Source organism: Pinus tabuliformis, chromosome 2_1, assembly GCF_031772625.1.
Source record: "Pinus tabuliformis cultivar Carrire ecotype Pingquan chromosome 2_1, CPIR1, whole genome shotgun sequence".
NCBI lineage: Eukaryota > Viridiplantae > Streptophyta > Pinopsida > Pinales > Pinaceae > Pinus > Pinus tabuliformis.
In genome coordinates this window covers 325,840,729-325,912,817 of record NC_142299.1, presented here as the reverse complement: position 1 = coordinate 325,912,817, position 72,089 = coordinate 325,840,729, and the positions used below count along the sequence as shown (strand labels likewise).

General features: G+C 37.9%; 1 protein-coding gene across 1 annotated transcript; it reads left to right on the top strand.

Annotated features, from left to right (window-relative positions):
• The first annotated feature begins 49,190 nt into the window (after positions 1–49,190).
• On the top strand, positions 49,191–52,079 carry LOC149200162 (ubiquitin fusion degradation protein 1 B-like). The gene is made up of 6 exons (XM_089402624.1): positions 49,191–49,223; positions 49,527–49,648; positions 49,766–49,896; positions 50,112–50,341; positions 51,162–51,397; positions 51,492–52,079. Exons 1-6 carry the CDS (start codon positions 49,196–49,198, stop codon positions 51,579–51,581), a joined length of 837 nt encoding a protein of 278 aa, XP_089258750.1. The 5' UTR covers positions 49,191–49,195; the 3' UTR covers positions 51,582–52,079.
• Positions 52,080–72,089: the final 20,010 nt, after the last annotated feature.

Genomic DNA, 72,089 nt, shown 5'->3' with positions numbered 1-72,089 from the left:
TAACTCGGCTGTGTGGAATACAATGAATAGGCCGCTTTACATTTGTTTCTTTCCCCTTTATTTAAAAACACAATCCACCACGTGTCCTGTTTCGGTTGGCATTCTGTCAAATGGAAGATGTTGGTATGGCTGTAGGATGCATTTAACATAACAAGGTTGATGTGTTGGTAATGGGTTTAGAGGTATGAATAGGTTGAAGTATGAAAAATGATAAGAATCGGTGGAATAAGGGATGATGGAAAATGTAGGTGTCCTTGAAATCGATCATAACAGTCACAGTCATTAAGTTTACATTAAAAATTAATCTAAGAAATTAAATGTTAAGAATAAGAAACATATTACTCTTTTGTTGGTTGTTGTTGTACTGACATGTTGAGTAGGACTAGTCCCTTTTGACTGTTCTTTTGCTTGTTGTAACAGGTCCCCTGAGAAAGATTGAATGCAACAGGTCCCTTGAGAAAGATTTGAAGATGTTCATGCAGCTCCTTATATGTATACAGGTTCATTGAGCTTGGGCATTTGATGGAGTCTTGGTGCCCAAATCCTTGTAGAAACTTGATGAAACTTTGTTGAAGTAGCCCTGAGGTGTCAATCTCTTTAACAGGTCCCTTCTAGGTGTCTTAAACAGGTCCCATTACTGCTGGTGTTGGTAGCATAGTCTTCTGGACAGAACAGGTCCCCCTGCATAATGTTTATAACCAGGTCCCTCTGAGATAAAACAATGACAAAACAACTTATTTATTGAAATCTGGAATGCTGGAACAAACTGCTGTGGAAATTTACAGTGAGGAGATGAGATAGGAAATCTTTAAGAATTTACAATGGAGAGATAAAAGAATAAAATGCTGATGCCTCTCTCCCCGACTAAAATTTTGACTTGTCCTCAAGTCATGATTCAGTTGATACATGAAACAGTGAACAAAAGAAAGAGAATTCTTACCCGCCAACGAATTGGTTTTCAAGTAGGAATTCGGGGTTAGAGTGTGCCAGAGGCTGGTTTTCACATCTAACCCATTTTTTTTTATATTTTTATTTTTATTTTTGTATATATATATATATATATATATATATATTTAGTTTTTGTTTTATATTATTTTTTTTTAATTTCTTTTTGACTCTGAAATTGAAAGGAAATGAACTAAGGCAGTGATACTGCAGCTGAGGGCTGCAATATCTCAACCTCTCTTTGCTGAGATACTGTATGGAGAAAATCTTGCTTGCTGATGGGCTTGGTGTATAGTTTCAGGCGATGACCATTGACAGTAAAAGAATGGCCTTCTCCATCAATAGTTTTGAGCTTGACTGAACCATTGTCATAAGCCTGAACAATTTGGTATGGGCCCATCTAATGGGTGGTAAACTTGGCTTTATGATCTCTGAATTTAGAGTCAAAAAGTAAAGCCCAGTCACCTTCCTCGAACTGCTTCTTCTTGATATGTGCATCATGCCACTGCTTCCTTTGTTTTTGCATGAGGATTGTGGTCTCCTCTGCTTGCTGCCTTATTTCATCCAGCTGGTTCAACTGCTGAATTCTTTCTTTTTGTGCTTGGTCCGAGTCAATTTGCAAATCTGCAGCCAGTTTAAAAGTATGTATTTGAAACTCAATAGGAAGCATTACCTCTTTTCCGTACACCAACTGATATGGTGTAAATCCTGTAGTATCTTTCCACGTAATTTTGTAAGCCCAGAGTGCATCTATGAGCTTCTCTTCCCAATTCTTCTTGTTCATTGCCACAATTTTAGTAATGATCCCTTCCAAGGTTTTATTTGTGGATTCTGTTAGTGTCAGTCTTTCCAGCCTTCCTCCAATTATCAAATATGCTCTTACAAAGTGATTTTGAAGTGTCAAGGTCAAATTTTGTCATTTCAGTGAGTCTTCAAACAAAATTTGGTCATTAGGCATTAGGTCTAGGTTTGCTTTCACTCCTTCTAAAATTGCCCAAATGTCAGTCCATGTCATCATTCAGCTGAGTCTATCATCATTCATAGGGTTGTCATTATCATCTCAGTGTCTAATGAGTCATTGTACACCTTGTTCATGCTTCAGTTGCGCTTAGGTAAGGTCATTTCCCTCTCCTAGGGTTTTGAAGGCAATTTCTCTTGGACGGTCAAATAATCGGCAAAACTTGTATCCAGATGTTCATACACCTTCCCCTATCCTTTATATACCTTATCAAATGCTTCCCATCACTGAGATCCCCCAAAATCCTCATTTTTGCACAAACCCTAGTTTCTAGCTACAACCTGGCAATTTTCTAGGTTGGGCCTGTGTTTTGCCCTTTTGGACCCCTTCCCCTCGCTCAATCTCTGAGATTCCACTTTCCCCTGCTTCCTAACATCCCTCCCCACTCCCAAAAATTTCCACAAGAATTTAGAAGCCCCTATCCCCTTTATTTCGCTCCATTTCGACAAAATTCCTTGTTTCACACATCGGGACAAGTCGCACTCAAATGATGTTCCAGAGCAATAAAAGATGAATTTTGGAAAACTGAGAGAGGTTTTTGTCCATAACATGCCAAATAAGAAAAACCTCATTCACTTTTTTCACAGGTGTCATGGTTTTAGAGAAATGCCAAAATTTCAATCGCCAGATCCAAGGAGGTTGGCCAAAGCACAAAAGCAAAGAAAAAGGTCCGACCCCCTTCACATCTTGGCCGAGGCTTCCTTGAAGGAGCATGGCACTAAATAGCTCAGTCAAAACACAAATTCCAAGAAATTTTGAGCATTTTGGGTGATTTTTGGTTTTTAAGGCAAACAACAGGTTTTTCCGCTTGACGGGTCTCAACCCCCGCGCGACCCTTTCACTTGGCAACTCTATTTTGCAAAAAATCAGCATTTACAGATTTTTCATGAAAAGTTACACATGCTCATCTATTGCCAAGAGATTTTATGAAGTTTTGGGCCTCCAGAAAGTCAAAAAACAAGCAAAAAATGACTTTTTGCCACATTTTTGAGACACAAAAAGCAGCCTTGGGAGATTGCAATTTTGGAGGGGCAAATGACAACCAAATTCAGAAATTCCAGTTGGGTTGGAAAGTAGACTCACAGAACTTTCCAACAAGCCTACTCTTGCCTCATTTGGACACCTGAAAGTGCCCCAAAAGTGCTCTCAAAGGCGCGCGACCCGTCAGGCAAATTGCTCAGGATTTCAGCCTACAGCTCAACAAAACGCAGTTTTGACTGTGTTTGACTTTTTGGAGTTGATTTTATCCTTCTTGTTGTAAATGATGTAAACTTATGACACTTTTACACTTATGTATCTCTTCTGGAAGATTCATTCATGAGATAGGTGAAAATTAAATGAATGAATTGGTTTCCTAGTTTATAGAGGCAAGTTGTTTTGATTGCCTAGTTTTCAGTGCTTAGTTTAGAATTGGTTGAAACAACTCCTAGGATAGTGAGCTCGACCCCTAGAGGCAGGGAAAGATGTTATATGATCTATATTATGTACTCTCTTGCTCATTTTCATGGTTGGACTCTTGAGGGAGAAGCTCTTATTGTATTACTCACTGTATCTCTGCAATTTTTGGCAAAGGAAGACCAGGGTTTTGCAGTCCTTTTTGGGATTCTTGTGGTCACATGTATTGATGGTGTGTTTCTCTTTGTACTTGTAAGTGTGTTATGTGAATCATTTCCTTACTTTTCCTTCTGCACATTAGGCAAATGAAGTGTTAAAGTAGAACTCATGATTGTCATGCTCTGCTTTTAAGTTTGCTTAATATCAATGTTTTCGACTGTTTAAAGGGAATTCAAGGTTATTGCTTGCTCCCTTTAACTCCTCACCGGTCATTCTCATCCATCCATCTCTATTAAAGGCATCAATACTGTTTCCTACCTCGCCCCAAAGAACCCCCTGCGAAAACTGTGTCCAATCCCCGCACCTAAAATTGCCATTTCCCCAATTTTCCACCAAAAACCCTAAAAATCCCAAATCAACCCTTTTGATCAGTTTACTAGCCTAAAATCAGTGTTACCCTATTGGTTATCTCGCCCATTGAAGATCTTTATCGAGATAGACCGGAGAGAGCCCTCTCCTGCCCCGTAGGGCTAGCTACGAGGCTAAGTGGTTTGATGTTGCCTTGAGGTTTACCTTTCTCAGCCTGAGGTGAAATTTCAAGCGCTAACAGATTCCACCTGCCCATTGGCCTGTGGATGGTAAGGGGTACTTTTCCTATGCTTGATTTGGTATTTGTCTGTGATGTCCTTCACTAGCTTTGAGGTGAATTGAGTACCTTGATCAGTCACAATTTCCCTTGGTACTCCATACCTCACAAAAATCTCTTCTAAAAGGAAATTTACTACTGTGTGTTCGGTGGCTCTAACCAGTGCTTTTGCTTCAGCCCACTTTGTGACGTAATCAGTACATACTAAGATGTACTTCTTACCATTGGAGGTTGGGTTAATGGGTCCTATAAAGTCTAGAGCCCATTTGTCAAATGGCTCTAGGTGAACTTGGGGCTGAAGGGGCGTCTCATCGGTAGCTGTTGGCCTGCCCATTCTTTGGCACCTGTCACAACTCTTTACATACTTCTTGGCATCCTTGAAAATGGATGGCCAGTAGTATCCAAGAGTAAGAACTTTGAATGTTGTCCGCTTAGCTGCAAAATGCCCACCACACGGTTCATCATGGCAAGATTTTAAAATATCAATTACCTCATCATTTCTTACACATCTTCTAATGATCATATCATAACCAGTGTAAAATAAATCGCCATTAAGCCATGAATATCTAGCACTTTGTCTGACTAGTCTCTTCCTTTCCTTTGCAGTAAAGTGTGGAGGTGTCCTTCCTGTAGACAAATAATTGGCCAAATCAGCATACCAAGGAGTTACTATGGAAATTGCAAATAGATTTTCATCTGGAAAAGAATCTTCAACTGGAACAACCTCACCTGGATTTTGCAGTCTAGAAAGAAAATCTGCCACCTGGTTCTCTTTGCCTGGTCTATCTAACACTATGATGTTAAATTCCTGTAACAATAATAACCATCTGGTAACTCTGCCACTAGTTATTGGTTTATTCATTAAATGTCTAATGGAAGAATGATCAGTATGTACAAAGACTTCATAACCAGTTATGTAATGTCGGAATTTATTCACAACATATATGATAGCAAGTGTTTCCTTTTCTGTGACTGTGTAGTTTAACTCTGCAGGTGTTAGATTTTTGCTAATGAAATAAATGGCATAAGTACAAGATTCCTCTTTTTGGCCTAATGAGGCACCCACTGCGGTGTCAGATGCATCCGTGAAGATATGAAATGGTAGGCTCCAATTAGGCCCTCCCAAGACTGGTGCGGTTGATAACTTCTTTTTGAGTTGTTCGAATGCTTGTTGACAGTTCTCATTCCAGTTGAAAAGTACATCTTTGGTTAGAAGTTTAAACAAAGGTAAAGCTATTTTACCAAAATGTTCAATAAATCTTCTGTAATAGCTTGCATACCCAAGGAAACTTCTTACCTCTCTCTGATTCTGTGGAATTGGCAAATCAGCAATGATCTGGATCTTTGCTGGGTCAACCTTGATGCCCTGAAAAGAAATATAGTGGCCTAACACTATCCCTTCGTTTAACATCATAAAGCACTTTTCATTGCTGAGGGACAGATTAGCTTCAATACATATTTTCAAAACTCTCTCAAGGTTTTCTAATGCATGTTCAAATGAATTGCCATATACTGAAAAATCATCCATGTAAACTTCAACACAATCATGAATTAAATCAGCGAAAATAGCTAACACAGCTCTCTGAAATATAGCTGCAGCGTTGCAAAGTCCAAATGGAAAAACATTGTAAGCATAAGTGCCCCAAGGACAGGTGAATGTGGTTTTGTCCTGGTCTTCGGAGGCTATCCTGATCTGGTTGTAGCCACTGAAACCATAAAGAAAAGAAAATGATGATTTACCAGCTAGGGTGTCTAACACTTGGTCAATAAATGGTAGTGGGAAATAATCTTTGAGCGTTGCTTTGTTTAGCTGTCTGTAATCAACACAAATGCGCCACTCACCATTTTTCTTGGGCACTATAACCAATGGGGATACCCACTGACTGTCAGAAATAGGATATATAAAATTAACTCTCAAAAGTTTTTGCAATTCTTCTCTGACAATATCTTGGAGCATGGGGTTCATTCTTCTCTGTGGTTGCCTCACTGGTTTAATGGTGCTATCTGTATAGATATGGTGAGTGCATGTGTCGGGGTGAATCCCATGCATATCGGTGTAGTCCCAAGCAAAGGCTTTTTGGTATTTTCTCAAGAGTCGAATCAATTTCTCTTGCTGAGATGAGTCTAGGTGATTGCCTATGTTCAGAGTTTTCCCTGGACTAATCTCTATGGTCTGACTCTGTGTGTTGGTGATGGATTGAACTGGAAAAATGTCATGAAATGTGGTTTGTAAAGATTGAATGGTACATGTTTCCTGAAAGTTTTGGGCCAAAAGTACATCTGCAACATGATATTGTTCATTTCTCAAATTTTCGGACATATCAGGTTGAGAAAGGAATAATTCTACCAAATCATTATTGTCTTGTTCTTGGAAATCATAAATTTGGTCAATGCTAAAAATAGATTGTACTTCTTCTTTATCATTAAATTTATCATCAAGCCACAAATTGTGTGTTACTGCTGGTGATTGTGCCGATGGATAAAGGGTGAGTTGTTTTCTTTCGGTCCCTCTTGAAATGATCATGTTGCCCGATCGACATCCTATGAATGCATCAACAGTCGCTAACCATGGTCTACCAAGGATGATAGGGTGTCCTCCTAAATTGGATTTGGGTTGAAGGACTAAGAAATCCACTGGATACTCCCAAGAGTCCAGTGAGACAATGATGTCCTCCAAAATCCCTTCAGGAATCACTTTAGATCTATCAGCTAGTTCTAGAACAATTGTTGTATGTTACAAATTTATGAGCTGGAGTGTTCTCATGGTTTCAAGAGTCATGACATTGATTGCGGCCCCAAGATCTATCAAAGTGTTTGGAATTTGTATGTTGTTAATGATGGTGGTCACTTTGGGAATGCCAGGATCAACATACTTTTCCATGGAGATGGTATTGGTCATAAGGCCTGCTAAATGTCCTATGACATGAATGGTTTGAGGATCAATCCTTTTTTTAGCAGGCTTCTTGAGACATATGTCTTTGATGGCCTTAGTATAGATGGGGATGTCTTTTATAGCTTGCAGCAGTGGAATTTTTATGTAGACATTCTTGAGTTCATCTAAGACATCAAACTGTGGTATAGACAGTGGAGGTTTTATTTGGACCAATCGGTCTGGAAAAGGTGGATGCAGTGGTTGCATCTGTTTATCTTTGGTATCATTGTTTGGTTTTCTTTGATTTGTCATTTCATTTTCATTTTCTGTGTTTTCTTCTTGCTTATCTGTTATTGGAGAATCTTTGTGGAGTACCCTACCAAACCTCAAGTTAATATTTTGCAAAGGCAGTGTGGAATATGAGGTTCCCTCTTCTACATTGTAGGCTGGCCTCTCTGCTCTATTATTTGGATTTGGGACAGTTTGAGCGGGAATTTGAGTGGGTCTGGGAGGTTGTGAGTTAGCTGGAAATTGCAGTTGTGGTGGATTTATTGGTGGAGGAGCAGGCAGTGCTTGTTGAGGAGGTTGGGGCTGATAAACAACTTGCTGAGGATACTAATGATATGGTTGAGAATGTGATGAATACGACTGTTGGTATTGTTGATATGGTTGTGAGTATGGTGGGTATGATTGAGGATATGTATGATAAGATTGAGAGTACTGTTGAGACGGTCTCCATTGGTGTTGTGGTTGGTTTTGGTGCTGCCATGGCATGGGTACATTCCATGAGTTTTGTGCATACATTTGATCATTCATAGGAAATTGCAAATTTTGATTTGGAAACATACCTTGAGGTGTTGGCATTGGCTGCCATGGTCGCTTTGTGCCCATGTAATACACGTTTTCCATCTTTGTATTGGCTGCCATATTACAGTTCTGCAAAACCTTAACTTTAGGACAGTTAAACATATCATGATGTTCAGTACAGAAAGCACAAACTTGGATGTTTTCTAGAGGGCAGTCTTTTAATGCATGTTTCTTCCGGCATTTTGGGCAAAAGATAGCCATTATCTGATCTTCATCTTCTTGTTTCTTCTTAGATTTTAAAGTGTCAATTTGGTTCCCTAGGATGCTTAACAGATCTGTTTTAAACTCTTCTAAAAGATTCCCTATTTCAGCCCTTGTGACACTTGCAGAGGCAGATTTTGTGACTTTGGATGACAGGGTTCTCTTTCCCATTTTAGCTTTACTCCTTGAATACTTTTCGCACAACTCAGCGATTTCTTCAAAGGGTAAGGCAGAAATGTCACCTTTGCCCATCAAGTTGAGATCATCCATGTATTCCTCTCGGATACCTTTCAAAAATATTGTGTGGATCAGATCAAGAGGCATAGTTCGGTGTTTAGATTTTTGTAAGTTGTAGACAAACCGTTCTAAATATTCCTCTAAGGTTTCATCCTCTTGCTGGCTCATTCTAAAGATATCATCTTTAGAATCTTTGGATCTGCAATAAGGCTGATATTTCCTAAGAAATATTCTCCTCATGCCATCCCAATCAATTATAGCATGCTCACCAAGCCTCATGAACCATCTTAAGGTTGATGCCTTTAATGTCGCTGGGAATAGTCTAAGCCTATGAGCATCATCTGTATAGCCATATGTTCGACATACAATGTCAAACTCGAACAAGAATGAATCTGGATCTTCTGAAGCCATACCATAGAAGTTGGTAGCACGGATGGGGGTATGTTTTTCATTTTGATCTCATCATCTTCCTGTGGTTCATGTATAGGAAACTTAAAAGTTGACTCCTCTTCATCTCCTTGACGTGGTACTGATCCAGATCCTTCCTCAGCCATTCTAATAGGTCTCTCTGTGTCAGTGTCACTTGTTTGAAAAAGGAGATTAAAGAAAGATTGTTCGGTCACTGTGCTACTTTCTCCTTGTGTGGAAGGTCTAGGAAAGTGCTTCTTCTGCGATTTATGTGTGAATAAAGTTTGCCTTTCAATAAGAGTAAGTCTCTGTCCTGACTTTTGTTTTTCTTCTAATGCTTGGATGACTTCCTCAGCTGGTGTTGTATTCCCTAGAGAGTCTACTCCTGATGATGATGGGTTAGCTTTTAGATGGTGGGGGGGTTTACAAATCTACCTTGACTGTCTCTAAATCTAGGCATAAATGAACATGATTTCTAACTGTGTTTTTGTTTATTTTTGTGTATTGATTTTTTTTTTTTGAATCCTTTAAGTACGCCTCCCCGGCAACGGCGCCAAAATGTAGTGTTCTATCTAGGGTACTAGACTAGACCATATTTATTATCGACCAGGATGCGTAAGCTTAGAGGCATGCGTCTAAAGTATATAGACATAAAGGATTATTAGCTAAGTGGTTATGATGTAGGTCACAGAACTTCTTTACGGAAGATTGGGGTATGTTACCTATCATCCAAACACTTAGGTCACTCTGCTAATATACCTGATTACAACACTGTCATTAAATTCATTTACCAAATTAAACACTGTGTATCACTGCAAACCAAGATCTCAATCTCCTTACAGAGACATTATACATAAAACCCTTGTTTAGCAAATACCCAACATTCACTAATATTCATACAAGATAAAAATATACAGAGATCATAAACAGATTTTGAAATGAAAACAAAGTTCATGACATTGCTTTAAAAGACAACAAAGGGATCGAATCCCTTACAGGACGCGCTTCACGATCTCAGTGATGACTGTTCAAGCATTATCACAAACACAAACCATATGCATTCGATTGAAATCAACAACCAATCTTAACTATTGAAATCAGAAACCAATCTTAATTACTGTGCATGTCATGTAACCCTAAGTTGCGAATAAAATGAAAATGACAGTATACCAGTTTAACACAGGGCCCGTCCGCGTTCCAGAGGTATACTGGACTGTGTTCAACCGGTTATCAAATCAACGCAACAAGACAAGGGTCGGGACTGTAACTGGATTCTTGATATTAAGTTCAAAACTCTGTTTCAAATGATACAATGATTAACCATACATTGATTACACCGGACTGTATTTACATATGTCTTTTTACAACCCTTACATTTCGAAAACGAATGTACATTCATGATATGGCTGTTGCCGCTTTTACTACGTCGAGATTTTTAAAATGTTTCCATCCTAAACTGATTTCAAAAAGGAACAAAAACTAAATCAATTTAGAATGCTCTGTTGTTGCTGCCTTTGTCGCCAGTATGCCATACTTTGACCTGTGTTGACCGCGCATGTAGGAGGGTCGATTCTGCTGTAGGATAGGTATTCGTCCATGCTTGGACATTCTACTTTTCATCCCTGCCTTTCGCTCTAGCCTAGTGTTGCGCCACATGTCAAACAATGAGCTAATTACAGGATGTTGGAACTTCCTGTAACCATTTTACCAAAAACTTCTAATTCTTTAACATAAAACTCCTAAATCAATTTCAATGCATTTTAATAACTATAGGACTATTAACTAATCAATTTTCAAGGAATCTAAGAGATGTATGATGAAAAGAAGTAGGCAAATGATATGTTTTAGGAGAAAAAAGGAGGTCATGGGATGGTACCAACAAGTCTGATAAGCGAGAGGTCAACCGTGCAGCTGTCGCTCTAAATGCATTTCTTGTTGACAAACCTTCCGATCCTCCATGGAAGGTCAGATTCCCTTGCAAGCTATGTAAGGGTGACAATCTCCTTCGAGATTGTCTTGGCATTCCCAGAGTCTTAGAGGTATGGTCTCAAAATCTCAATTGACCATCCCCATCGACCTTTGGAGATCATGTCGATGCTACACCCTCGGCTAGTGATGGTAAGAAGAAAGGGAAGATTAGATTTCCTTGTAGGTTGTGTTAAGGAGAGCATCTTCTTCACCTTTGTCCTCTTATGGATAAAGCGTCCAAAGTTTTGGAAAATATTACAGCTCCTCAGGCCGAACACCTTGTTGGTTATCAGAGGCTTTCTTCTGACCCTCTCCCAGTTGGTAAAGAGATTGACTTGGATTCATCTCTTTCTCGTCTTGCTCTTTCTGAGTATGACTCTCTTGTGTTTGTTCCCGACCAACCATTGGTCGAAAAGAGTGTCGTCTTGGCTCCACCTCCAGTTGTTCACTCTGTCCAAGAAGAGAGTGGTGATCATACTGCTCATGTTCTTCTCATCTCCTCGGATTCTCATGAATCGAAGAGTGACCCTCTCGTCCTGGTTGTACAAGAGAGTCCTTCTCCTATTCCTGCAGAGCATGGGGGCAATCATATGATACCCTCTCTAAGTACTTATGTCGTCTCTTTCGATTGGAGTCCATTCACTACTTTTCGCCTTCCATGTTACGTACCTTTTCAGATCATAACACAAGCCTATAATATGGTAGTAAATGGCACTATATTAGATGAAGGCGTGTCTGTTAGCATCTTGTCTTCTACTACTTGGCAAGATTTGGGTTCCCCACAGCTTGTGCCCGTCACCCAGAATCTGTTAGCTTTCAACAGAGGAACAAGTCAACCCTTAGGGGTCCTTCCAAAGTTCCTTATTAATTTGGGAGGGAAGATCGTCTATATAGTCGTGATGGTAGTCCAAGGTCTCCTAGATTTCAATATTCTCCTTGGACGTGACTATGTTTATGTCATGGGAGCTCTTGTTTCTTCGCTTTTTCGTGTGGTTTGTTTTCCGCACGAAGGGAGAATTGTGACTATTGATCAATTATCGTTCATTGTTCACCAGGTGCCTCCCTTGCAACCATTATCCCCTATCGGTTCTTGTTTGCAACCAGTACCTTCCCTGCCACTGGTCAACTATGTGGCTACTTGTTTCGTCTCCGCATCTGTTAATGATCACACAGATGGTATTGTACATTATGTACTAGGGGCATTGGAACCCGATCTGTCTTTGGTACCAAATGACATGTATTCCTCCTATAGCGTGGTTCTTCTGTCTAGTGAAGACCTCTTGGGAGCTATGTTCCTTATGGTTCATGAAAAAACGTCATGAGGATAGTTCCTTGTCTTGTGACAACCTCATTAAAAAATGAATCAAGGAGTGCGAACATAGTTCCTTGTCTTGTGTCAAGCTCGTTAAAAAATGAAATAAGGTTCTCGAGGATAGTTCTTTTACTGTGTCAACCTCATTAAAAAATGAGGCACCTCCCTTTTCAAAATTGATTCTTTGATTAAGATCTCGTAAAATCCCAGTCGAGTCTTTTCTGGATCTTGAAAGTGAACCTTAATTCCATTTACCTAGTTGATTGAAATGAAGCTGGGGGGGCATGTACCTCGAATTGAGTCATTATGCCGGAGGCATGAACACTTATCTCAAGCATAGTTTCTTGTTTCAAGCTTGTGTAAACATGAAACTAAATCCAAGTAGAGTTCTCCATGGTTCAAGCTTGTGTAAAAATGAATCCATGCCTGATTTACATCTCATGATTTCCGTTTTAATCAACTAAATTCTACTAGAGGAGCCTGGTTGTTTCTTTCCATCGCCACCATCTCTTTGGCCTGTCATATGCTTTCACTTGGTTGCTTTTTCTTTTCTGAGGAACCGCAACGATGAGTGGTTTTGTTAGCTAGCCTCTTAACCTCTTAGTTTTTGAGTAGTTCCATCATAACCAGAACCAGTTGCTACCTTTTATACCACTCGTTCCTCTAGGATGAGTCACCTTTGAGCTCTTTTTCTGAATCGTAAGAAATGAAAAGGTTACCGAGTATTTTTCCCTTTTTGACTCGTTAAAGAGAATAAAAACGGGGGGTCTACTTTTAGATCTTTTCTGATTCTTTAAACACGAAAAGATTGCCGAGCTCTTGTCGTTTTGAACTTGTTAAATGCTGTGAAACGTCATTTACCCAGTATACGTTTACCCCTTTTTCGGGTTGGGATAAACTATTTATGAAAAAGGTACTCCTTGACTGAAATGGTCAAGCGGTTCTCGCAAGTATCATTTTCCACCTTTTAAGGCTCGAGAGACACAAATGTACGAAAAGGGACCTTATGGAGTGTTCTTTTCCGTGTCTTTTTAAAACTCTCTAAACATGAAAAAGATACCGAGTTTTCCCTTTGTTGAACTCGTTAAACTTTAAATGACATCGGACTTGTCATTATGACGAGACCGAGATACTCCTTCCTCGGGCTCGTAAAACTTACTAGGATGGATCCATCCGAAGGATGGACTTATATTACAAGCATATGTTATCCCGTTAAGCTTGTGTAAAAGTAATTGGGGTACTCCCTAGAAATGTTGGGGGAAAATTGGAAATATTTCATCAGTTGCATTCTTCATTTGAGGCAGCCTATCGCTCTTGAACATTGACACTCATCTGGTGTTCGTGTTGGGTTTTGGGACATCCTCACTCTGTCACTTGCCTCCCAGGGTTTTGGGTTATCCATTTTAAACCTCTCATATGATCTTTGCCACATCACCATGATCTTTGATCCTATGATGTCAAATGGTGCCAAACTCCGGAGTCGTGTCATCCATATGTTCAAGAGAAGTCTTCTTAATTGTACATTATCTGATAATCTTGGATTACTCTCATTCATTATGTTTCCCGTTTTGTGTCGATGATGAAGGATTCATTATGACCTTCCTTCGGCTGGTCGCTTCCTGTCGACTTCAGCTCATTATCCAGGAAACTGGTCGAGAGACTCCCTTCCAGTACCTTAGAGATTACATGCCCTAATGGAAAGTTCTTCGCACTCAACGACAAGTTCACATCAATGGCTTTCGATCGAGTGATTTCACGGGTGTTCGACTTCAGTTCCTTTATTCACATTCTGTGAACTGTGCTTCTGGTACCTTGAGAACCATTGTCATTATTGGTGGTTTCTCTCACGCTTGTTAACGGTTCACATCATTGACTGGTAATCAAGCGACTTTCTAGCATGCTTGACTTCGATACATTTATTCACATGTTAGAATTTGTACTTTGATCGAGTCTTATTGGAGTGCAAAACCTCAGGCTCAGATTATAAAAGTCCAGGTTGCAAGGCGATGTGACATGATCATGTTGATATACATGTCTCTTTCAGATGGATGGTTGTGCCCGTGCTGTGGATCTATTTCATATGATCCTCGCTATTGGATGGCTATGCCCATGCCTCGGATCCATTTACATTATCTTTCTCCGAATGGCTGTGTCCATACCACAATTCATGTATCATTTGAAAGAGTTTTCCGTGATGTATATGTATCTATGCTTTCTTGCAGGTTTTCTAGCGTTGGACTCCGGTTCCCTACAACTACTTGTAAATCATTTCACCCCTCACACTAGTTCAACATTCACGCTTTAGGGGGCATCTGTTACATAGTAATTTGTCACTGTTCTTGTACTTCCAGTTCCATGATCCTGGAGGACCTCTACAGTGATCCCTATGTGCTTTCCCATCATGAAGAACTCCCATCATGTCCCTCTTCACGAGCAGAATAATTCCCCTTTACATCATTTCCCAAGAATCTTCCTTTTACCCTAGTTTACAAGACCGATGCTACTGACTAGTTTCCTCCTCCTACCGATTTGCAGAGATTGAAACTAGCACTAGCACCGTATGGAGCGACTGAGCCATTTTCCAGTCACGCCGATCCTCTTTTGGCAAGTTTTTTAAATATGGAGTTGAAGCTTCTAGGTCTAGAAGCTTCATAATGGAAGTCTAGTAGATGGTTAGGTTGGATGGAGCCGAGGAAGTAATTTGGGCTCCTTTCCCCTATTAGGATGGAAAAAACCCAAGAGATAAGGCCTTCTCCCATGAGGAGAGGAACCATCTCCCCTCCATCCAAGCTATACAAACCTCTCTTTTCCCAAGCTAAATGAGTTTTGGAGTGAGTTTGAATGATTAGCAAGACACCTATAGCTTATAGCTTTCTAGTGTATGTTTGAGGGAGAATAGTTTGTTTTGGTTTGGTTTGAGACTAAACGGGATAGGCCTTAAAACTTCCATTGTTGGGGCTATCCATGAGATGCTAGCAGAAGTGTGGGAACCCGCATATGTCGGAGGAGACCAACAATGTCAAGGCATTGGTTGTAATCTCTTTATGAATTTATATGAATACAACTATTGATTGATTTCCTATATGAAGTGTTATCTTACATTTTTATGGCTTAATGTTCCTTGACTTGTTAAGTAGGCTGAATACAATATTGTATGCTATCACGTTTGTTGTTGTTATTTGTTTGCTTATTTCATGTATTCGAAGGAAGGAAACAAAAGATAGCTGGAGTAAGGAAGCAGGATCATCACCAAGTGGAATAACATTCTAAGAGGTAGGCCCTCTTATTTGATTCTAGCTTAAGGAGATTTTCCATAGATTCTTTGTTTGTGGCTAGATCCGCTCTCTCGGGCTAGAGGAATTGTTTGTGTCCGCACTGAGAATTTACCTGCACCATAAGGAGGGCACTGAGGATTTTTAAAAACTTACCATAAGGCTAAGAAGGAATTTTTTGGGATGGCCTTAAATTTGATATTGAAAAGTTTGTGGCAGAATGTTTGGTTTTCCAACCAAATAAAGTTGAAACAATTAAGACCCCAAGTCTATAACAACCTTTATCCATTCCAAGCCAACGTTGGGAGGAGGTTTCAATGTATTTTATCACAGGTTTACCCAAGTCCGAAGGAAAGAGTGTCATCATGGTGGTAGTTGACAGACTTACCAAGTATGAATACTTTTGTGCATTATCTCATCCAATTAAATCGAGTACAATTTCTACTGCATTTATGAAAACAATTCAAAAGTTACATGAAAACCCAAAGATTATTGTAAGCGATAGAGATCCCATTTTCAATGGAAATTTTTGGATATAACTATTTTCTTGTCTTGGTACTCAGTTAGCTCATAGCTCATCTTATCATCCTCAATCTAATGGGAAAACTGAGACAGTAAACAAATGTTTGGAAGGATATCTTCGTTGCTTTGTATCTGATTAATAGACACAATGGGTCAAATGGTTGCCTCTGGCTGAATCGTGGTATAACACTTCCTTCCATACTGCAACAAAAATGACCCCATTTATGGCACTTTATGGATATCATCCACCGTCCATCACATCATATTTAAGAGAAAATTCGAAGGTTCAAGCGATGGAAGATCACATCGAGCATCAACAACAAGTTTTCCAACTCTTAAAGGATAATCTTACTTTGGTGCAGAATAGAATGAAACAACAGGCATATCAACATTGCAACGAAAGAAGTTTTGATGTAGGTGATTGGGTATTTCTACGGCTACAACCATATAAAACAATGTCCCCAAGAGCAAGCTAAGAAGGATAATAAATTATCACTAAAGTATTATGGTCCGTACAAGGTGTTGCAAAAGATTGGTACTATGGCATACAAATTGGAGCTTCCTGCAGCGTGTCGAGTACACCTAGTTTTCCATGTTTCATGCTTAAAGAAGGTTATAGGTGACAAGCTCCCAGTTCAAACAATATTGCCAGAACTTGACGAGGAAGGAAATCATATTGGAACCTGAAGAAGTCACATAAACAAGAACTTAACAACTACGAAATCGATCAATTTTGGAGTATCTCATCAAGTGGAAGAACTTACCCGTTGAATATTCCACATGGCAGGATGAGAATTTTATACAGAAGCATCCAAAACTATTCAGGTGTTGAGGACACCACTTTTTTGAAGGAGAGGGGCATGTTAGGTCCCTATGTGAAAATTATATCACTGCAGCAACTGATTTACTTTTCCTACTTATTTCATCATAAGTTATTCATGAAATTACTTCAACAAACATTAAAATAAACACTGTTGCAGATATCACATCGTAATACATAAACAAAAATATGCAAACATTGACACAATTATTTTGGACTAATGTCCCTGGAAAAACCCAATGTGGGAAAACCAATGCAGCAGGGGAGGATTTTATTATTCAACAATTTTATTGTACAACAAGGTGCCAAACTGGCTTACCCACAGATAGACAAACTTCCAGCACTTTCTTAAACCCAGCATAGGCCCTACTGACCTCTGCTACAACCTGAAACCCTCTGCGTCAGCCTACTGAGGCTTTGCGCAACCTCTCTGGGCTTCTGTGTCACTCTTGCAGCCTTTGCGTGGATGACGCAGGCCCTTCTGGCTCTGCGCAGCCTCTGCTGCCTCTGCGTGGCTTCCTCTGGCTCTGTGTCTGCCTCTTTTGCGTTGATATCCCGTCTCTTTGTTCCATACTTGCTGCCACCTGACTGCTCTCTAGACCATTGGTTCAATTTCTCAGCAAACCCCGCTCCAGAAATTGAACTAACTGGTCTCCCTCAGTATGTTCTCTAAGTGCCCCTTAAGCCTCCTCTTATACTTTTTATGTTGACATTTCAATGGCCGAGATCAAGTCTCTAATCAACGACTAAGATTAGATCTGGCTTGATCCATGTCTTTTGGACCATTCTAACACAAATTCATATTAATACACATTAATATTTTTTTTTCCCTAAGTTTAGACTTAGGGACTCCATTAAAAATATTAATTATTTTAATATCTCCTAATCTGTTTAGAATCTACCCAAACCCTTTATGGTTATTGGAAATCTCATGTGCCCCAACCTCTCCACCAAATTTTGTGGCTAGAGCGCATCCGATGCTACCCCAAATCAACACCCTACAGTATTAGTTATTCCCCATTGTCATTTGATCCCTTATTGTTATTGTTGTGCCCCTATTTTCCCCATATTGTTATTATTGTGCCCCATAGAAGCCCACTATTTTTATTTTTGTGTCCTTATATTATTATTGTTATGTCGGCTTGATTATATTTTGACCCCTTAGACTCCTATATATAGAAAGGAGGTTTTTTCATTTGTATCATCCAAGAATTGTTCATTTGTATAATGTAAAGGAGGTTGCCCCCTCGAAGACGCTGATTTTTAAGTCGTTGATCTATCTTTTCTTCTATTTTGAGCGCTGGTTGCATAACAGAAACATTCAGGCCTCATATGCACGGTTGTACAACAATTTGGATTTCATGATGAGAACCCACAAGATCACATCAGTTAGCTAACTCACCGAAGCTAAGCGCAAACATCAAGTTAGGCAGGAGATTGAAAAGTATTTGGAGCAGCTGAAGTAGATTTCCACCAAGGAGGATTTGGAGTTGAACAAATGGAACATGCAAAACTTCATTGGTGGTCTTGTTTTGATCAGAACAATGTTACTCTTGTCGAGAAAGAGTTTAAGACTAGCTCCAAGTCATAGTACCCGGATGCTGTGGAGGCTAGAGTCTGCTTCCATCCAGACACCATTATGTAGATTGGGGATGTCATCGCACAATATCGAGCTTGGCACCAAGATGTGACCAAGAAACATCAATTGGAAGTTGTTGAGCTAGAGTTTCCCCAAACTCAAGCATCATAGTGCTTTTTCTTGTTAGGTTGTTAAGTTGTCTCTACCCTATTTTGTCATATATGGGTACAAGTGTAAATTGTAATATTATTTGTAATTATGTTGTAAGTGAAATTCCAAGTGTCAATATTGGAGTATGAAGAGTCATGATGTAATGCAATGAGTCATTTTGTAAAGAAGTTGAATATTCATGAGGGTAGTCCAAAGGTCACAAAGGGGAGTTGAAGATTCACTCCCTCTTGTTATAAATAGAACCTCATAACTCAGGCAACATGCTTTTGGGAGCCAAGATTTTGGCTAGACTTAAGCTTAGAAGGAGCTTGGGAGTATTGTGAAAGGCCTCAGCTTCTCTATAGTGTAGAGTGAGTATACTTCTTTGGAGGAGCAGGTATTCTTGACTTTAATGTTCCACTATTGGGTCTAGTGGTCTGTCAATGGTGTATGTATGAATGGAACTTTCACTTATAATAATAAAATCAGAGCCGACACACTTTCATGCATATGTTGTGAATATAGTAGGATTATTCTTGTTGTATTTACAATGTAGGTTATTTAACTTGCGCTTATGCTCATGAAATATTTCATTTGCATTTGTATGATTCTCGTTGAATGCGTGTTATTGTGTTAATTCATCACTTTAACTTGTGGACTATTTTGCATCTTAGCTTGTGATGTCATTACAGTCGTGTGTTCCTTTCAAGATGTGTACTATTACATGCTTCCAAGGGGTACACTTCCTTTTCCCTTAGTGTGTTGGAATCTTCATGCATCACACTTGACTCTCTACAGGGTCACACACTTTCTCTCACCCAAAGTTATCATACTTCACTCTGTGCGTTTTTGCAGTCAAGGCATAACATTACCACCTATTGTTGGGACTCCTACTCTAAATGGTGTGAGGTCTAGTTGGGACTTCATATTGGGGAGATCCCCTGAATGTTGGCGGGTCCAACACCGTCAACATGACATCAACTATTTCCTTCTCTTTTGCTCTGTGAATATGTGATTTCTTACCTTTCCTTGTTGATTTAGTTCCACCCTATGTTACCATACCTAAACCACAATGGACCTTCTCCTACCAATAATATTGAACCTCCAAACCAAGATTTCAAGTTGTACCTCGTACTTGAATCATTTAAATATGAAAATGGATCAAAATTTGTCTCAAGTGATCCCATCACATTCATTTTGTCGCTATCTTTATCTATTATATTCCATAGGGATGAGCATACCTAGAGAATAAGGATAGAGTCCTTCCTTAATTAGCTTTATTAACCCCACCCCACTTTACCTTCAAAGAAGAATAAATACACTACCCCGAGTCTAACACCACACCCCTTATTGCATAATTGATTGAAGTGAAAGATATCTAAAAGGGATTAGAATTTGCAATAAATTACCAGTCATATCCAGTGATGATGAAGGGGATGCCACCATATCTTGACACAATTTTAAAGGGAGATGGATGTATCTCCTTTGGATTTTGACACCTTTAGATGAGATTGAAGCTTGTGCTCCCTTGCCTCCTCCCGAAAAAATTATTATATTTGTTCGATTCCATTTCCATCTCGATTCCCTTTTGAGCCTACTTAAGAATCGAGCCTTGGTGGTTTGACACCCTAGGAAAGACTCCACCCCAGCCTTCCAGTTATTTACCCTTCAAATAATTTAATAAATCCCCACTTTGAAACCTTTGATTTCCACCCCTTACATATTTCTCAAATGGTAAAAGACCCTCTACCAGCAATTAACCCTATCTATGACATATAGAACAATTGAATGGAATACCTTCATAGTTCAGGCTTTGAATGAAGGACTCAAACCTTACTGATATCCAAGTGGTGGGATTCCTTCCCCAAGATCTAAAGAAACAAGATACTAAGTCATGACCATCCACCTTGTCTACTTAAAAGTCATGTTTTCATGAACAATGATACCAAGATAATTACCAATCAACCTAAATACCTCTCATGATCAATGTTTGATGTGTAGTATGGGATATACACATACACTAGTGCTTCGTCTCATGGAGATTAGGGTTTAATGAAAACTAGATTAGAGTCCCAACATGAAGGTCCAAATTGAACCTTCAAGGCATCTTCAACTAACTATAAAGAGACTATGAACCACCCTCATGCAAGCACACAATGATTTAGGTATAATAGAGTATTCCTTTCCATTAGTTTGCAATCCATGCCTTCAATCTTATATCACTGAAATTCCTTCTGCATACCCTACCACCTATTGTCTTGTCTACCATAGACACCACCTCATTTAACCTCACTCCTCTCCTAAGACCAAGTTTACTAGCTCCCCACTTGCTCAATACACCTCCTTTCCTCTTCTGTCCTATAACCTCCCATACTTCTTCCGTCCTAATTTTCTACTCCTCTTACCTATTTTTATCTTTGTAACATTGAACTTGAAATCTCTAAATTCTCTTAGAAGCAATCTCCTTTGCTGAACTTGAGTAACCCTAGGTCACACCCCATAAACCCTTCTTTGTATCCTCCTTGCAAAGTTTCACTATAAGTATTAAATAAAAATTGTTCTTCATCTCCCAATTTTGCCTGTGAGCCCTCCACAGACTCTTCCCTTGCCTAGTTCTGCATAAAACCCTCCTCATTCTAATCAACCCTTTGCATAGTGAAATAATCTTTCACTTCCATAGGGTTCCTCACCTATCCTCATATATGTATACCCTCAAAATGTTGAGATTTGTTGTCCTTCATCACCAAAACACCCACTAAAAATAAACCTAGACCAACACATGTTAGCATCTTACACCTTAAAGGACGACCCCTCTCAATTTCTCCTTCTCCCAAGATCGTAATGAGGAGCTCTTACTCTTAGACCCCTGGGACATTTGATTGAAATACTTCCTCCTAGTGGCACATTGATGCATAGTTGAGGTAGCTTCCCCAGGTTGGAATAATGTCCTATCATATCAATTTCACTTCGATATGATGATACATATAACATTACCCCTACTAGACCATGGTTTTGGCACTGCTCCAAGTGTCACCATGTAATCGTTTAAGAAGAGCGTAGGATTTTGCTTGATTATTCGATCTCGTTCCTAGGCCCCACAGAAAGGTTGATTGGAAAGGGCACTTTCAAACCAGACTCATGGCAAAAGGGCAAAATTTAAAAGCCCACTTTTGATGTACCAACTACACACTCTCGTAGATTTGTTAATATAATACAAATTCTCATTTTGATTAAAAAATGATTCATGTCATTACAAATTGTTCATGACTTACTTTAGTATGATTAAAAGTTAAAATAGAGGCATTACAACATTGTACAACACAATGGTGTATGTTTGGTATTACATGCACACTGTGGGCAATGTAATCAATGTGCATGAAGAGATATTGAGCACCACATGTCATGAAAACTTAGTGCATTGATATAACTTTTTGGTAAAAATACATATTGCTCTATGATGCATTGTGTTCAGTTTAGTACATTATCATTACGAAAGTTCCTTACTATGGTATTCACTCTCTAATGATCCTAGCTCATGGAGCATTGGTGCACTTCCCATCAAGTGCAATGATGTACACCAGGGACAAATTGGAGCAATGAAGACCAATTTATGCAAAACCTCCCCTTACCACCTTTGGCATAACCTCAATTAAAAGGCCCTCACAAATGAGAAACTCTACAAATTGCTTCCATGAAATCCTTTGCAAAAAATCCATTTATTTATTGTGAGAAACAAATAATTATTAATAAATACGAATGATACAAGATTGGATACACAAAGAAGAATGTTGTCTTTATATAATCGTAGGTGACACACTCATCCCAACAAACACGACTTTACATATTGATTAATAATAAAATTATGTTTAGTAGAAGTCCTAAGATCTAAGAAAGTTTTGTCTTCAAAGTAGGGATAATCATAAAATTGTTCTACATAAACACATCGATCTAAAAAATAACAATTAGAAGATGAAGCTAAAGCCACCCTAGATCCATCTTAACTCTAGATCTATCAAGTGTCGAGAGGGATCAAATCTATCGAGATGCAGACGTTTACTCAAATTTAATTATTTTTGTTATGATTAATGTTAATCATAGGATTTTCCCAATAGATTCACACTCAAATTCATTGAAATTGCTTATTGTTAAGTAGGAGAAGGTAATCACCCACACAGGTGAAACCCTAAGGAGTTATGTTGTGTTCTTGTGTCATGATAAATTCTAAATATAACATATTTGAATGCAAAAGAATTCTAACAATATATTGATAAATTAAAATATTTGTTTTGTAGAGCAAGAGAAAGTAGTTACTCACGTAGGTGAAACCTTCAGGAGTTTCAACTCTCTAAAATTTTCTTTATAATATATTGATAAATTACACATATGAGTTTCTGATAATTTTATCATTCACATGTGTAGATATAAAGAAATACAAAACATACAAAAAATACCTTAACACAATGACAAAGGACATACCTTAACACAAATTGCTTGTTGCTGATAATTTTCTTGATATCGTTGGATGTTTGGAAGCCCTTCTATATCACCCACAGAGAGAAAAGTTGACTTTGTTATTACATCATTGCATTTTGAGAAGTGAGAAGTAAATTGAAATATTAATATGCAATATTTGGAGTTGTGATTCTTCAAAGAGGCGTGTGCTAATATTTAACATTTCAAGTTGTAATTTTTAATTACTATAATTCTTAATTCAATAGTTTCATTTTTCTTAATTAATAATCATAATTATTATTTTAATTATAATTTTTGTACTGACATGACATAACATAACATTACATAACGTTACATGCCTTTACAACGTCTCCCCCATATTGGGTTGTAGAGCATCTCTCAATGCAATAATATGATGCAATATAGAGACGATTCATGGAATTTGGATTCACAATACAAAGATCTCCAAAGAAAGTTCTCTCATTTTTTTTTGTTTTCAATTTTTTCCCATATGTGAAATGTTGTGACCAAATGTTCTTCCATACACAAGGTTTCTCTCTCACACCAATGTTTCTATTTATCATGAAGTTGTGAATTAAATCTCTAGAGTAATCATATGAATGTAGCACATAAATCATAGATCCAAAAAATAACATGTAGAGGATGATGTTAGAATAATGACGCAATATAAATCTTGAACTTGGTGTTTGGTTTTGTCATATGAGATCTCCAAATAACACCACCTCAATTTTTTGTGATTTTTCTTGGATTGGCAATGGTGTGACCAAATTTTCTTTTGTGCAAAAGGTTATGTTTGAGATATATCCCCATGTAGTGTTTAGGCTTCAACTTTACTATTGAAAATAGGTTTGGTTTGAATTCATTCTTGGTTTTTGATGTCATATTTGAGATGGTCAAGTTCATTGCTCAAATATTTCTACAAAAGTTTAAATATTTGACAAATAGAAATTCAAAATTGAAACGTCTTGCAAATAAATGAACCCAATTTTGGGAAGGAAGGGATGAGAGTTGTAAAGCCTTGGAAACACTACCATGACATCTCAAACTAGATATATCCCCTTCCTTTTTCACAAGATGCATACACAAATAATCAAGCAAGCGTAATCATATTGAAACCAAGCAATTAAGCATAAGCACCTTTCAACCAATCAACCAATATGTTTATAGGAAGGTTATCACCCATGTAATGGTCCTTATTAGCATAAAGATCACAATGTATTAGGGATTATATGCTATTGCATACCAATTGTCACTACAACTTTGAAATAGACGAGGGAGATATTATAGTTGTAACATCAACGTTAAGATGCTAATGGATTGAGTTATGGTCGCATGGTAAGCAAATGCAAGTTTTCTTATAGTGACCCAAGTTTAGTTCCTAGTAGATGGGGAATCTTCACAATGACTTGTCCCATGGGTACAATTTTGTTAACTCTAATTCGATCTTTGGTAAATAGAAATGAATTCTAACAGTGGGTTGGGGAGAAATAAGTCCTTAATTTTGACCAAACAATAAGGGGCATTTTGAGGGGGAAAACATACATAAATGCCACAAGAAGAAAAGGTTCCAATGCAAAAAAGAGACTTTAACCAAACAAAAAGGGTTTTTTTGGGGGAAAATCAACAATAATACAAAGATGCCACAAAAATAAAACGACCTGTGACGAAAAAAGGGTAGGAATAATAAAAGTTAAGTTGAGAGATAGTTTGAACTAGACCTAGCTTGTGGCATGGTTGCCTCCATACATCGACTGGAGTTAGTGAGAGATCAATGAAGTTAGTGAGATATCAACAATTTCACTCTCAATTTTTTTTTTTTTTTTTTAGTAAAACGAGACGTTTTCAAACATTTAAATCCAAAAAGTTAGCTCAACAAATTATTATTGCGCCGAGAGATGTTCTCCAACTTAGTATGGAAGAGATATTGCAATGTCTTGTTGTGTTCTATCTCTTCGTTATGTAAACAAAAATAATAAAATAATAAAATAATAAAAATAACATATTGACCCACAATATTCATCTATTGTATTAACCCATGATATTCATGTGAAATATAGCCTATTTAAAAGGGAAGAACAACCTAGCTCCATCTTAACTCCAGATTTACCAAACACTTAAAGTGATCAAATAGTTTTTTACTCACTCTAAAAGAAATTTACACCTAATTTTTTTATCCTTTTAAATACTTAATAAATCTATAATTAAAATAAATCTATTTTCATCCATATCATTAAATATTTAATTAATTATGTATATGCGATTCACATCCCTTAAACTTGTAAAATATACCCTACACCATAAACATCTCTTAATTTTTCCACATAATATTCCAAATAAAAGTTGAAACGATGGTGAGCCCCAACTCCTCTTTTGCCACTTTCGGTGTTTATTTAAAAAATGTCAGCGTCCAGTGCTAATTGTATCTATTATGCTTCGACACGGTCGCTGATAGCTTAGCAATACAGACGCGAATTCCGTTGTTCCGGTATCTTTCGGAGGCGTTTTAACAGTCTCCCACGGTGGTCTGTGTTCCTCCCTGCCATTTAATTCCCCAATTATTCCAGGTACTCACTTTCACGTTTGCAAAATTTTAGTTTTCTTCAAGAATGATTTGTTATGTGTTCATCTTGCATTTATTGGTTACCGAATCAGTGCAGATATCCATCAAGTGCATTTAGTCATGGATGTCTTCCTTAACTAATGATTACTGGACTGGATTGAATTGAATTGCTCTCAATAAATTTAGGGAGACATCTCTATTGGGGTATGCATCTGAAAAATGAAATTATTCTACTCTAAAACAGAAGACTATTACATTGCGTGCTATTCTTCATATGCCTTTAACCCTGGTGGGTTCCTGCTTGTCAATCTCAAACCCTAATTGACTTGTTATTCTCCACTGATAACGCCCATATATATACCAACAAATAATGTGCATTTTTCTTTTTTACCCTTTCTCCGAAGCCGAAGCAAATTGTAAGCCGCTTACTTTTCCTGAGACTGATAGACGAAGACCATTTCCATTTATTCATTTATATTTTTCACCGCGTCCTTTAAACTCCAAAAGCATTACCTTTTGGATCTAATGCTCCATGCACCACAAGCAGTCCGCTTTCATGACATAGGCACTTTCGATTCGGCTGAGCTCCCGCGGCAGTGGGTTACTCTTCTGTCAAGATCACTCTGTGTCTCTGAGGATTGAAATTTGGTGGATTGTCCCAACCACTTGTTTTTGTCTCTGGGAAGATTTTAACTTGGTGGATTGCCCCAATTGCTTATTTCTTTCTTTGGGAGAATTGAAGCTCGGTGGATGGCTTGACATCTCACTTCCTTCACTGCTGAACCGGGACCCCGTTCGCAAAGACCATTTGATCTGATAATGGTTGGTATTAAATAAATGAACGTGTAGTACTTTTTTTCTTGGCTAGTCACATTATGTTTAGCAGAGATTTAATCCATTCTTCATATTAAATTGCATCTGGAATTACTGCCCAGTTTAGGTCAGCATTATGGAATCTTTTGATGTTTCTGTTCTGTTATATTCAGACCAAGGTATTGCTTGCTCACTCTTTATTAAAAGCACAACGGCATAGCCTTTTCTCTTATAATCACAAGAGGGGCTTCCTTTGTGGACGGTATTTTTTTCCTTTGGTCATTAAAGTCAGTTATCATGGGCTGTTCACTGATATTTCTTTCATGTCATGCAAAAATATAATGCTGAATTAAAAATTAAAAATTAGAGGCATCTTTGTTCAGGGAGCTCTTTCTCATTGGTCATTTAAGTCAGTAATCCATGGGCTGTACATTGAGATCTGTTTCAGGTCATTACACTGTTGTCATGCAGAAATGTAAGTTGTAACGTTGTTGAATTAAGAATTCAAATTGTAATTTAAAAAACTGTATACTAATATTTGATTTATCCAGCATTATGTTAAATAGACAGTATACGTCTCCCTTACTTGGGAACTTTCGTGTATCTAGAGTTTTTGCGTCAGCTGAACTTTCTATCCACTACTAGACGTTCCAGTATATCCTGTATGCTTTAAGTTGCAAAATCACTTCTTTTCTGCCATATTTCTCTTGCTTTATATAGTTCCTTCTCCAATTTGTAAGAGTTTTGCTTGGTCTCACTTAATGATATTTATATTGTGACAGGAAAACATGTTTTAATTTGCAATTTTAATTGTCAGTTTTTTTGTTGAATATTTATGTTGAGCAAGTCCCAGGAGACAGATGACATATTACTGTGTCTTAAGATAACATAGAAGCCTCACTGAGTTGGCTGTAGATTGATTGAGTGAAGGAATCTGTGGATTGTTCTTTGCAGGTTCATTCATTGGAAATCCAAACTGATTGAAAAATTCAACTGTTCTCACAATGGTATGCAATGTGCATTTTATTTCCACTCATATACTTTTCCAAATATGGATTTTTTATCGGAATTTAGTTGCCTTATTTCAGCCTAATAGAATATTGACTTAAAAGGAACATCTGATCTCCTCCTTTTTTCATGTTTCGATTTCACATAAAATAAAAAACTAGTCTCAAACAATGTGTGCACTAAGATCTGATAATATTAGGAAATGGTTGCAGTTTTTTGGGGGTTATGGATATCCTGCTACATCATTCGAGCAGACTTATAGATGTTATCCGGCTTCTTTTATTGATAAGGTACTGTTTTTACTATTAATTTTTGATATTGTAGATTAAATATATGATAGTAAATCAGGTTTTCTAATTTGTCTCATTTATATAGGTGGTTAAGTTTCCCCTATCTACTAGTGTGTTTCCAGAAATAAGAGAATAGAAATTGAAGTTACCATCAGTGAAATCCCTTATTTTAAAGATTTTTTGTTTTTTTTTTGTTATATTGAAATAAAAGAATTTCCAAACTGCCGCAGCTGTATCTGTAAGCAGGGTGTTATACAGGGCTTTCTAGAAAACTTACAAATTGCAAGTTGATTACAACTATTCAATGCCAAAGACAGCGTTTTTAATAGATTGGGAGTTTTGCCCCATAGATTGTTGGGGATGAATTGCCCATATGGTCGATTATCATGAATGCATTGATCTGTTTGTGTGAGTATGCAGATCAGCGTCCCATGTGTGAACTACCCATTTTGGCTTCTGTATCTCTTATATATTCTATTTCATTCCTTGCATTTTAATTCCTTTTTGACACTGTCAATTGAGTCTTTGTCTCCTTGAGCTTCTGTTTGCATGTGCAATGTGCATTGATCTGTTGAAGTGACTGTGCCTATCAGCTTCCCATATCTGAAGTAGCCATTTTGGCATCTGCATCTCTTATATATTTTGTTTCATTCCTCACATTTTAATTCCTCCTTTTGGATACTGTCAACTGTATCCATTAAATTTTATCTCTTCGAACTTCTTTTTGTATGTGCAATTTCTTTTGTTGAGATAATCAATTTCAATCTTAGAAGCGTTAGACTGCTTGGTTGAGGGGTTGTTCTGTCAGTTGAGTTGGTGTATCTGAACTTTCAGTTTTTTGGCAGCATCTTAGAAGGTTCTGAGCACTGTTTAGAGCTTTGTCATCCTCATAGCTTCAGGAATAGGGAGCACAAACATAGATTTACCAGAGGAATGCATCAAGAATGGTGAAATATTCTTGGGGTACCTGCCTACCTGCCTCCTTTATAGCAGTGAGATTGGCTACCCCATCAATTTCAAATTCAAATTTCTTGAGACTATCTAAACCAACTGAGTGTTCCTTGACCTGTCTCATATGGGTGCAAGTCCTTTGCAGATAGTCATGATATTGGCCAGCCAATCCAATTTCAAATTCAGGTTTCGAGACATATCCATAGCTAGCTGGCTCAGCCTTCCTTGAGCTGTCTGATGTAGGTGCAAGTCATTTGCAGAGGTGATTTATTTTCTGAAGTCTTAATCATTAAGGTTGAATTGCCTGAGATTGTCTAGCCCATGAAATTTCAAGTGCAAATTTCTTGAGACATATCCAAAGCTAACGAACGTATCCAAAGTGCGACATCTTGAAATAAGAATTTTGATTCTGCAAAGTACTAGTTTCCCCTTAAGTGAGTAAACTTAAACATTTGTTTCTTTTGCCATTTTCTCCCTTGGACCAATTACCTAGTCCACATCTTTGGATCCAAGAGATCTGCCTTGATTGGTATTCATCTTATTAATGAGTCTCAGGGCAGTTTAATTTGTATTCATGTTGTTCACTAGTCTTGGGACAGATTAATTTCATGTAGTCACAAACTAAGCTCTAAAGTTTGCTGAATTCACCTCTTGGATTGGATTGTTTTTTGTTGAAGATAGTTATATTTATTGATATCCAAATCCTCCAAGAGCAACATCTTTTTTTTCTCACCATGTAGGAAATACCTTTATATTCCATGTCATGAATATACATGTTTTGGTCCTCGAGGACTATTCATTCTCAAAAACAAGGCTCAAAGCCATTACATGAAAGCTCGTAGGAATTGAACCTGGGTGAGGAGGATCCCAAACATTGACCCCAACCACCTGAGATGAACCCAATTGACTATAAGAGCAACATCTTAAAATAAGAATTATTATTTGGAAAGCTTTCTGTTCCTAGTAATAAAAATAGCATCCTAATCTGCAAGGAAAATATGGTGCTCAAAGATCAATACCATTGCTAATGCGAACATACAAATCTTTTTTTGACAGGGTAAAACTATCTGCTCCAATGATTCTTATTTTTAGGGAGACTGGTCAGCTTGAAGTTCGCTTCATTAACCTCTTTTATAAGTATTTAGTTGTTAATGTTTTTTATGTGCAAGGAACTAAACAAAGGTAAGTCTTTCTGACAGGCTTAAAAAAACTGCTCCAATATTTCTTATGTTTAAGACATTAATTATCTTGAAGGTCACTCAAGTCATCTCTTTTACAAGTATTTACTTGTTAATGGCTTTCTTTATGGGTAAGTAACTAAAAAAGATATTCATTTATGGGATAGCTCAGGGGTCCGAAATTTCCCACATTCAAATTTGAGGCTCAATTTACTCCTATAATCAATGCAATCCTACTGTTTTTTCCTTACAATTGATCTTTCTGTATCTAAAATGAATAAATTTGACCTGTGTTAGATTTGTACCTTGCTTTGTTCAGTGTTATCTCTTCTCTTTGGGAGGAGGTCTGATTGCCTTCATTTGTTGGCTGCTCCTTGCCTTTGAATTTGCTACAAATGCCTTCTCCTTGGTTGTGATCTTCATCATATTGTTTGTGTCTTTGCTCTTGTAACATTAATCCAGAAACCTTTCCAAAGGACCAATCTCAGGCTTGTAAGGTGATCAGTGGCTGTGCTGCCTTCTTGCAATTTTACTGCATGTTGAGAACTATAGCTCAGACAGGGACTTTCACACAGGTTCGGTGTGAACATGCGAGAAGTAGTTTGAGATATTTTCAAAAAGTGCTTCTATTTTCAAAAAGTCATTCTATTTTGTAATTTGTTTTAGCAAAAAAAGGGAAAGTCTTATATTTAGTTGTTAAGTCTAAAAAAGTGTCTTTCATGCATGTATGACTTAGGCTAGGAGTACACTCAAGAATAGATAAGGGTTTTGGTTTTAGCTGAAAATATAAAGACAGGTCAAGATAGAGGTTTTCGCACACATTTGTGTTGAAGAAAACATAACTAGGTTCGGTTTTCTTTATGACTTGTAAATATAATATTATGAAAAGAAACATTTATTATTCCTTGCATCATGGGTTTCATGAGCAAGATGTGTGTACCATAGGTCAAGGACATCTTCTTGATGTCTTTAGGATTTTGTGTCTTAACATAAATATTATGGAAGTCATGTCAAAAAGATCTATGCTTCAAATGAATAAGTGTCACTATCCCTTGCAAGTCGGCCTAAAATGAAAAACAGTGATCTCCTTAAGTCGGCCCAGCTCATGGCTCACATGTCGGCCTAATATATGTCAACGCTGACTCATATACATAACGCATGATGTGGCATTACAAGCTCAGAACTTCGGATCATCTCTGAAGAAGAAAAAGCGAAGAAGGAAGACACAGAACTGCAGTAACTTGGAGAAGCTCGGATAACAAGTCTGTCTCTCGGTGAAGTGCAGAACACAGTCTATCCAATGAAGAAATCATCACAGTAAGGACTGTCTCTCGGTGAAGTCTGTCTCACAAACATGGATGATCTATACTCTCTAGGTGTAAGACTGTTGTATCACTCCCAGCATAACGAAGAACTCAACACACTGTCAAGTGAAGAATTGTGGTAGCCGAGAAGCAGTGAACTGTGTTAAGAAGACGAATGTATAAGGAGGCTGAAATCTGAAGGAGTGCAGTAAAGGCTAAAGACTGTGAAACAAAGGTCGGATAGTGCAAGGGATAGTGACAAGCATATTGAAGGTAATCTTTAGTCAAAGATTTGTCAAGGGTCTTGGTATTCATACACTAAACATCTATAAGAAGAGATTCAAGGGTTTTACTCTCAAGAGGAGAGGTTTTGCCCTGGCTTGGAGCCAACATACTGTGTACATGTTCTACTGTTGATCTTCTATTTTGATAATTGTTTGAAGAACACACTAACATAACGAAGATAAGCATATAGAAGAGAAAGACAACACAAACATTATCAATAAGTTTTGAAGAAGAATCACTAAGCCATTATTTTCCCTAGATTCTTCAACAATTTGAGCAGGTGAGCAGTTGAGCGAGTGAGAGGGAGAGGGGGCATATTTGGCTAGTGCGTAGTTTCATATAGGCATTGTATAGCTTTGTACAGCCGTATGGCAGTTATTATAGTTGTACGGACTGTATAGATTTGCACATTTGTACAGTCATCCAGTATAGGCATGCAAACAAGCTATACAGGCCATGGAATCCGTATAGTCGTAAAACAGGCCAATATTCACTCAACAGGTTGTTTTGCTCTTTAGGGTGATTTTGTTAACTGTGCAATGCTGCTTTTTCTATTTTAATCTTCCGCTATTTAATTTCCAGCTATTGTGTGATGGATACTATGGTCTGAAATAAGTGAAGGCCAAGCGGATGATCATGGATACTATAAAAGATCATATAATCCCTCATATATTCAAGAAAAAGATGGTGAAAGAGATGTTTGATGCCTTGGTTAGCCTCTCCTCCTAGAGTGAGAACATAAATAGGAAGATGATATTACGGGGCAAACATTATGGATACTATAAAAGATCATCTAATCCCTCATATATTCAAGAAAAAGATGGTGAAAGAGATGTTTGATGCCTTGGTTAGCCTCTCCTCCTAGAGTAAGAACATAAATAAGAAGATGATATTACGGGGCAAACTTAGATCCATTGAGAGGATCATATCAGGAACATTCACCAGTTACCTTTTGAAGGTTACACAGATTTGTGATCAACTTGCAACAGTGGGGGGGAAGGTCACAGATTTGTGATCAACATGGCACTGAATGGATTCATAGCTTCATGGAAATTATTTTCAAACGTATTTGTACTTGGGAGAACCTTGTGTATCATAGGGCATGATTGTATTTAGGAGGAGACTTAGATGGAGTCAAAGGCCAACAAGAAGGGTGGTAATGAGAAGTGAGAACCTAGCTCTATTTAGCCAATGGAATAAGAGAAAATGTAAAGGACCTAGCAAGGGTGAGGGAAAGAGTGAGGAGTCCTCCTCATAGCCAAAAAAGGAGGACATGAGTAAAATCAAATGCTTCATTTGTCATAAGCTAGTATTTATGCATCACATTGTTTGGAAAAGACGAAGGGTAAAGGGAAGCAACAACATAAGCAGGTAGTATTTCAAGGGATGCATGGTATGTGGATAGTGGGGCATCTCAACATATGACATTAATCTAACAATTGTTTTCTAGTTTGAAGAAGCATGGCTTAGGAGAAGTTGAATTTGGTGATGATGTCAAGTACCTAATGATAGGAGTTGGTACTATTCCTTTCCAGCTCAAATCAGGTAATTCTTTAGATTTTGATGATGTCTTGTTTGTTCCAAGTCTTGAGAAGAATTTACTTTCAGTTTCCATCATAGAGGACAAAGGGCTTTGTAATGTAGTTCAAGAACTATTAGGTCCTCATTAGGTCGAAGGATTCTAACTTGGATACAACTCAGGCAATAGGGGTCAAAAAAAGTAATTTGTACATGTTGTAGGGTGAATTTGTTTGAGCCTTGGTGGATAATAGTTTCGTATTGTGCAAGTTGCAACACAAGAGGATGGGGCACTTGTATGACAGGTCATTGTCTAATTTTTTTTTTTCAAAGGGATGGATACTAATTTGATATTAAAAAGAAAATCTGGTTTTTGGGCCGGAACCCTTACATAGTTCTTCATGCTCCACATATGTACTACATTCAAATGTCCAAATTAATATGCCTGTGTTTGTGACATTTTTTCGAACTATTCTAAAGAGGTGCGTACTATATTCCTTACGAAAAACTCCTAATAACAATTTTTACCTACATAACATCAAAAAACTTAAAGGCTTAGTAAATTATCTGGCAGATGACAATCTTGCCTCTTCAATTTCTCCTAGTAGCTCTGCTTCGTCATTCTTACTCTACTGCTCCTGCCCCCGCGCTTTTCTATCCTTCTTTGGTACCACTTTGTTCTCTGCCTCTTCCATTGTAAACTTTGCTCCACTGTTTTAATTTTCCTCTGCGTCTGCTAGTCTAATATCCATTGCTGCCAATTTTGTTCTGACCTTAGCTTCAAATTTTTCCATTATGCTCTGCAACAATTCATACTTAGCGTTCATTAACAACTAGTATGTCTTCCTTTCCTATTCCTCTGCATCGCTCCTTTGGTTCAGTGTCTTCAACAACCCTTCCATTACCTCTAGCAGCCTTTCTAGCAGTTGGTTCATTTTTGTTTGTTCATTCCTGTCTGAAGATCTCTTTAGGTTCGCCATGGGAGGTCTAAGTTGCACTAGTTCTTGACTTCCCGTGGATGTTCTCCTCCACTGCTCGTTTACGCAAATATTCAAAGATAATGTAATGTGAACTCGGATATGAATCACACCACGTCGAATATAACCGCCTCTGCTTGATGCCTGTCACTGTGCATTAGCATGAACACTTAACAACGCTGTCGTGTGAGTTTGATTATGAGGAACACCATTTCTAATATATCCACCACTGCCTCTATTCTGCCACCCAACGCATTAATGTGCAGTGTTACAAATCCATGTCTAGATGTTGTTGATTGTCCCGAGAAGATTGATAGTTGATATGGAGGGATTGGGGGATTAATTCCATTATGAAGATTATTGAATGTGTTAACATTGCCAATGCACTTCCTGCCTTTTTATTCCAATTATCACCTTGAGATATTAAATTTTGTGATCCCCTGTGATTACGTGAGGCTTTGTTCCTATGCTAGATGTTGCAATGATTTATACATTGGTACCTGCTTGTTGATCTTCCTGGTTAAGTAAATGAGGACTGCCATTCCTTCATTACAGTCATCGGAATGCAGGCCTGGGTCCATTGATTTCTAAGGTAATCGAATAAGGTGTCTCCCACCTTATATTTCTGAATATTGATTCAATTGCGGGTGCCTTTACATGAAGCTTTTAGGCCATATGATTTGACAATTTGTTTCATGGCAAGGGAGAGGTTATTAGTAACCTTTTACCCAATTCTAGGGAACCCTGTTCAAGCATAACCCCTTTGTTTGCCAATGTATCAGCAGTGCTATTCAATTGCCCATACACATGGAAGAAGTCAATTTGTTCAAAATGCTGGGTTTGTAAAACAATCCTTTACAATATAAGAGAAAGATCAAACTTTTTCCATGCCCTTGCTTCCAACACCCGTCAGATTACAGTCATTGAATCTCTAAACACTATAAACTTGGAGATTTTCCTTGCTATCACTGATTCTAATCCCTGCCAAAGAGCTAGATATTCAACCTAGTTGTTAGTTATGATGCCCAAACCCCAAGCAAATTGTGTCTCTATTTGTTCATCAAGGCAAAGGATAACCCGTCTCACTCCTGCCACCCCTGGACAGGGCATTTCCTATATTGAGGGGGATGATCACGAGTTTTCTAGAGTTCGTTATTGAGCAACCTAGTGTATGCAGAGGGTGTGGTATTAAGAAGTGAAGGCCAAGCAAATGATCTTCAAGAGTTCAAGGGTTTTTTCAAGAAGGCAAGAATCAAGAGCTGATAGTTTTGTATAGCACATCGCAGAATGGGGCTATTGAGCAACATGGTGTATGCAGAGGGTGTGGTATTAAGAAGTGAAGACCAAGCAAATGATCTTTAAGAGTTTGAGGGTTTTTGCAAGAATGCAAGAATTGAGAGGGAGATGATAGTTTCGTATAGCACATAGCATAATGGGGTTGCAGAGTAGAAGAATCGGTCCATCATAGGGGTTGTTAAGGCCATGATAAGATTAGATCCATTATAGGGGCTGCTAAGGCCATGATACATGAACATTACTTGTTGTTCTTTCTTTGGGCAGAGGCATGCAACATCTTGGAGGACAAGACACTAGAGGAGGCAGTCATTGGTGTGAAGTGAGAGGCGAGTCATTTTTTCATCTTTGGTTGTCTAGTTTATATCCATGTATTGGTAGAGAGGAGATCCAAGTTGGAGCCCTCAACACGAAGGGTTTATTTGTGGGTTATAGTGGGACTTAAAAGGCTTACATAGTTTATATCCTAGAACAAAGGAAGATAATAATGAACTCAGCTAGAATGTTTTAGGAAGATTTTGCAACTAGGAATTCCCATAAGCTTGTTCCAATTACGAGATGAGAAGTAGGAAGTTTCTAAGGTTTAGCCCGGCTCATCAATTATTTCTAGAGTAGTACAATAACCTTGAGTTGAATGGTGGGAGATAGTAGCCCCTGCCACTTTTGTCAGGAGACTTTGATGATTCACTAAAACATTGAGGGATGCTCAGGAGCATATTGAGACTCCTAGGAGCACATTTAAAGAGAGAAAACCTTCGAAGAAGTTTCCAAACTACTTAGCATTGATGAGTAGCATTCTAGATTTCATGTCTTCTAGTTTTTAGGAGGGAACAAACTAACAAATGTGGTGGGACACCATGGTGGAGGAGTACACCTCCATCATGAAGAATGATGTTTAGGACATAGTGCCAAGATCAGAGGGGAAGGCAATTGTGAGTTCCAGGTGGCTTTACAAGATAAATCATGCAATAGATGGTAGTATTGAGAAGTTTAAACTTCAAAGCGAGGATGGCAACATTCGGAAGTTCAAAGTGAGGTTAGAGGTTTCTCCTGTTGAATTTCCATGCACCCTAGGTCTGGTATATGCCTTAGCTAAGCACACAAACACATTAGAGATGCCCAACTATTAAGTACTTTGCACAAAGGAATATAACAACAATGAGATCAATAATAGTACACTAACACAAGATTTATGGCCCAAAACATGTTCCTCATTAGTCCTTCAATAAGAAAACCATAGGGCTCCTGTACAAGGGATCATGCCCTTTACAAACCCCACTACAATGTTATAATACAAGTCTGTCTTTTGACGAATAATCTAGGGTTGAGGCCAATTCCTTTAGGTCCTCATCTGCCCAACATACAATAAGATCAATTGTGCTTTGCCTACAAAAATACAACCAGTAGGATACTTAACTCACCTGGGCTTGCTCCTTTAGCCCACGGTCCTCTACAGTTGACCAACTGTCCTTTGCAACCAACTGTTAACCTCGTGTATCCTTCTACAAGTCATTTAGTCTGCTGATTCCAACCTTTGCGAGCTCCCCTTTGCTGCTAAATCCTTCCTTTTCTAGCCTCTGCCAACTCTGTTTTTCCACCTATTTTTCTTGGCTTGCAACCTCCACAACAGGCATCAACCACCTCTGTTCTGTCCTTGGCCTAGGGTTTTGAGCTACAGCGTGTGGTCCTGCCTGCGACCCTGCCTTCCTCATAACTGCGACCTACTCTAGCCTCCAAAGCCAGCTCGCCCTACTCAATTTCCAAGGAAAAAGCGTTTTGGGAAATTCCACCCAAAAGTGATTTTATTAAAATAATTAATATTTTAATGGGGTTCCTAAGTCTAAACTTAGGAAAATTAAAATATTAATGGGTATTAATCTAATTAGGGGTTAAACTTCTAGAAAAAGCCATGGATCAAGTCAAAACTATCTGAGCCTTTGATTATGTTTTAATCTAGGCTGTTGATTGCTCAACATGAAGATATAAGAAGGGGCTTGAGGGTCATTTGGAAAACACACCAAGCAGATACTTAGTTGCCCAAGAGAAATCAATTTTCTCATTGGTTGAAGTTCGACAAGAGAAAATCGATTCAGAGGGAGAGTTGCAGGCGGAGGACAGACAATGACGGTTCAACATTAGTTAGGGAGACAGGGACAGAGACACAGAGCAACAAAAGGAATAATGCTTGGGTAGATTGATGCTGCGAGAGGCAACGTTGGCCTGAGAGACGCAGGCATTGCACAGGCATGTCCAAAGGCTAGAGAAATTGACATTGGGCAAGCCGGGGAGACACAAAGGGTCAAGGAACCTCTTTCTCAGGTCAAACACTTGTTCAAGAACGTTTATAAATATTTCTCAGTTCTATACTACTGGGTGAAATTTTATACATGTTGATTTTTGCTGAAGAATAATAAAACCCTCATCTGCTGCATCGGTTTTCCTGCATTGGGTTTTTCCGGGGACAATTTTCCAAAAATAATTGTGTTATGGTGTTTGTATATGTGTCAACATTTTTCTTACATTTAATTTTTGCAATGTTTTAATTGTGAAGGCTGCAATAGAAAATGTTTTGATATTTGCCGTAAGAATACAATAGATAACTTATCTCTGAAGTAATAAGTAGAAGAAGTCATATTAATCACTGCAGTAGGATTTCCATTTTAGAATTTTTCACATGGTATCAGAGCTACAGGGAAGCAGAAGAGAAAAGCAGAAAGATCCAACGCTAGAAAAGGAAGGGAATTCGAAATCCCTGCAAGGGCAGAAATTCGAATCTCCTAGAGGATTGAGCAGTTCAAACCAAAGAGATTGGATTTTGTGGGAAAACTCTCTCTGAGTGAGCCGACAGAGAGGTAAGTCTTTTCAGTCGAAATTTATCAGTGGTAGAAGGAACAACGCAACAGAAGACTCAGCAAGGAAGACACAGTTTTTTCCTACAGCAGTTGTTGGGATAGGTTAGCGTCAGAAATTGGCACAATATGGATACTCAAAATATCCAAGATTTGTCTACCAGATTAGATGAAGAATTCACATGCTTAGCTAATTCAACATCAGTGGATGTTTGGTACATTGATAGTGGGGCTTCAGCTCATATGACTGGAGTATGAGAACATTTCTCGAGCTATCAAGAAGAACAAATGGACTTCCAAATAACTATGAGAAACAAAATGAAGTGTACTCTCATAGGGAGAGGCACGATAGCTTTTCAGATGGAAGCAGGGATCGACATCCGAGCCACTAATGTTCTGCATGTGCTAAGATTAGGGATGAATCTAATTTCAATGTCCCAGTTACGGGACAAGGGATATGATGTATACCTCATTGGAAAGAAAGTATACGTTAAGCATCTAGGCTGGAAGTTGAAAAAGCAAATTGGGATTCGAAGCAACAAGTTGTATAGGTTTCAGCTCGAATCGCCAACGACACTGATGGGCAACAACTATAATGGTGAGAAGGAGCGAAATGAATTATGGTACAGGCGAATGGGGCACTTACACCATGGAGCACTAAGGATGCTCAGAGAGACTATTACAGGGGTACCAGTCCTAAGCAATGAACATGACTTTTGCAGAGGATGTGTACTAGGAAAGTACGTTAAAGCAACTTTTCCCAGAAGTAACAATAGAGCAAGGGATGTATTAGGATTAATACACTCAGATATCTGCGGTCCTATGTCCACAACAACTCTTAGTGGTGGTGAATACTTCGTCACTTTTATCGATGATCACTCTAGAAAAACTTGGATCTATTTCTTAAAGACCAAGGATGAGGTCTTTGATCGTTTCTGAGAGTTCAAGGCTCTTGTTGAAAATATGATAGGGAAAAAGATAAAGGTATTGCGTTCAAATAACGGGGGAGAATATACAGACAAGAATTTCATAGATTTTTGCGCAAAGGAGGGCATCAAAAGAGAGTGGACAACTCCATATAACCCGGAGCGAAATGGAGTGGCAGAACGGAAGAATCGAACTATTGTTGGGGCAACCAAGGCCATGTTGTATGACCAGGATCTACCTAAGTATCTATGGGAAAAAGCTTGCAAAACGACAATATATATTCAGAATAGAACTCCTCATAAGGCATTGGGGAAGAGAATGCCCGAAGGAGTATTCACAGGGAAGAAGCCGGAAGTAAGTCATCTCAAGATATTTGGAAGCATGGCCTATTGACACATTCTAGACGAGAAGCGTAGCAAACTACAAAGAAGAGGTATTTCATAGGATACAACAAGACCTCAAAGTCATATAGAATCTACATTCCAGGCAACAGGAAAATTGTAGTAAGACGAGATGCAAAGTTCATGGAAGACAAATCTTTCAGGAAATCTCGTGACATGTTTGCAGAAGACTAGTCAGGGGATGTTCCGTAAGTCTAAGAACAACAAGGGCAGCGAGAAGGACAGGCAGAAGAGCATACACTTGGGACAACTACAGTGACTAGTACTAATATTTCCTCATGGGGGGAAATGCAGATGCTTCTCAATGGACAAAACAACAAGGTGGGGAGGAAGAATTGGTTGAACCTCCCACCACCAGTGGTAGAATGATCAAAGAAGTGCGGCAAACACTGAGGGATGCAGAGGAGTTTGTTGGAGCTCCTAGAGCCGAGAAGAGACAACGCAGACAACTAGATAGATACCAAGCATTGGTAGCTCAGGTTGGAGAACCCTGTAGTTTTTAGGAAGCTGTTCAACACCAACTGTGGGTGGATGCCATGGTGGAAGAGTACAACTCCATCATGACAAATGATGTTTGGGAAGTAGTACCTAGACTAGAAAATAGATCAGTTGTGGGTTCACGATGGATCTACAAGATCAAGAATGCTGTAGACGTCAGCATAGAGAAGTACCAGGCAAGGTTCGTGGCAAAGGGGTATGCTTAGCAAGAAGGGATAGACTATGAAGAGACTGTCGCCCCAATTGCTCGTTACACCTCTATCAGATCTGTTATAGTCGTAGCAGCTCAAATGGGATGGGATATTCACCAGATGGACGTCAAGACAACATTCTTGAACGGGGTTATAGAAGAAGAGGTGTATATAGAACAACTCGAAGGCTTCGAAACTCATGAGAAGAAGTCTCATGTTTTCAGGTTAAAGAAAGCCCTGCACGGGCTCAAGCAGGCACATAGAGCATGGTATGGTCAAATTGATAGTTACTTGCAGCAATTGGGATTTGTTAAGAGTGATGCTAATCCCAATCTCTACTATTTATTGGTAGAGAACGAGCCACTTATTTTGGTACTGTATGTAGATGACCTGTTTCTAACTGGATCATCTAGGCTCATCCAGGACTGCAAGAAGAATCTTGAAGCCGAATTCGACATGAAGGACTTGGGATTGATGGATTATTTTTTGGGGTTGGAAGTTTGGCAGAAGAATGGGGAGATATTCCTCGGTCAAGGAAGATATGCTATAGAGATTCTGAAGAGATTTAGAATGCAAGATTGTCGACCAATGGCTACTCCTATGATCACCAATTGGAAGAAAATAAATGCATCAGAGGATAAAGAGGTAGATCCCACCTTGTACAGACAACTCATTGGGTCACTTATGTATTTGGTAAACACTAGGCCAGCCATTTGTTTTGCGGTTAACACTCTTAGTCAGTTCATGGTGTAACCGAAAAGAGTGCATTGGGCAGCAGTTAGACACATACTCAGGTATGTACAAGGAACAGTCGGATATGGGTTGAAGTATTCGAGAGGAGAGGATGTCAGCTTGAATGGGTTCATTGATGCAAAGTGGGCAGGAAATTCAGTAGACTGAAAAAGTACCTCTGGGTATTGCTTCAGTGTTATATCAGGGATGATATCCCGGTGCAAAAGGAAGCAGAAATCAGTAGCACTGAGTTCAACAGAAGTAGAATATATGGCAGCCAACACAGCTACGTGCGAAGCCATCTGGCGTAGAAAATTGCTTGTGAGCCTATTCAGGGAAAGGATGGAGACGACCAGGTTTACTGTGATAATCAGAGTTGCATCAAACTCTCTGAGAATCCAGTATTTCATGATCGGTCGAAACATATAGATATCCATTGTCACTTTATCAGACACTGTGTTTAGCGTGGGGCAGTACAACTACAATATGTTGCCATAGGAGAACAACTGGCTGATATACTCACAAAGGTTCTCGGAAGAGCTAAGTTTACTTAGTTCAGAGAGCAGTTGGGTATGATTGAAAATTTGTTTCAGTAGCAGGAGCAAGATGTAGTGTTGGGTGACAGGACTAGCAACAACACGAATCCAAAGGGAGTTGTAGTACAGATGTAGCATTGACAGTAGTAGTGTCAAAGGCAACATTACAGTAGCAACAACAACGTAGTAGTTGATGGACAACATTTCAGGCATCAACAACGCAAAGAAGATGCTTTCGAGTCAGAGCAGTATGTAGAGAGGTAGTATATTGTTAGAGCACATTCCTCGCTAAGAGGGAGTGTTGATTTGGGGTAGCATTAGATGTGATCTAAGCCTCAAATTTTGCAGGGAGGCTTGGGCACAGGTATTCCAAAGAACCCAGAAAGCGTTTTGGTAAATTCCACCCAGAAGTGATTTTATTAAAATAATTAATATTTTAATGGGGTTCCTAAGTCTAAACTTAGGAAAATTAAAATATTAATGGGTATTAATCTAATCAGGGGTGAAACTTCTAGAAAAAGCCATGGATCAAGTCAAAACGATCTGAGCCTTTGATTATGTTTTAATCTAGGTCGTTGATTGCTCAACAAGAAGATATAAGAAGGGACTTGAGGGTCATTTGGAAAACACACCATGCAGATACTCAGTTGCCCAAGAGAAATCAATTTTCTCACTGGTCGAAGTTCGACAAGGGAAAATCGATTCGGAGGGAGAGTTGCAAGTGGAGGAGAGACATAGAGGGTTCAACATCAAGTCAGGGGGACAAGGATGAAGACACAAAGCAGCAAAAGGAACAACGCTCGGCAGATTGACGCTGGGAGAGGTAGCGCTGGCCTGAGTGGCGCAGGCCAGTCCAGAGGCTAGATAAATTGACGCTGGGCAAGCCAGGGAGACGCAGAGGGTCAAGGAACCTCTCTCTCAAGTCAGACACTTGTTCATCAACGTCTGTAAATATTTCTCAGTTCTATATTGCTAGGTGAAATTTTGTAATGTTGATTTTTGCTGAAGAATAATAAAACCCTCATTTGCTGCACCGATTTTCTCGCATTGGGGTTTTCAGGGGAAAATTGTCCAAAAATAACTGTGTTATGGTGTTTGTATATGTGCCAACATTTTTCTTACATTTAATTTCTGCAATGTTTTAGTGAAGGTTGCAGTAGAATATGTTTCGATATTTGCCGTAAGAATACAATAGATAACTTATCTCTGAAGTAATAAGTATAAGAAGTCATATTAATCATTGCAGTAGGATTTCTATTTTAGAAATTTTCACATACAAAACTTAGGGCTTGAGATCTATTCCATCAAATCTACAATTTGCCCAAAAAAATCAAATGCATACGTAAGCTAGTGCCTTTAGCTCAAGTTCCTTGGATTGTTGCTGTCCTTGGCAAACAATCCTTGTGCAATCATGCTATAGCTTCTCGATCTGCTCTGCTTCTTCAGATCATAGATCTGACCCTCCAACACTCGGATTTGACTTTCTTCTTGCAGATTTGACCCTCCAACACTCAAATTTGACTTTTGTCTTGTATATCTGACCCTTCAACACTCAGATCTGACTTTCTTCTTGTAGATCTGACCCTCCAGCACTCAAATATGACTTTCTTCTTGTAGATTTGACCTTCCAGCACTTAGATCTGACTTTCTTCTTGTAGATCTGACCTTCTAGTACTCACATGTGACTTTCTTCTGGCAGATTTGACCAACCAACATTGCGGCTAGATCCTCACACTCAACTTCCTTTCGCTTTTGGCAATGACTCTGTTAGCTGACTAGATTGTGGAGAAACTTGGCCTCCTTGCTACTGTGGCTCCTCTAAGGCAGATATGAGGCTAGGTCCTTTAGCCTCCCTCTCTCCATAAGTGAAAGTCTCCACTTGTGTGTCTATGCCTTTCCTTTGTCCTCCTATTTATAGTTTTCCTTTATGTTATTTGGGGAATCGTTGGTCCTTTAGGATTTTTTCCTCTCAACCCTTTAACCATAAATTAGAATAAACAATTAATTGACTTGGATCCAAACCCCATCCACTTGGGTAACTTGCCTAGCCAGCTCACTTTTGGTGGGTTTCCTTCTCTTGGAAATACCTTCTGAGCTACCCAAATTCTAGCAAACTTTGGGTGTCTCGCCCACAAGCTCTTATTTTTGTGGGTTTTATCCACTCGGAAACAACTTTTGAGCTACCCAATTTCAACACCACTACTTGGAAGTGGCCCTGCCTTTGAAACTGATCTGCAACCACATTCTTCTGGAAGAATTTGATCTTCGAATATACCATACTCCTTGAAATCTCCAGCTCCATGACTTTCCTTACATGTGCCACGACTTCTTTTTTCATGATCATGACTTTCCTTGCATGGTGCATGACTTCTTGACATGTACCATGACTTTCCTTACGTGTACCATGACTTCGTTGCATGGTCTACGACTTCCCTTGCACGCACCACAACTGTCCTCGCATGGTCTATGAATTTCCCTGCATGGCCTGGAAGACTCCACTCTCTTGCTTGAACCTGAAGGTTAGATTTCCACTAGGCGACTAACTCTCCTTCAGAATCTCCTTCTCAAGCCAGAGCCTCTTTGAGCCTACACAACTTCCTCTTGGATCACTCTACTGTGTCTCCCAGAAAGAGTTGGAACTAAACTTGTGTCCTTTCAAGGTTAGTCTCGAGCTGTGGTTGAACATTAGGCCTAGTCTACTATAGACCACTATAAGTCGACCCTACAAATGTCCGCATCTTCCTGGGTCAAACACCTCATATGCACATGGCTCCACTGTTGGATGTGTAACTCTGCATCCTAGTGAAGATATTTTCTCACGATCAACTTTCCATCCACACAAAACTACCTCATCCATGCTAAAGCACTCCCGATCAAGGCACTTGAGCTGTCTCAACTTACTTTGACAAGTCCACGAAAGTCCATCAACGGTGTCGGTAACCTGCCACACAACATACTGTTGTGCACCGAGTTCTCCACGAATCCACAAGAACTCCCATCCTATCTTGTCACCAAAACAGTGAAGACCACATCTTCATGCTAAACCTCTTGCCCCATGTCTAGCCAACTCACTTAGTAATATTGCTAGTTCCCACAATAGTGTCACAACTACCTCCTAGAGCTGACACTTATGCGCACTCTATTCTAGCTTCCCTTCAAAGTAGCTCTGATACCATGTTGAAATTTCCACGCACCCTAGGTTTGGTCCATGCCTTAGCTAAGCACATAAACACACTAGAGATGCCCAACTATAAAGTACTTTACACAATGAAATATAATAGCAATGAGATAAATAACAATGCACAAGATTTATAGCTCAAGACATTTTCTTTATTAGTCCTTAAATAAGAAAACCATAGGGCTCCCATACCAGGGATCATGGCCCTTTACAAATTCTATTACAATGCTATAATACAAGTATGTCCTTTGACCAATAATATAGGGCCGAGGCCAATTCCTTTAAGTCCTCATTTGCCTACAAAAATACAACCAACAGGATACTTAACTCCTAGGCTTGCTCCTTTAGCCCACAATCCTCTATAGTTGACCACCTGTCCTTTGCAACCAACTGTTAATGTCGTGTATCCTTCTACAGGTCCTTGTGTCTATTGATTCCAATCTCTGCTAGCCATGTCTAGACCTCTCCCAACTCCCCTTTGCTGCTACAACATTCCTTTTCTAGCATCTGCCAACTTTGTTTTTCCTTCGACCTATTCCTTTTGGGCTGGCATCCTCCACACAAAAGGTCTCGACCACCTTTGTTTTGTCCTCGACCTAGTGTTTTGGGTTGCGACCTGCATGCGACCCTGCATGTGCCCTGTGACCTTGTGTGGCTTGTTGCCTTGCCTGTGGCCTACGACCCTCCCTTTCTCAAAATTGTGACCTACTCCAATCTCCAACGTCAGCCCTACTTAACCTTCAAAGGCAGAAAATAATTCCTTAACTTGGCTTTCCTTTGCTTGCTGTGGCTCCTCTAGGGCTGTCTTGTGGCTTGGTCACTTTAGCCTCCTCCACTCCACATGATGAATGTCCTTCTCCACTTGTACTTTAGCCTATCCTTTGGCCTTCAATGTATACTGGTTCAAGGGGTGTGAAACCCCAAGGGTCATGTCTCTTGGGCCTTGATGGCCTACATGACTCAATTACATTAAATTCATTTTCTTGGGTTTCAAGCCCATTCCTTTGGGTCCAAACCCAAAAGCTTGGGTGCCTCGCCCACAAGCTCTTCTTTTTGTGGGTTTTCCACTCGGAAATACCTTCCGAGCTACCCAATTTCAACATCTCCCAAAGAGAGGGAGTGGACTACGACATGACATTTCCTCTAGTCGTTGGGACACTTCCATTAGAGTAGTTCTTTAGTTTCGTTTATGGGATGGAGGATGCATTAGATGGATATGAAGACAACTTTCCTTAATGGGATCACTGAGGGAGAAGTGTACATAGAAGAAGCTTAGGGCTTTGTGGTAAATGGAGGCGTGTCCCATGTGTGCAGGCTTAAGAAAGCCTTCTATGGAATCAAACAAGTATTGAGAGCATTGTATTCACCAAAAACAAAGCATATTCTAACTTATATTATATATTTTGTTTAGATTGATTCGCTCATTTTTGGTGTTGCATGTAGATGATTTGTTTTTGGTGGGTGTATAGATGCTTACTGCAAGGTGTAAAGTAGATGTGGTAGCTAAGTTCGAGATGGAAATCAACGTGATGCATTACTCCTTGGGGTTGGAGGTTTGGCAGAGATGAGGGGAGATTTTCCTTGGGTAGGGTAAGTATGCAGTTCAAATTCTGAAAAGGTTTTGGATGGAGGATTGCAAACCTATGGCCACACCCATGATTACTAATTCAAAGAACATGACAACTTCAGATTTCGAGTTGGTGGATCTTGTGATGTACTGGTAGCTAATAGATTCCTTAATGTATGTGGTCATTATGTATTTGGTCAACACTAGGCCAGCTATATGTTTTACAATGAACACCTTGAGTTAGTTCATGGTGGAGTCAAGGTAGGAGCATTGGCTAGCAGCAAAACATGTGCTTAGGTATTTGGGGGGCATAGTGGAGTATGGCCTGATATATCGTGGAGATTGTGAAGTAAAGTTGTAGGGTTGTTAAGACTCAAATTGGGTAGGTAGTGTTCTATATATGAAGAGCACTTTTAGGGTGTTGTTTTAGCTTGGGGTCAACTATGGTATCATGGTTCAATAGGAAGCAGACTTCCATGGTACTTAGTTCACTGGATCTAGAATACATGGCAACTAGTATTGCTAGTTGTGGAGTCATTTGCCTTTGCAAATTACTTGTAGTATTGTTTGATTTGGAGTTTGAACCTACAATCATTTACTATGATAATTGGAGTTGTAAGATGACATGTCCAAGCATATAGAGATAAAATCCTGCTTCTTATGAAATAGGGTTCAGAAGGGAGCAATGAAGCTCTAGCATATTCCCATGGATTAGCACTTAGTTGATATCTTGACCAATTTCTTTCCAAGAGGGAAGTTTGAGCTATTTAGAGACAAGTTTGGATTGGTGCAGATTTTGTTCTGCACTAAGAGGGATTGTTGAGAATTATAGCTTGGATAAGAACTTCCAAATAGGTTTAATATGAACGCGCAAGTAGTTCAATATATTTTTGAAAAATATTTCTATTTTGTAATACAATTCTAATAAAGTGACAGTCTTATATGTAGCTATCAAGACATCAAAATTGTATCTCATGCATGCATGAATTAGACTAGGAGTAGATGCAAAAAAAATTAGGGTTTTGGTCTCAACTAAAAATATAAAGACAAGTCAAGACAGAGGTTTTCAGTGAGGTTTTCACACATTGTTGAGCAGTTGAGCAGATCAACAGAGAGCAGCCAGGAAAGGGACTTTTTTTGCAATGTGCAGTTCTATACAGCTGTACAGAAGTTAGAACAGTAACATATGGTCATACAGACAATTCCATATGGGTCCATGCAGTCGTGCAGATAAACCATATGGGCGTATACACAACTTGTATAGCAGGACATACTCTTTCAGCAGGTTGTTCCACCAAGTTCGGGGTGGTTTTGTTAAATGTGCTATGCTGCTTTTTCTAGCAGCTTGTGGGGGTTTGTAAGATTAGGAATGAAAAGTTGCTTTTGAAAGAGTAATTACTTGTGTATGTGTGATATTGATTTTATACTTCCGTTCTTTAATTTACATCTATTGTGTGATTGCTGCTATGGTCTGAAATTTATTTCTGCATTAATTGAATCCAACATTTACTTCGTTAATTGAGATCACAAGGACTTCAGTCACCTAGGCTTGGAAATTTCTACACTGCATACTTGTTGAAAGGCCTAAAATGTTCACCTCTTTTTTGAATCATTAGATAAGGTTTGCAGCTATTTTTATGCCCTACTTGGGGGTAGATGTCATCTGCTATAGATAGCATGATGATATTTAATCCTAATCGTTGGTCCAATAATTGGATTACTTTTCCAATCACCCTAAGTCACTGGGTTCATTGAACTTCAAGGTCAAAATTCAAAATTTGTCGAATTTCAAGATAAATCGAACAAAATTGTTTAAGGTTCAGTGAACTTGAAAATGAATCTTAGTTGAAGTCAACCTTGAATAAATTCCACATAAAATTTGCAGAGTTTGATGGGATTTGAATTGGAGTTCATTTTGGAGGGTTGGAAAATAATTAAATAAGAATGAACTGCACTAACTTCCTCCTCTCTCTGTGTATGGTATTATTCTTTCCTCTTGACACTGCTCTCTAGAGTCCAGTCCATTCCTGAAAGTCAATTTCTGAGTTGGAGTGAGACAATCTACTGTCAAGTGACTATAAAGTTATAAACTTGACGCTGAGTCGATAGGTGACAGTGGTGACACACAGACAGGGTTAAGGATTGAGGTTCATTCACAGGTGACCACTGAGAACCTCCTAGGGTAAAGGTTCGTTTGTGGCCGCCATCGCTACTTTTGTTGTATTTTATTACGTATATTTTCTAATTTAGTGTACATTTTATAATTTTATTATGTATATCACTAATATATCATTAGGGATGTTTATATTTTATTATTACTTATATTTTATAATTTTATATTTCATTTAGATGTATTTTATATTTTTCAATTATGTATACTTTATAGTTTTTTAATCATATGTTTTTAATTTTTGAAATTTCAGTTTTATTTTCATGTTGTTTACATGCCATTTTCATATCTATCATATGTATATGAAATGTATTAAATTTATAATATATATTTTTAAATTTTCAAATTTTATACTCTTTCAATTTAATGTTTCTTGTTAAATATTTGTTGAAGAACTCGAACTCAAACCAGGTTACTTGGCCTCTGATTATCTCCGACAACTGTGTGAAATTGAAGATTGACTTCATTTTTAGTTTCCTGATGGGATAGTTTTTCCCATTTTGAGTTTAGCATTTGCTATGGCTACTGTTTCTACCCTGCAAATAGGACTTTGTGACTATACGTTTTGGCCTTGTCAGCTTTTCTGGGACAAATGCGTGATTAGCATATTTCCAGTGATTAGCTTTTCAGGGACAATAGATTCCTTCGTCATTTTCAGGGACATTAGATTCATTCGTCATGCTCAGCACGTACACAGGCATTACTTATTTTCTAAGCTTCTCCTTAGGAAAGGGATCAAAAGTTAGCATTTCTCTACTGTTCAAGCATTAGCAAATATGCAACATATATGTTTTCATATTTTTCTTGAAGCACCAGTGAACATGCAATTGATTTTTTATCATAGTAGTGTTATATTGTTACTTGAGCATACAATTTTAATAAAAAAATATGGTTCTCATGATGATACTTGGCTCTCTTGATGCAGCCTCAGCTGGAAACTGGTGACAAAAGTATGTGACTTTCAAAATTTTCCAAGTGTCTATATCTGAAATTATTTTATATTGATTTTCCACATTCAGCCCTAGTTTGTAATACAGATTTTAGTTCATTGAATTTTCCTTTTAGACAGTTGAATTTGATTCCATGATATCTTCTGATTGTTCTTTCTGTCAATTATCAGTTATAATGCCTCCGTCAGCTCTTGATCGTCTGGGTAAGTAAATGCTTTATTAAGGTGTTACTGTTGGTTATATATCCTGGTAGCTATGTGCTTAACATTTTCTTAATCAAATAACACTCTGGAGAACTGTATTGTAGCATACGTTTAGGGTTGATCATATGTTTAATATTTGTTTGCCCACAAATTGTCATGTCAGTAATGTGGTTCATTTAGTGGCCATTTATACTACTTTGGTCATCTTTTTGTGTGCATTTCATCCTGGATGGTACTACTATGTCTCCTATCCTGAAGTAAATCTCGTTTTCATTTCATTACCATTGTTTGATGGATTTACAGCATCTCTGCACATAGATTATCCAATGCTTTTTGAGCTTCATAATCCAGTAACACAGCGCACATCACACTGTGGAGTACTTGAGTTTATTGCTGAGGAGGGCATGATATATATGCCATATTGGGTATGTGTCAACATGCTGTCTTGGAAAATTTGTGAGAACTGGCAGGTTTATTTGTCTCAGGATTTGATACTGTCTATCAGTTCCATGAAACTTATTATGTTCTTTTATGGTTTTCAGATGATGGAAAATATGCTTTTAGCAGAGGGTGATACAGTAGAAGTGAAAAATGCCACCCTTCCGAAAGGGACATATGTCAAACTGCAGCCCCATACAAAGGATTTTCTCGACATATCTAATCCTAAAGCAGTGTGAGTGCTAAAGATAAATGTCAAACTGCAGCTCCATACAACGATTTTCGTGCATTCTGTTTTAATTGCAGTGTGCAGATTTGTAGAGATTCAAATTGTGTGTAACATGATGATAATTAGCAAATTTAAATGCGTGAAATAAGGCATATGCAAGTTATGATTCTTGGAAAACTTTTTTAGAGTAGTACAGTTAATTTTATTTTCAATTATTGCAGGTTGGAGACTAGTTTGAGGAACTTCTCCTGCTTGACCACAGGTGATAGCATCATGGTAGCTTATAACAACAAGAAATACTATATAGACATAGTTGAGGCAAAACCAGCTTCTGCCATAACTATTATTGAGACAGATTGTGAGGTGGATTTTGCTCCTCCTCTTGATTACAAAGAACCAGAAAGAGTTCCAGCCAAACCTGCTCCTTCTGCAAGCACAACAGCATCTGAAGGTTTGTATTGGCTGGCCTTTTTTTCTTTTCATTTGCTACCTTCCATTAGAAACCTTTGGTGAAAAATGAAGTGGAGGACAAATGCCAATAGGAATTATATACATGAACACTTTGATTTAGGGAAAGGTATAATCCTTGTTGTGACAAGTGACTTATATTGTCCTTGGTCATGGACAAATATTTGCCTTTTATGGTGGATGCTTATTGAAGTATGTTGAGAGATGATGCACCTACAAGTTAAATTTTAAGAGGAAATAATCACCCCGAAGGCTGCAGTATGGCAAATGCAGTACCATGAGTGCATGCTTCTGAGATTATGTATATTTTTTGTAGGTCTACATGCTTTTTGGTACTGTGACATTCGTATAAGCCTAATTCTAAGCTACAGTTAAGATCCCTATGATAGAGTCTACCTATTAATTTATACTTCTGTATCTTCAAAAGAATAAGTGAAGCGGCATCCTTTTGAGAGTTTTTCAGTCTTGCAATCCGTAATGGCCAAGCCTTACTATCATTTCTTCGACAGCCAGATATGTAGTTGAAAAAAGATATTTTGATAAATAAAATATTTAATAATGTAGTTATTCAAGGTTATCTCCTCATGATTGTAATGCCAGACATGTGGTGAGTAGACGAACTTTCTCCTCTGCAGCAATGGTTTATTGGTCTTGAAACTTTAATAAACAGGAGATGAAAATACGATTTGACTTCATATGTTAAGAAACCACAGATTGATTTATTTGAACTCACAAATTCTTTAATAGAAATAAATGATTATTGCCATTTTACTGAAGTAACACTGGTGGCTTTCCAAATTCAGAGGAATCAAAAGATGTGGCAGAACCGAAATTTACTCCCTTTACTGGAGTTGGAAAGCGTCTGGATGGGAAACCATCGACTTCCTCTGGGAGGTCAGAAACAATATCCCATCTTACAAACAATAAAACATCAGGGCCTGGTTCTTCTTTGGGCGCTTCACAACGCCGTCCATCAGGAAAGCTTGTATTTGGCTCAGGCACGGGTAATATTCCGGCCAATGCTTCTGATACTTCTAAGGTAACTATACGTTCTTTCATCTCACTAGAACAGAGTTCACTCACCTTCCTTTGCTATTCAAGGGTTATTCTAACCTGGTGGTTTTAATCTATAGGCGACTGTGAAGGAGGTCAAACAGGAGGTACCAAAGGAAGAACCAAAGTTCCAGGCATTTACTGGTAAAAAATATTCATTGAAGGATTGAAAAGCTCCGCTTCTCAATTTTGTGTGCTGTGATAATCTGTCAGAGTGTATCCATATCTTGGAGCTCTATATGATGATTACAAGTTAAGTTCTAGAATCGCAATGTATGTGTTTGCACACAATTTTTTTCTTTTAAGTTATATAATTTTATCACCTGGGCTAATTTAAACAAGTTAATTGATGCTCTATTTGGCCATTAATGCATTTTCTTATCGAGGGCCATAAATATTTGTAAGTTTTGATAGAATTAGGTTGTATTTTTGTCAATGATTGTGCTTTCAATGGCACAGACGTGTAGCAGAAGTTCAGAATGCTTTGTTTTCATCCAGAAGGAGACATGGATTGAAGACTTGAATGCCTTCTCAGAAACTAAAATGGTCGACAGTCATAAATGTGTGAAAAAGGCTGCTTTTGAATGTCCCACTAATTTAAGAGCAATGATTATGGCAAAAAGCCTTTTTTATGGCTTTTTTCGAAGGAAAAAATACTAATTTCTATTTATCGAGAGAATAGAAATCACATTTCTCAAAGTGTTATCTGCTCAGATTAAAATCTGAGCCCAGTCGTGCATCATCCAAAGGATGATAAAAGAACTGTGAACAACTTCACAAAAAGAATCAAACACGTGTTCTACTGTTTACAGAATATAAAAGGTTACATGAAGGAATATGCATCCCAGCACCAGCTAAAATTGAGTCTGAACACAAACAAATGGAAATTTTTATATAAAATTTTCCTCAATTCTCTACTATAATATACTTCAATATTGAGGCAGCTATTTTGTGTTGTTGTATGTAGCCTTGTAATTTTTTTTGAAGTTGTTGCATGTAGCCGTGCCATTATATTGCTATGCTGAATAAATCACAAGAATACATCAAAAGTTCACCATTCTTACCTTTGATGTACCTTTGCTAATAAATCACAAGAGTGCATAAAAAGTTCACCATTTATACCTTTGATGCAATGCTAAAGGTTGAAAATGGTTGGTAATGCATGAAAAATATATTACTATTTATACTTTTAATGTGAAAATGGCAAAAGTGATTGACCAACCTATCCGTTTAAGATTTATATACAACTTATTTTACTTCTGCAATTTATAAGTTTTTGTGGTAATTGTAGTTGTATGTGTGTTATATATTGTGGTAGGTGTGTGTAGCCTTGTAAATATTTTTAGTAGTTGTATGCGACTGTTATTATTTGTGAATAGATCGCAAGAAAGTTCTATGACAAGAATGCATAAAGAGTATATCACCATAATTTATAAAAACTATATCACCATTATTGGATACAAAATAATAAAAAGTAAATAATTATTCATACATAAATAAAAAATGACATATTTTCAAACTTTATATAATTGATTGTCCCTTGTGCAATTTACAAGTTTGTGGTGACTTTATAATAACTGTTAGAATAAAAATATTGAATATTGCAATTCATATCATGTAAAGTTAAATGGTGAAAGTTATTTGTTAGGGGACCATCAAAAATATACTGCAATTCATTTTATGTAGGGTTAAATGACGAAAATGACAAAAGCAGTTCATTTTATGTAAGGTTAAGTGGTGAAAATGACAAATCAAGATGAACGATGTATTGGTTGATTGTTATTATGATAATTGTATGGGAGATTTTTAATTTTGAATAGAATTATAGGATTATAATACACACTTAACCCATATTATTATGTTAATTGTGTTAATTTTTTTTTTATTCTAAATATTTTTCTTTTTTTTTTCTATTTGTAATTAAATATGGCTTATTTTTATTATATTTGATATATATTATTATTATAATTCTTATAATATTAATTAATCTAATGATATTTTTATTAACTTTATTATTAATTAAGACTAACTATATTATTAATTAAGACTAATAGGAGGACTTGATGACTAATGGTATATTATATTGATAATTTTTATGATATTAATAATACTTTTAGTATCTTGAATTTTAGTGTATTTTATTTGAAATATTTTATATTGATGATTTTTATGATATTAATAATATTTTAGCATCTTGTCTCAATGTTTGGTTCATTGAAGTTTGTGTTTTGAATTATTTTTTTAGCCATCATTATTGGTTGGAATAGGATTTGAAAAAATTAAACGTATAATGTGTTAGTTGGCCACAAGCCTACTTTTGCTAGAGAATTAGAACCCACAAATAAGAGATGGGTGTATGGGTAAGCAATGAGTGGAGATTTCACATAGTTCACTTTGGTGTTTAACACCCAACATGGGTATGGAGATTTCACATAGTTCACTTTGGTGTTTAACACCCAACATGGTTATGGGGCATGTAGGTTAGTTTTTAAACACATTTTTGTTACCTCCATCTTTGGTATGTGTTCCTTGTCTTGAGTTTTCATCAATACCACCTTTGGATATTATTACTTCCAAGCCATGCCTTTTTTGATCATTAGGGAGAATTACTCTAAAGAAGGAATGATAAGAAGGTTAAGTTTTGCTTAGTAAAATATTTCTCGATTAAATTCAAATTTGAGTTTCATATACACCTTATTTAATAGAAAGGTTGTTGATTGTTTAATATAATGCTTTGTTGACTTGTGCATCTAATTATTTGTTGAGAGCTTGCTTGATCATATTAATTTCCACTTGACCATGTCTTTGTTGCTTTGTCAAAGAAACATTTTTGAAAATCAACATGTGTATAATGGTCTCTTTATTCACAATGACTAAAGCATTTCTTTGTTCATATTGACTAAAATGGGGAATATTAATCTTTGCATCAAATTTAAGTTGATTAATAAGAATTTGAGACTTGCATTGCAAATGTCCCATCATCTATTGGATTTGAAATATGCAATCATTCTTAAGTTTTGCCGGAGAATTTCTTCCTTGCGAAGATGTATTGAGTTGATATAAAATTTTGACTTTATTGAAACATATCTAATTTACTTAGAAGGATTTATTCATATAAGATTCTTTTTACCTTTAGTTTCATACTTAGGGTAAGAAGGTAAAGGAGTTTTTAGTTTTCAAAATATTTATGGGGTTTTTTTTATTTTAGTGATCTTGTATAATAAAACTGAAAATTCAACGACAATGCACTTAAGTTGTAACCAAGTAGGATATTGGCTTTGATTTGGAAAAAATGTTTTTATAAGAAGTTGCTTACTAACACACGAGGTTGAGGGTTGCAATTCATGACCCAAACATCTTTGACTTGGGCACTTAGGACTTGCACATGGTCTTGTGACATGCTTTAAGAGTTATTCTCCCTAATTAATTGTATTATAATGGTCTTATCATGGCATAATTTGCCTAAAATATGAAGGGTGTAGATCATTCATCAATATAAGACAGATTTGAGGGTTGCTATGTGACCCAAACTTTTTGACTTAGGTGCTTAGGACTCACACACACTGTCATGAGATGTTAGTCTTCCAATTTAATCACATTCTAGTGGTCTTATTGTGGCCTCATTTTCCCTTAAGTATGCAGGGTTCAAAGCATGATCATTGGAATATGGATTTACTAAAGTCCAAGCATTGTAGAAACCCAAGTGTTTGAATTTTCCCTTTTTAAAGAAGTTTAATAATACACGAGGCTTGGGATTGCAACACATGAATTGCACATAGTTCTACATCCCAATCATCTTGTTATGGCCCCATTTTTCCTATGTATGAAGGATGCAAAACATTGATCAACAAAAGATGGATTCATTAAAGGCCTAGACTTGTAGAATCTTTAGTATGTAGACAGGGACAAGGTTAAAGCCTTATTTGTATAAGTGGATTATAAATGATTGCCAGATTCTAGAATCTTTTGGAATCCTCTATAATTGACTCATCCACACATATATATGATGTTAATGCAATAATGTAAAGATGGCTATGGTTGTTGTTCATTGTTTTGTTGAAAGACTTAATGTGTATTTGACCCTTGGTTGTCTGAAGTTAGTTCTACATTGTAAAATGTGTATTTTGTCTAAACTATGAGACCATTGAGCAATACCCATGTTGAAGGTGCAAGACTTGGATGTAATCTCTTATATGTTGGATATAATGGATTTATATTGTTGGTCTACTAATTTTTGTTTTGTTGTTGTGTATCTATATGATGTTTATATTATTGCGATATCTACTTGTGAATTACTTTTTGTTTGTTTAGATGTTTGGGATTAAGGTTTATGAATGGAATCTCCATCTCCACTAATCTTCAACGCTTTCTGCCTTATTTAATCAACTATTAAACATGCTTTGTTTGAGGGCTCCTTCCTTTGGAATGTTGAATTTGTTAGCAAACTAAACTGTTGTATATTTTTGTTAAACACTTATTGTGGACCTTGGGTCTGTAAAAGACCCAACAATAACGTTCTATTGTTAGACCTAGACACATGCATATAGTAGAGACACATTGGAGGCCGATGAATACTTAGCTTCAAACTCACTTGAAATGAGGATGCACAAGTTTGCATGCTTATAAAGTGCATATCTAGGTGATGATTTAGTAAGATTTAAAGACAAACACTTCTTATGGTGCTTACATGAAATTTTTCTGTTGGATTTTTAGTGAATTTGTATGAAGGGGTAGACAATATTTGCAAGGAAGCATTGTCATTGGGTTTCACAGCGAAGAATTGAATACATTATTGAGAATTTGTTAAAGATCTAGTTCTCTAATCATGATTTGACTTGAGTGGTTGACTTTTGGTTCAAAGGTGTTGTAAAAGGTTATGCTTTGGAATTAGTAGTGGAATGCCATAAATCTTTGACGAAAGTGTTATAATTTTTCAAGAAAATATTGTGCAGAAAGTTGATTGAGGAAATACTTGTGTGGGTAAAAATGTGAGGGGAATATTATATGCTCCAAAGCCCCATTGGTATGGAAGTGTAAGCCCTACTTGGGAGTTGGAACAATAGGGATCATGGAATATTTATCGAGGAAATGCTTGAGTGGATAAAGATGATGATGGTGGAGCATGACGATTATGAACATGGATGATGTTGGTGGATGATAGTGGAACATGATGATGATGCATAAGCACTATGTAGGATTGGGACGATTAGGAGAACTTGATGACATATATAGTAACTCACGCCGATGAATATACCAATGATGATAATCATAGAGGATGTTGAAATTTAATGAAAAACATGATATTAAAACTATGTAGAGGTTACATAAATAAGTTGACAAGGAGAATTGGAAAAAAATTATACTAGTCAAAAGTCCCTAATAATAATGTATAGTTTTGAGATGCATCATGAACATGAAATGGTACAAAAAATGAGAGAAGCATGGAAAAAAGCTTCAACCAGTCTCAAAGTGGAAGAGGATCAAGAAAGTTTTTTGATGCAAAGAATTGAGGAGCTAATGGAGATAGATGAATCCTTTAAGTGGTTGGGATGGCATATGTGTGATAATGGATGGGATGTAAATACACGGGCCACAGGTGTAGTGATGTTAGCTAATCTCATTGGCCTAGAAGTCACCATGGAAGTAAGGGAAGCATAAAGTTAAGATGAATGCGTGCTTGAGTACACGATTTTGGTATTTTTAAACATGTGGACTTTCATGCAATTGAGGAGGTTGAATATAATGATAGTGATGCTGGTCCATCCTACATCTTAACACTACACCTATTGTTCTTTATCAAAATCTATTGATTGTTGCTGCATATAGTTCTTTTGTCTCTGTGTGCGCATGTGAGATTAGTAGTCAATGTGCCCCTACTATTGTGTCTTTAACTAATGTGGACACATTCATTGTAGTAATCATAATTTGTCCATGATATTCTCTAGTTTTGTAAGTGTAGCTGTAGTGTTCTATCTAGGGTACTAGACTAGACCATATTTATTATCGACCAGGATGCGTAAGCTTAGAGGCATGCGTCTAAAGTACATAGACATAAAGGATTATTAGCTAAGTGGTTATGATGTAGGTCACATAACTTCTTTACGGAAGATCGGGGTATGTTACCTATCATCCAAACACTTAGGTCACTTTGCTAATATACCTAATTACAACACTGTCATTAAATTCATTTACCAAATTAAACACTGTGTATCACTGCAAACCAAGATTTCAATCTCCTTATAGAGACATTATACATAAAACCTTTGTTTAGCAAATACCCAACATTCACTAATATTCATACAAGATAAAAATATACAGAGATCATAAACAGATTTTGAAATGAAAACAAAGTTCATTACATTGCTTTAAAAGACAACACAGGGATCGAATCCCTTACAGGACGTGCTTCACGATCTCAGTGATGATTGTTCAAGCATTATCACAAACACAAACCATATGCATTCGATTGAAATCAACAACCAATCTTAACTATTGAAATCGGAAACCAATCTTAACTACTGTGCATCTCATGTAATACCCTAAGTTGCGAATAAAACGAAAATGACAGTATAACAATTTAACGCAGGGCCCGTCCGTGTTCCAGAGGTATACTGGACTATATTCAACCGGTTATCAAATCAACGCAACAAGACAAGGGTCGTGACTGTAACTGGATTCTTGATATTAAGTTCAAAACCCTGTTTCAAATGATACAACGATTAACCATCCATTGATTACACCGGACTGTATTTACATATGTCTTTTTACAACCCTTACATTTCGAAAACGAATGTACATTCATGATATGGCTGTTGCCGCTTTTACCATGTCGAGATTTTTAAAATGTTTCCATCCTAAACTGATTTCAAAAAAAGAACAAAAACTAAATCAATTTAGAATGCTCTGCTGTTGCTGCCTTTGTCGCCAGTATGCCATACTTTGACCTGTGTTGACCGCGCATGTAGGAGGGTCGATTCTGCTGTAGGATAGGTATTCGTCCATGCTTGGACATTCTACTTTTCATCCCTGCCTTTCGCTCTAGCCTAGCTGTTGTGCCACATGTCAAACAATGAGGCAATTACAGGATATTGGAACTTCCTGTAACCATTTTACCAAAAACTTCTAATTCTTTAACATAAAACTCCTAAATCAATTTCAATGCATTTTAATAACTATAGGACTATTAACTAATCAATTTTCAAGGAATCTAAGAGATATATGATGAAAAGAAGTAGGCAAATGATATGTTTTAGGAGGAAAAAGGAGGTCATATGATGGTACCAACATCTCTCCCCGACTTAAGGAATTAGCATGTCCTCATGCTAACCCCGAAGTGCTTCCCTTGAACTCTGTCCCTGCCTGGATCTCTGCTGCCTTTAGCAATGTGTCCACATTCTTTTTCACCTGGGTATCTTTCTGACCCTTGAGCTCCTGCTTTAATCTTTTGTATTTTTCTTTGAGGGTCTTCTTCTGATTGTACCACTTAGTGGCCCAATTACAAATATCCGTTTGCTCAGCCTCCAGTTCACTGATTATTTTCCTTAACTTTTCATTCTTCTTTTGAGTTTCTTTACTCTGCGCTCGGAGCATTTCATTTTCTTTCTTGATAACTTTTTCTAGCATATTAGCCTCCATGAGCTCTTCCTTTAATTCTTCAATTTGTTTCTCCAATTTCTTCTGTCTCTTAATGGGAGGTGGTGAACATTTTTCCTGCTTGTTATTGCTTTCTACCTCTATATCAACTCCTGGCCCTGGTGGTGAGCGGTCACCACTCTCAACATCCATTGGTATAGGTGCATTGGATTCAAGCTGGTCTTCTTGTAATTGGGCTTTTGGTGTCCTCCTTGTTCTTCGTGAGTAAGTGGTGAAAATTTTATCTTGTTCTGCCCTCTTAGTATCTTCCTTTCTCATTTTCCTAGTCCTTATGCTGCTCACAGGTAGAGGTGCCTTGCTGGCTTTGGATACTGGGATTTCTTCATCAATATCCTTCATGAACCCTGAGTCCTCCTGCAATTCTTCTTTGTCTTCCTCATCTCTAATTTGGTTAGCAGCTAAGAACTCCTTCCACATTTTCTCTCTTCTCTGCAATTCATGCTCAATAAGAATTTTAATTAAGCCAAAGTGGTATAGGCTCTTGTCTTCATTTCCCTTCTGCTTTTGAATGGTCTTCGACATCTTAGTTAGGCTTTGTAATAGAAAATATGGTAGACTGATAACACATTGTCTTTTCAAGTGGAGCAGTAATTTAATGTGGTATAGATAGACAATACTGTAACGGCCCTCGCAGGTTATGAATTTTTGAAGGATATAGACCATCTCATCCCAGGGATGCATCAACCAACTTCTTGGAACACCTTTCTTCCAGTTAACTGATGAGACTCTAGATCTAGACATAAACTGCGTCCACGATTTATCTTTAAATTGCTTTGTTTTAAAGTACTTCTCCCCTTCTGGGCTAATCCCTATTGACTGGGCTATAGTGTCCTCTGAAACCCTGAATGAGAAGTTACCTATCAGGGCTTTCTCTCCATTGAATGTGAAAGCAAATTGTTTGGTAACCTCTTCGTTACTTCCATGAAATTTTTCTAAAAAGGGTAACCACTGTATCTCTCTGAGAATGGAAATGCAATCTTCATGATATTGAGAACTGTCGAACACACTCGGCTCGACCCTATTAGTCATAGTGGCAGAGGATCGTGCTCTAACCCTTCTCTGTTTATGTTTTACAATTTCAACAAAGAAATTTCAATTTGTTACCTGGTGTTTCGCTCCCTTAATCTTCAGTATGATGCTCGGTCGGTCGACTGTCTTATTACTTTGGTGGGAGTCGAAACCGAGTGGTTATATTTCCCTCTTGTGGCGCTCACTGCTTCCGATTCTTGTCAAAACCAAATGGTAATATTTCCTTCGGCGCTCACTGCTTCTGATTCTTATTGTGGAAGTCACGGGAATCAAATGCCAGCGTAAGATAACTGAGAATGATGGTGGGATAACTAGCTGTACTTACTTCATAGCATATTCATTCTTTTAGAACAGAGGAGTGTTGTACTGCTTGTATAGATGTCATCATAAGAGCGTTGAAGGCGTATATGCAATACTGGGTATGATTTCAGGGAGTCCTCTGAATCATTTGGCTACGTCGGGTGGTGGAGTCATAATTCGGCCGTGTGGAATACAATGAATAGGCCGCTTTACATTTGTTTCTTTCCCTTTTATTTTTTAAACACAATCCACCACGTGTCCTGTTTCGGTTGGCATTCGGTCAAATGGAAGATGTTGGTATGGCTATAGGATGCATTTAGCATAACAAGGTTGATGTGTTGGTAATGGGTTTAGACGTATGAATAGGTTGAAGTATGAAAAATGATAAGAATCGGTGGGATAAAGGATGATGAAAAATGTAGGTGTCCTTGAAATCGATCATAACAGTCACAGTCATTAAATTTACATTAAAAATTGATCTAAGAAATTAAATGTTAAGAATAAGAAACATATTACTCTTTTGTTGGTTGTTGTTGTATTGACATGCTGAGTAGTACTAGTCCCTTTTGACTGTTCTTTTGCTTGTTGTAATAGGTCCCTTGAGAGAGATTGAATGTAGCAGGTCCCTTGAGAAATATTTGAATGCAACAGGTCCCTTGAGAAAGATTTGAAGATGTTCATGCAGCTCCTTATATGTATACAGGTTCTTTGAGCTTGGGTATTTGATGGAGTCTTAGTGCCCAGCAACCTGTGAATGAAGCTTTGTTGAAGTAACCCTGAAGTAACAGTTTCTTAACAGGTCCCTTTGATGTGTCTTAAACAGGTCCCATTACTGCTGGTGTTGATAGCATGGTCTTCTGGACAGAACAGGTCCCCCTGGATAATGTTTATAACCGGGTCCCTCTGAGATAAAACAATGACAAAACAACTTATTTATTGAAGTCTGGAATGCTGGAACAAGCTGCTTTGGAAATTTACAGTGAAGAGATAGGATAAGAAATCTTTAAGAATTTACAATGGAGAGATAAAAGAACAAAATGCTGATGCTTTTCTCCCCCACTAAAGTTTTGACTTGTCCTCAAGTCATTATTGAGTTGATAATTCAAACAGTGAACAAAAGAAAGAGAATTCTTACCCGCCAATGAATTGGTTTTCAAGTAAGAATTCGGGGTTAGAGTGTGACAGAGGCTGGTTTTCACATCTAACCCATTTTTTTTATATTTTTATATATATATTTTTTAGTTTTTGTTTTATATATATATATATATATTTTATTTCTTTTTGACTCTGAAATTGAAAGGAAATGAACTAAGACAGTGATATTGCAGCTGAGGGCTGCAGTATCTCAACCTCTTTTTTTTGAGATATTGTTTGGAGAAAATCTTGCTTGCGGATGGGCTTAGTGTATAGTTTTAGGCGATGACCATTGACAGTAAAGGAATGGCCTTCTCCATCAATAGTTTTGAGCTTGACTGAACCATTGTCGTAAGCCTGAAAGATTTGGTATGGGCCCATCCAATGGGTGGTGAACTTGGCTTTATGATCTCTGAATTTAGAGTCAAAAAGTAAAGCCCAGTCACCTTCCTTGAACTGCTTCTTCTTGATATGTGCATCATGCCACTGCTTCCTCTGTTTTTGCATGAGGATTGTGGTTTCCTCTGCTTGCTGCCTCATTTCATCCAGCTGGTTCAACTGCTGAATTCTTTCTTGTTGTGCTTGGTCCAAGTCAATTTGCGAATCTGCAGCCAGTTTAAAAGTATGTATTTGAAACTCAATAGGAAGCATTACCTCTTTGCCGTACACCAACTGATATGGTGTAAATCCTGTAGTATCCTTCCACGTAATTCTGTAAGCCCAGAGTGCATCTTTGAGCTTCTCTTCCCAATTCTTCCTGTTCATTGCAACAATTTTAGTAATGATCCCTTCCAATGTTTTGTTTGTGGATTCCACCTGCCCATTGGCCTGTGGATGGTAAGGGGTACTTTTCCTATGCTTGATTTGGTATTTGTCTGTGATGTCCTTCACTAGCTTTGAGGTGAATTGAGTACCTTGATCAATCACAATTTCCCTTGGTACTCCATACCTCACAAAAATCTCTTCAAAAAGGAAATTTACTACTGTGTGTTCGGTGGCTCTAACCAGTGCTTTTGCTTCAGCCCACTTTGTGACGTAATCAGTACATACTAAGATGTACTTCTTACCATTGGAGGTTGGGTTAATGGGTCCTATAAAGTCTAGAGCCCATTTGTCAAATGGCTCTAGGTGAACTTGGGGCTGAAGGGGCATGTCATCGGTAGCTGTTGGCCTACCCATTCTTTGGCAGCTATCACAACTCTTTACATACTTCTTGGCATCCTTGAAAATGGATGGCCAGTAGTATCCAAGAGTAAGAACTTTGAATGCTGTCCGCTTAGCTGCAAAATGCCCACCACACGGTTCATCATGGCAAGATTTTAAAATATCAATTACCTCATCATTTATTACACATCTTCTAATGATCATATCATAACCAGTGTAAAATAAATCACCATTAAGCCATGAATATCTAACACTTTGTTTGACTAGTCTCTTCCTTTCCTTTGCAGTAAAGTGTGGAGGTGTCCTTCCTGTAGATAAATAATTGGCCAAATCAGCATACCAAGGAGTTACTATGGAAATTACAAATAGATTTTCATCTGGAAAAGAATCTTCAACTGGAACAACCTCACCTGGATTTTGCAGTCTAGAAAGAAAATCTGCCACCTGGTTCTCTTTGCCTGGTCTATCTAACACTGTGATGTTAAATTCCTGTAACAATAATAACCATCTGGCAACTCTGCCACTAGTTATTGGTTTATTCATTAAATTTCTAATGGAAGAATGATCAGTATGTACAAAGACCTCATAACCAGTTATATAATGTCGGAATTTATTCACAGCATAAATGATGGCAAGTGTTTCCTTTTCTGTAACTGTGTAGTTTAACTCTGCAGGTGTTAGATTTTTGCTAATGAAATAAATGACATAAGTACAAGATTCCTCTTTTTGGCCTAATGAGGCACCCACTGCGGTGTCAGATGCATCCGTGAAGATATGAAATGGTAGGCTCCAATTAGGCCCTCTCAAGACTGGTGCCGTTGATAACTTCTTTTTGAGTTGTTCGAATGCTTGTTGACAGTTCTCATTCCAGTTGAAAAGTATATCTTTGGTTAGAAGTTTAAACAAAGGTAAAGCTATTTTACTAAAATGTTCAATAAATTTTCTGTAATAGCTTGCATACCCAAGGAAACTTCTTACCTCTCTCTGATTCTGTGGAATTGGAAAATCAGCAATGATCTGGATCTTTGCTAGGTCAACCTTGATGCCTTGAAAAGAAATATAGTGGCCTAACACTATCCCTTCGTTTAACATCATAAATCACTTTTCATTGCTGAGGGACAGGTTAGCTTCAATACATCTTTTCAAAACTCTCTCAAGGTTTTCTAATGCATGTTCAAATGAATTGCCATATACTGAAAAATCATCCATGTAAACTTCAACACAATCATGAATTAAATCAGCGAAAATAGCTAACACAACTCTCTGAAATGTAGCTGGAGCGTTGCAAAGTCCAAATGGCAAAACATTGCAAGCATAAGTACCCCAAGGACATGTGAATGTGGTTTTGTCCTGGTCTTCGGAGGCTATCTTGATCTGGTTGTAGCCACTGAAACCATGAAGAAAAGAAAATGATGATTTGCCAGCTAGGGTGTCTAACACTTGGTCAATAAATGGTAGTGGGAAATAATCTTTGAGCGTTGCTTTGTTCAGCTACCTGTAATCAACACAAATGCACCACTTCCCATTTTTCTTGGGCACTATAACCAATGGGGATACCCACTCACTGTCAGAAATAGGATATATAAAATTAACTCTCAAAAGTTTTTGCAATTCTTCTCTGACAATATCTTGGAGCATGGGGTTCATTCTTCTCTGTGGTTGCCTCACTGGTTTGATGGTGCTATCTGTATAGATATGGTGAGTGCATGTGTCGGGGTGAATCCCATGCATATCGGTGTAGTCCCAAGCAAAGGCTTTTTGGTATTTTCTCAAGAGTCGAATAAATTTCTCTTGCTGAGATGAGTCTAGGTGATTTCCTATGTTCAGAGTTTTCCCTGGACTAATCTCTATGATCTGACTCTGTGTGTTGGTGATGGATTGAACTGGAAAAATGTCGTGAAATGTGGTTTGTAAAGATTGAATGGTACATGTTTCCTGAAAGTTTTGGGCCAAAAGTACATCTGCAGCATGATATTGTTCATTTCTCAAATTTTCGGACATATCAGGTTGAGAAAGGAATAATTCTACCAAATCATTATTGTCTTGTTCTTGGAAATCATAGATTTGGTCAATGCTAAAAACAGATTGTACTTCTTCTTTATCATTAAATTTATCATCAAGCTACAAATTGTGTGTTACTGCTGGTGATTGTGCCGATGGATAAAGGGTGAGTTGTTTTCTTTCGGTCCCTCTTGAAATGATCATGTTGCCTGATCGACATCCTATGAATGCATCAACAGTCGCTAACCATGGTCTACCAAGGATGATAGGGTGTCCTCCTAAATTGGATTTGGGTTGAAGGACTAAGAAATCCACTGGATACTCCCAAGAGTCCAGTGAGACAATGATGTCCTCCAAAATAGCTTCAGGAATCACTTTAGACCTATCAGCTAGTTCTAGAACAATCGTTGTATGTTGCAAATTTATGAGCTGGAGTGTTCTCATGGTTTCAAGAGTCATGACATTGATTGCGGCCCCAAGATCTATCAAAGTGTTTGGTATGTTGTTAATGATGGTGGTCACTTTGGGAATGCCAGGATCAACATAATTTTCCATGGAGATGGTATTGGTCATAAGGTCTGCTAAATGTCCTATGACATGAATGGTTTGAGGATCAATCCTTTTTCTAGCAGGATTCTTGAGACATATGTCTTTGATGGCCTTAGTATAGATGGGAATGTCTTTTATAGCTTGCAGCAGTGGAATTTTTATGTAGACATTCTTGAGTTCATCTAAGACATCAAACTGTGGTATAGACAATGGAGGTTTTATTTGGACCAATCGGTCTGGAAAAGGTGGATGCAGTGGTTGCATCTGTTTATCTTTGGTATCATTGTTTTGTTTTCTTTGATTTGTCCTTTCATTTTCATTTTCTGTGTTTTCTTCTTGCTTATCTGTTATTGGAGAATCTTTGTGGAGTACCCTACCAGACCTCAAGTTAATATTTTGCAAAGGCAGTGTGGAATATGAAGTTCCCTCTTCTACATTGTAGGCTGGCCTCTCTGCTCTATTATTTGGATTTGGGACATTTTGAGCAGGAATTTGAGTGGGTTTGGGAGGTTGTGAGTTAGCTGGAAATTGCAGTTGTGGTGGATTTATTGGTGGAGGAGCAGGCAGTGCTTGTTGAGGAGGTTGGGGCTGATAAACAACTTGCTGAGGATACTGCTGATATGGTTGAGAATGTAATGAATACGGCTGTTGGTATTGTTGATATGGTTGTGAGTATGGTGGGTATGATTGAGGATATGTATGATAAGATTGAAAGTACTGTTGAGACGGTCTCCATTAATGTTGTGGTTGGTTTTGGTGCTGCCATGGCATGGGTACATTCCATGAGTTTTGTGCATACATTTGATCATTCATAGGAAATTGCAAATTTTGATTTGGAAACATACCTTGAGGTGCTGGCCTTGGCTGCCATGGTCGCTTTGTGCCCATGTAGTACACGTTTTCCATCTCTGTATTGGATGCCATATTACAGTTCTGCAAAACCTTAACTTTAGGACAGTTAAACATATCATGATGTTCAGTACAGAAAGCACAAACTTGGATGTTTTCTAGAGGGCAGTCTTTTAATGCATGTTTCTTCTGGCATTTTGGGCAGAAGATATCCATTATCTGATCTTCATCTTCTTGTTTCTTCTTAGCTTTTAAAGTGTCAATTTGGTTCCCTAGGGTGCTTAACAGATCTGTTTTAAACTCTTCTAAAATATTCCCTATTTCAGCCCTTGTGACACTTGCAGAGGCAGATTTTGTGACTTTGGATGACAGGGTTCTCTTTCCCATTTTAGCTTTACTCCTTGAATACTTTTCGCACAACTCAGCGATTTCTTCAAAGGGTAAGGCAGAAATGTCACCTTTGCCCATCAAGTTGAGATCATCCATGTATTCCTCTCGGATACCTTTCAAGAATATTGTGCGGATCAGATCAAGAGGCATAGTTCGGTGTTTAGATTTTTGTAAGTTGTAGACAAACCGTTCTAAATATTCCTCTAAGGTTTCATCCTCTTGCTGGCTCATTCTAAAGATATCATCTTTAGAATCTTTGGATCTGCAATAAGGCTGATATTTCCTTAGAAATATTCTCCTCATGCCATCCTAATCAACTATAGCATACTCACCAAGCCTCATGAACCATCTTAAGGCTGATGCCTTTAATGTTGCTGGGAATAGTCTAAGCCTATGAGCATCATCTGTATAGCCATATGTTCGACATACAATGTCAAACTTGAACAAGAATGAGTCTGGATCCTCCGAAGCCATACCATAGAAGTTTGGTAGCACGGATGGGGGTATGTTTTTCATTTTGATCTCATCATCTTCCTATGGTTCATGTATAGGAAACTTAAAAGTTGACTCCTCTTCATCTCCTTGATGTGGTATTGATCCAGATCCTTCCTCAGCGATTCTAATAGGTCTCTCTGTGTCAGTGTCACTTGTTTGAAAAAGGAGATTAAAGAAAGATTGTTCGGTCACTGTGCTACTTTCTCCTTGTGTGGAAGGTCTAGGAAAGTGCTTCTTCTGCGATTTATGTGTGAATAAAGTTTGCCTTTCAATGAGGGTAAGTCTCTGTCCTGACTTTTGTTTTTCTTCTAAGGCTTGGATAACTTCCTCAGCCGGTGTTGTATTCCCTAGAAAGTCTGCTCCTGATGATGATGGGTTAGCTTTTAGATGGTGGGGGGTTTTTACAAATCTACCTTGACTGTCTCTAAATCTAGGCATAAATGAACATGATTTCTAACTGTGTTTTTTTTTTTTGTGTATTGATTTTTTTTTTTTTAAATCCTTTAAGTACGCCTCCCCGGCAACGGCGCCAAAATGTAGTGTTCTATCTAGGGTTCTAGACTAGACCATATTTATTATCGACCAGGATGCGTAAGCTTAGAGGCATGCGTCTAAAGTATATAGACATAAAGGATTATTAGCTAAGTGGTTATGATGTAGGTCACAAAACTTCTTTACGGAAGATCGGGTTATGTTACCTATCATCCAAACACTTAGGTCACTCTGCTAATATACCTAATTACAACACTGTCATTAAATTCATTTACCAAATTAAACACTGTAGATTTCAATCTCCTTACATAGACATTATACATAAAACCCTTGTTTAGCAAATACCCAACATTCACTAATATTCATACAAGATAAAAATATACAGAGATCATAGACAGATTTTGAAATGAAAACAAAGTTCATGACATTGCTTTAAAAGACAACACAGGGATCGAATCCCTTACAGGACGCGCTTCACGATCTCAGTGATGATTGTTCAAGCATTATCACAAACACAAACCATATGCATTCGATTGAAATCATCAACCAATCTTAACTATTGAAATCGGAAACCAATCTTAACTACTGTGGATGTCATGTAATACCCTAAGTTGCGAATAAACGAAAATGACAGTATACCAGTTTAACGCAGGGCCCGTCCGCGTTCCAGAGGTATACTGGACTGCATTCAACCGGTTATAAAATCAACGCAACAAGACAAGGGTCATGACTGTAACTGGATTCTTGATATTAAGTTCAAAACTCTGTTTCAAATGATACAACGATTAACCATCCATTGATTACACCGGACTGTATTTACATATGTATTTTTACAACCCTTACATTTCGAAAACGAATGCACATTCATGATATGGCTGTTGCCGCTTTTACCATGTCGAGATTTTTAAAATGTTTCCATCCTAAACTGATTTCAAAAAAAAGAACAAAAACTAAATCAATTTAGAATGCTCTGCTGTTGCTGCCTTTGTCGCCAGTATGCCATACTTTGACCTGTGTTGACCGCGCATGTAGGAGGGTCGATTCTGCTGTAGGATAGGTATTCGTCCATGCTTGGACATTCTACTTTTCATCCCTGCCTTTCGCTCTAGCCTAGCTATTGTGCCACATGTCAAACAATGAGCCAATTACAGGATGTTGGAACTTCCTGTAACCATTTTACCAAAAACTTCTAATTCTTTAACATAAAACTCCTAAATCAATTTCAATGCATTTTAATAACTATAGGACTATTAACTAGTCAATTTTCAAGGAATCTAAGAGATATATGATGAAAAGAAGTAGGAAAATGATATGTTTTAGGAGGAAAAATGAGGTCATAGGATGGTACCAACATCTCTCCCCGACTTAAGGAATTAGCATGTCCTCATGCTAACCTCGAAGTGCTTCCCTTGAACTCTGTCCCTGCCTGGATCTCTGCTGCCTTTAGCAATGTGTCCACATTCTTTTTCACCTGGGTATCTTTCTGACCCTTGAGCTCCTGCTTTAATCTTTTGTATTTTTCTTTGAGGGTCTTCTTCCGATTGTACCACTTAGTGGCCCAATTACAAATATCTGTTTGCTCAGCCTCCAGTTCACTGATTCTTTCCCTTAACTTTTCATTCTTCTTTTGAGTTTCTTTACTCTGCGCTCGGAGCATTTCATTTTCTTTCTTGATAACTTTTTCTAGCATATTAGCCTCCATGAGCTCTTCCTTTAATTCTTCAATTTGTTTCTCCAATTTATTCTGTCTCTTAATGGGAGGTGGTGAACATTTTTCCTGCCTGTTATTGCTTTCTACCTCTATATCACCTCCTAGCCCTGGTGGTGAGTGGTCACCACTCTAACATCCATTGGTATAGGTGCATTGGATTCAAGCTGGTCTTCTTGTAATTGGGCTTTTGGTGTCCTCCTTGTTCTTCGTGAGTAAGTGGTGAAAATTTTATCTTGTTTTGCCCTCTTAGTATCTTCCTTTCTCATTTTCCTAGTCCTTATGCTGCTCACAGGTAGAGGTGCCTTGCTGGCTTTGGATACTGGGATTTCTTCATCAATATCCTTCATGAACCCTGAGTCCTCCTGCAATTCTTCTTTGTCTTCCTCATCTCTAATTTGGTTAGCAGCTAAGAACTCCTTCCACATTTTCCCTCTTCTCTGCAATTCATGCTCAATAAGAATTTTAATTAAGCCAAAGTGGTATAGGCTCTTGTCTTCATTTCCCTTCTGCTTTTGAATGGTCTTCGACATCTTAGTTAGGCTTTGTAATAGAAAATATGGTAGACTGATAACACATTGTCTTTTCAAGTGGAGCAGTAATTTAATGTGGTATAGATAGACAATACTGTAACGGCCCTTGCAGGTTATGAATTTTTGAAGGATATAGACCATCTCATCCCAGGGATGCATCAACCAACTTCTTGGAACACCTTTCTTCTAGTTAACTGATGAGACTATGGATCTAGACATAAACTGCGTCCATGATTTCTCTTTAAATTGCTTTTTTTTTAAAGTACTTCTCCCCTTCTAGGCTAATCCCTATTCACTGGGCTATAGTGTCCTCTGAAACCCTGAATAAGAAGTTACCTATCAGGGCTTTTTCTCCATTGAATGTGAAAGCAAATTGTTTGGTAACCTCTTCGTTACTTCCATGAAATTTTTCTAAAAAGGGTAACCACTGTATCTCTCTAAGAATGGAAATGCAATCTTCATGATATCGAGAACTGTCGAACACACTCGGCTCGACCCTATTAGTCATAGTGGCAGAGGGTCGTGCTCTAACCCTTCTCTGTTTATGTTTTACAATTTCAACAAAGAAATTTCAATTTGTTACCTGGTGTGTCGCTCCCTTAATCTTCAGTATGATGCTCGGTCAGTCGACTGTCTTATGACTTTGGTGGGAGTCAGAACCGAGTGGTTATATTTCCCTCTTGTGGCGCTCACTGCTTCCGATTCTTGTCAAAACCAAATGGTAATATTTCCTTCGGCGCTCACTGCTTCTGATTCTTACTGTGGAAGTCACGGGAATCAAATGCCAGCGTAAGATAACTGAGAATGATGGTGGGATAACCAGCTGTACTTACTTCATAGCGTATTCATTCTTTTAGAACAGAGGAGTGTTGTACCGCTTGTATAGATGTCATTATAAGAGTGCTGAAGGCGTATATGAAATACTGGGTATGATTTCATGGAGTCCTCTGAATCATTTGGCTACGTCGGGTGGTGGAGTCATAATTCGGCCGTGTGGAATACAATGAATAGGCCGCTTTACATTTGTTTCTTTCCCTTTTATTTTTTAAACACAATCCACCACGTGTCCTATTTCAGTTGGCATTCGGTCAAATGGAAGATGTTGGTATGGCTGTAGGATGCATTTAGCATAACAAGGTTGATGTGTTGGTAATGCGTTTAGAGGTATGAATAGGTTGAAGTATGAAAAATGATAAGAATCGGTGGGATAAAGGATGATGGAAAATGTAGGTTTCCTTAAAATCGATCATAACAGTCACAGTCATTAAATTTACATTAAAAATTGATCTAAGAAATTAAATGTTAAGAATAAGAAACATATTAATATTTTGTTGGTTGTTGTTGTATTGACATGCTGAGTAGGACTAGTCCCTTTTGACTATTCTTTTGCTTGTTGTAACAGGTCCCTTGAGAAAGATTGAATGCAACAGGTCCCTTGAGAAAGATTTGAATGCAACAGGTCCCTTGAGAAAGATTTGAAGATGTTCATGCAACTCCTTATATGTATACATGTTCTTTGAGCCTGGGTATTTGATGGAGTCTTAGTGCCCAACAACCTATGAATGAAGCTTTGTTGAAGTAACCCTGAAGTAACAGTTTCTTAACAGGTCCCTTTGATGTGTCTTAAACAGGTCCCATTACTGCTGGTGTTGATAGCATGGTCTTCTGGACAGAACAGGTCCCCCTGCATAATGTTTATAACCAGGTCCCTCTGAGATAAAACAATGACAAAACAACTTATTTATTGAAGTCTGGAATGTTGGAACAAGCTGCTTTGGAAATTTACAATGAAGAGATAGGATAAGAAATCTTTAAGAATTTACAATGGAGAGATAAAAGAACAAAATGCTGATGCTGCTCTCCCCCACTAAAGTTTTGACTTGTCCTCAAGTCATTATTGAGTTGATAATTCAAACAGTGAATAAAAGAAAGAGAATTCTTACCCGCCAATGAATTGGTTTTCAAGTAAGAATTCGGGGTTAGAGTGTGCCAGAGGCTGGTTCTCACATCTAACCCATTTTTTTTATATTTTTATTTATTTATATATATATATTTTTTAGTTTTTGTTTTATATTATTATTATTTTTTATTTCTTTTTGACTCTGAAATTGAAAGGAAATGAACTAAGGCAGTGATATTGCAGCTGAGGGCTGCAGTATCTCAACCTCTCTTTGTTGAGATATTGTTGGAGAAAATCTTGCTTGCTGATGGGCTTAGTGTATAGTTTCAGGCGATGACCATTGACAGTAAAGGAATGGCCTTCTCCATCAATAGTTTTGAGCTTGACTGAACCATTGTCGTGAGCTTGAACAATTTGGTATGGTCCCATCCAATGGGTGGTGAACTTGGCTTTATGATCTCTGAATTTAGAGTCAAAAAGT

What these genes read in the sequence shown, in the direction of transcription:
- LOC149200162 (XM_089402624.1), top strand. Translation starts at nt 49,196, where the DNA reads ATGCCTCCGTCAGCTCTTGATCGTCTGG. An exon ending in AAGCACAACAGCATCTGAAG is followed by an intron (nt 50,342 to 51,161) that starts GTTTGTATTGGC and finishes TTCCAAATTCAG; the next exon opens with AGGAATCAAAAGATGTGGCA. An exon ending in ATGCTTCTGATACTTCTAAG is followed by an intron (nt 51,398 to 51,491) that starts GTAACTATACGT and finishes TTTAATCTATAG; the next exon opens with GCGACTGTGAAGGAGGTCAA.